Source organism: Rutilus rutilus, assembly GCF_951802725.1.
Source record: "Rutilus rutilus genome assembly, chromosome: 8".
NCBI lineage: Eukaryota > Metazoa > Chordata > Actinopteri > Cypriniformes > Leuciscidae > Rutilus > Rutilus rutilus.
In genome coordinates, this window is record NC_140222.1 from 26965739 (window position 1) to 27026686 (window position 60948).

The window sequence follows — 60948 nt, forward strand, 5'->3', positions numbered from 1 at the left end:
GGGCTTATTCAGGTTGCTTCTGTTACAGTGGCACCCTGAGGCGGTTACTTTCATGAAGACAGATAAGCTCACCGTGAAAATCCCTCTCTCTCCCCTCCACCACGCCGCACGAGTACCACCCTAGCCTTCTCTTCCTCTTTCTGGAGAGTTCTTTAACCTTGATGAGTGAGATGAAGGGGTCAGAGAGGATAGACAAGTGACTGTGCTGTTACAGTGTATGTATAGAAAAAGCCCACCCCTCCTCCTTGTCAGGATCAATATGGCTAACAGAGAGCTGGGCTAGTCAGGCATTGAAGGTGGTGGTGGGTGTAGGAAAGCTCTACTGAGGGCCATAAAGAGTCTTAAGTGCACCTGGTATCTCGCGCCTCTGTTTCGGCTGTCTTTACACATAGCTGTCATAGGCTCGCCTGTTAATACCAGATTTGTGAGATTTAACATGCTCTGCGGTCAGAGCTTTGTGTCCATGTCTGTTTCATTTGGCTCTGCCCTACTTAAGAAGATCTGTTTTTGTGATCTGCTTCTTTTTTTGAGGAGGGCCTCGAGTGTGTTTTCCACCCCCAACACAAAAATGTGTTTAGACCTAATAGACGCCATAGTCTAACGTATGAGAATGTATAGAAACTCATATACATTTTTTCACGAAGTTTGTGATATCGACATGGCCTTATTTTGTTTATTGGCACTCGGATCCGGAAACTTTATTAGACCTTTTTGCTGCAGATATGGAAAAGTATTTCATGCTTTTAAGAGTCATCCAAAGAACTTTTAAATGGTAGTCAGTGAGGAAAGTTGCTTTATGCTGGCATGATGGTGTTGTTATGGTATTTACCACTAGGGCAAACCAAAGTTAACTTGACTCGGGCTGCATCCGAAATCGCATACTTCCTTACTATATGTGAAAATTAGACAAAAAGTACCTGGATGATCTACTTCTTCTGGCGAGATACTGAAGTGTTGATTCGATGGACACTTTCCTATCCCATGAGGCCACGGGAGAGGATTTATGAATGGCAGCGAAGCGACACAACTGACGCTGGTAGGTCGCATGATAATGCGGCATGACGAATGTAGTACGTCCAGGTCACATATATACCACACACATTCATACTATATAGAACATACTTTTTTAGTGGTCGTAAAGTAATTATTTATTCAAAATACATACTACTCGGATGCAGCACTGGACTTGTTTCAGTAAGAGTATTACATTTATATTTTGTCAAAAAAAAGAAACATCTCTAATCATGACTGGAAGTAAACACAATTATATATTTTAAATACTATTATTTATTACTATTAGTGTTATTACTCATATTTATTATTTTATTTAATATATTGGGATAATGTAGTCAGCCGATCTTTATCGCAAAATAAACCCTTTCTGAATGATACAAGACTCTTCGCGGTTGTAGGTTTAATTTGTGACAATGACCAGCTGATATTACAATTTAACAAAATATTGTTGGTTTAACTTAAAAAAGTAAGTCACCTGGTCGCCAGGTAAAAATTTGAGGTTACACAATGAAGGAGATTGGTTTAATCAACAGAAAGTTATTATCCCTTGCTTGTTAGCTATAATTAGTCTTTGCTAGCCCTACTGTCATTTTCCTCTCCCAGGTTGTTGAGACGTTCTCCTGCTCGTGAGTTCTCCACTCCCGCTCAGCTTAGGTAATTGAGTTGAGTGAGAAGTTAACCACCCGCCTCAATGGCAAAGAATCCTGGTGCCCCTCCCTCTCAGGAGGGTCACATTGTCCAACCCCTCTCCCACCGGTGTAATCCCTTCCACTGGGACAAAGGACCTACCCACGGGCCACAGAGGTACATTAACCCACCAGCCAGTGAGCCCTCTGACCTGAGCGGCAGAGCCCCGTTCATCCAGCCCAGCTAACAGCTACCGGCACTCGGCACATCAAAGCCGAGAGCTGAGCTCGTGTGTGCGGTTACTTATTCATGCGGGCCTGGGAGACAGTCCATGGAGATGAAACGGCAGTGGCGAGGAGGAGACCCACTGATGTGCAGAGTGGAACAGCTCCCCTGTGGTCTCAGTAAGGAGTTAGAAAAGCCAGATCCGACGCTGGTTGGTGCTGTGATCTATGTCGCAGCGCTGAGGGGATATCTGGCCCCTACATCAAACATCTTGTCCCAATAATGCGGCCTGTTATCAGAGCGAGTGATGCCCACAGCTTGGCTTTAGCCGACTGTGTACTGTACTGTGATCTGCTGTAGTTGAGCTGCAGCATTTGTGATGTGGAGATTATGTCAGACATATCGGCGACATGTGAATCCAATACACTGTGAAGGCCGTGGAAGAAGGGAAATTCAGTATTGTTGATCTTTAAGCACATTGTGTTAAAGTGAAGTGAGACCAAGCAGAATGGTTGGCCGCGTCCGAAATCGCGTACTCTCTTGAGTAGGCACTTATTTTGAATAAGTGATTACTTCACGACTGTGTGAATGTGTATGAATATAATTCGGACATACATTCGCCATGTTGTCATTATCATGTGACCTACCAGCACCAGTGCGTCGCTTCACTGGGATAGTAAAGTGTCCATTGTATGCACACTTCAGAACTTTGCTGGAAGTAGTAGGTCATCCGATTTACTTTTTGCCTACTGTTTTATGAGTACTGTGAATTCAGACATACTTCTTTTGTCACATACTTTTTTTCGCCTACTATATAGTAGGGAAGTATACGATTTCGGATGCAGCCGTTGTTTTCGAACTGGTGTCAAGAACCACTCCTCTCATCTGCTATTGGTTGGTTAAACAGGTAGCCACACCCCCAAACCCACAGCATCGGTTGAGCCAGTGTTGCTGTGCAGGCTGGTCGAAATGTTCAAACAAAACAATGTTTTGACAAAGTGGCGAAGTGTTTACCTTTTAATGGTAATCAACCAACAATTTACTTCTAGTTGAAGGGATAGTTAAAGAATAATGTTATCATTTATTCACCCTCATGTCATTCCAATCCTTCAAGTAGGCCTATTTCTTCTGTGAAACACATAATATTTTGAAGAATTATTCCATACAATAAAATGCTTTGGACCCCTTTGACCTTTATTCTATGGACAAAAAAGACTTATGTATTCTATTAATAACGTGAATACCACTACACTACGTGGTCAATAGTATGCGGACACCCAAATATCACACTTACATATTATTTCAAAACCAGTTCTCCTCATTGTATTTAAAGGTCTTAACCAAGGGGAAAACATACATTTGGCCATATAGCGTATTTGATCACATTGTGTTTCTCCTTCATGGGCTGCAGAGAGATGCAGGGGGCGTGTCCTCGGACGGACCGCGCCCCCGCTGCCCCAGCATCAGTCAGAGACGGAAGAGGAGGTGAGGTTGCCATGGGAACAGATGCTCTGTATTAACCAGGAGGGAAACAAACAGTAGCGTTTCATAAAGTAGTGTTCTTGAAAAGCAGGCTTGGTGTTGTGCAGAAGAAACTGGAGCTTTTTTGAGTATTTGTGTAAGGACAAAACCGGTGCCATTTAGTTGTGTGTGTGTGTGTGTGTGTACTAATGTTTGTTTCAAGTTGTGTTGAAGTAAGCATGAAGAGTCAAATAGATTTTGCAGGGATCTTTTTAAACCTTTGCAACAAGGGGAGATTGATTGGCCTTGCTATTGTAAAAAAGAGAGGCAATGCTTTGGTATCTTTTTCTTTAGTAAAAATCGTTATGGCAAATACAGTCCTTGGATTCAAGTATTCCACATCTGTAAAAAAAATGAAAGCTCATGTTCAGCACAGTGTACCGTATTGCAGAGGAATAGTTCACCCAAAAATTATTTACTCAATTGTGAAGAATATTGATGATGTTTTTACTAAAAAATGTAAATTGAAAAATCAAAAAATTGACTTAAAAGCATCGTAAAAGTAGTCCACGTGATATTTGCTATACATCATATTATAGCTTTGTGTGATTAACATTCAAATCATTATTCATTGATAATCTTCCCCTCCACTGTAGTTTTCTCTTTCATGCTTGAGCATATTTGAACTTGCTGCATGATAACATTACAGCATGTTTGACTTTCGATGACACCAAAAACAATTGGTATCTATTAAACGTTCACAAGAGAACGAGAGATACAGTGGAGGACAAGAGTTTCCGCAAATAATAATTCTAATTTTAGGGTGAACTGTTCCTTTAAAAAATGGTAATTTGAGATGTATCATGATGCATATCTTCCTTATATGAGATGTATTGACTTTTGTTGGTGAGTATTACAATGCATACAAATGCAAAGCATTTCTGCAAGAATGTAGCCACATATTTAGGATTAGGTGGGAACAAATGTAATTAAAAAAAGCATGTATCAGTCAACCACTAATCTAAATATGGAGTAAGACCTCCTCAATACCTAAATATCATGTTTGTCATTATTTAATCTAATATCTGCAATGCTTTACCTGCTGAACTAGTACTGCAAAGTTCGCACCCTCAAATCGCCTCTCCTCCTTTCTGTCTTGCTCCCCATGTGGACACACAGGAAAGACGGGAGAAGCTAGCGAGAGATACTTCTCGCGGTAGTTGGATGTCAGTGGCGTACCTGATTTCGACCATGAAGCGACTGCAGCAGCGCCCTCCCTCTTTCGCTCTCTCTTTCGCTCTCACGCTCTCCCTTGTAAGCTCCCTGAATAATTTTTTTTTTTATCCATCGCCACACAGTTTCATTGTTCCCCTGTGCTTTGTAACTATGGCAGGCATGAAATTCACCTAAACGCAGAAAGCGGCTTCCCAGCCCCAACCTTCATACCCATCCCCTCCGCCTTCTTTCCCCGCCCCCCCTTCAATAATATTTATAGTGCAATCTTTTTCTCACCCCCATCTTCTTTTTAGGGAATTTTTTTCCTTTTCTTTTTCACAAGTCCAATGCCATGCCTCAGCCTCCCACCCTCCCATCCCCTTTTTTTGCCCCAGCCCTCTCCCTTCGAGCTGACAGATACACTGTTCTCTCTTTCTTCGCCTTTCACCTCCCTCTGCCCGTCCTGCCGGCCCGGCACAATGCCGACGCTTTCTCCCGCGGCCGGCCGAATGCTGCCGTGAACTAACAATATCAGCGAGGCTGTCTCAATGCCAGGGAGCCCCATTGTGTGCTGCCAGAGGGGTGTTAACACCCATGTCTGGACCCAATGAATAGTATTATTGTGTCTGAGACATGCAGCTCGCCCCCTCGGTTGCACCCTGCCCCCAAACTCAGAAGCGGTCCCCCATTTTTCAGCACTTAACCTACTTAAAGACAACGTCATTTTGAGGTGAAACTTTGAGCACTGGAACATGTATAAGTGTTGTTTAAAAATAATCATTGTAGTTAAGTCGCCGGGTAAAATATGAGCGTTGTGGGATGTTCCCACGGTCAAGAAAAGTCCATAAATAACATGGAAAATGTGATTCCCTGGCCCGGAAAAGTCTTTAGTCAAGTTGCTAGCTTTACAAGTTCTGTTTAAACCGCCTGTTTAAAGTCCCGGTTTTGTCCGCTGTACGGGGGAAGCATCAGCATAGGGGCTCTAAGTGCACTTGGCAGACAGTTTCTTTCAGCCTGACATCCTTAACTCAAAAAATCTCCTGCCTCAGCTTTTTTATTCCAAGGTTAGAAAGTTCACATTACTAACTGAGAGCAGATGCCAAAACATTCACCTTGCACATCTCCCTGATCAAAGCTGCGGATTGACATTTGCAATGGGCAAAATGCTGAAAGTTAAGCTAAACTTGTTTTCTCTCTCTCTCCCTCGCTGTTGTTTTGGCAGGAGTCGGAAGACGAGCGGAGAGTGGGAGTAGTGATAGTGGTGGAGGAGTGAACCCGGAGCAGGTGAACACAGCTGCGGACCGCCATGGGCTCTCTTCCATCGGTCCCGACTCTCCGTCTTCGGGTCTCTGAGAGACGGCAGGGGCCAGCCAGGGAGCGTCGGAGTGGGCAGGCGAGGCAGCTCGCTTTCCCCGCCGGCTACTGGCTCCTCAGCAGCGAGGAGGGAGAGAAATCAATACTGAGGAGAGATGCTGCCAGGGGTCGCCCAACGCTGCCTCCAGCCATGGAGCCATGGGAGCCTGTGTTCCGCTTTCTCTCTCTCTCAGCCCAATCTCAGTCAACTTGCATCAGCTAAAGAGAGGGCCAACAGCCTTGACGCTCTTCATGCAACACTGAGTGTGTGCGTGTGCGTGTGTGGTTCTGCCAGAGGGCCTTTCCAGGCTCGGCATCACTTGATAAAACTTTGCCTGCTGGAGAACGAGTAGAAAAAGAATGTCAAAGGTCTTTTTTTCCCCCGTCTTTGATTCCTTTTTCGCTATGAGTGCACATTCCCCCTGACTGTTGTAATGAGTGCTTGACGGAGATCTCTTTTACGCTAAATCAAGAGGCCTTCTTTTTTTAGTGGTCCTCCTCCTAAGCATGCACAAAGTGCTCTACATCTGATGGGCCGGGATAAGAGAGCATTTTGAATTCTTTTTCACCTTTTCCACCATGGTTGGATTTTTTTGATGGTTGCCACTATTCGAGTGGCTTGGAAAAGGACTTGGCTTTGATTTGTAGGTGAAGGGCTTGGCACTTCGTAATGGCTTTCACCCTTGACCAAAGCACTTGATGGGTATTAATAAAATCATGGACCAATGGAGAACAGTGCGAGATGGAGCAAGTTCCAGAAAAGTTGCTCCTGCAAGGCCGCAGATCCGCTTGGGATGTGAACGACTGAAATGTGGCCTGCCCACGATGCTAACAATTCGAAAAGTGGAGTGCTGGTTGCATTGGATAGTTCCTGTGTCCCTGGATGCTCAACAGGAACGAGTTGGATTCGGTAAGGAAAGATTTCAGTAATCTGTCACGCGTGGGTACAGTAACATCAGCTTTACGTTGTGTTCCAGTTGATTGGGTGTCTTGTTTTAAGGTCCTGATTTGCGTTATGCTAATCGAACAGAGTGGCAGATGATTGTATAGATTTCCGTCATCCTGTCTCGTCTTCACTGGGCAGCGCCTTCGACAAAATGGCCGCCGATGCCTGCCAGCTGTCTCCCTGCCAAGATGGCGGCACTTTAAACGCTGCCCATCTGCCTAATCAAGGGCCAGTATGCAGATTCAAGATAATTGCATTTGCATATGCTTATTTCCCTCACCCGTTATTGGTGGGGCCAGTTAACCACGCCGCCTTTGAACACGCAGGACATATGCACATGTTTCCTTTATCGCTTAAATCTTTTTACAGTCTGTCTGCTTTATGTTAAGCTGCAGTAGCGTTCTATCATTGGAAATGGGTGAAAAATATGGCGTTAACACACACAAAGCATCTGATGCCTGTGCCATCTGTGACATCTGTGACTGGGTAGTCTAGCTACATAAATCCCTCACTCGCAGGGCCCGGTTCCAGACAGCCTCCCATAATGACCTCATTAGCATGCACAGCACTCCTCACTGTAGGCCCTGGTGCACTGCTGTGCCGTGGGACCCGACAATCCGCGCCCTTCACACAAACGCTCGCCGGGCAACATTGTGTTCCTCCTTACAATACAAAACTTCACACTTGTTTTATTACAATCATGTCAGTGGAGCTGAAGATCTGAAAGGGGCTTAGGCAGTTAGCCTGCGTGCTCAGGGAGATGTCTGTGTACATGTCTGTTGGATTTTTCAGCCAGGCTAATGAAGAAGTTGTTGGGTTGATTCAGATTTTATTTATTTTATTTTCCTTTCAATTGATTTTAAGCTGTATGTGCTGTTTCACGAAAATACAGAGTTTAAAAAGTCCTCAATAGATGTAAACTATTTAGCTTGAAACTGCAGCATCGTAGTAGTCGAAACTGACTAGATCCAAACTTGCGCAAAGACATAATAATTAGTAGTAGATGGCAAAAGTTGGGTTTTACAAAAATGCATGACCCAAACCGTAAAGCTTGTATGAAAGGGTACTACGTTTATACATTTTTCTCCTCTTACAAATTTTTGCCATCTTGTACGAACCATTACGAGTCATCATGAAGTGTGATGTCTAGCCTAGGTCATGTCTCTTATTATTATGTTTCATAGTGAGAAAAGGGGTGAAATTCTGAAACTAGGGTGGGATGACTAGTACCGTACGGCAGTAAAAGATTTATTTTTTCGTAAAGACTGCTCTACGATATTTGTAAGAGCGATAAAGAAAAAAAAGACGCTACAAATTTATTTGGTAGCATTGTTAGGGACAGCATGACGTTGTCTCAGCAACTGTAAACAATTTGACACAATAATATCGAAACTATTTTACATACTTAACTCATTCAATCAGTATTTCTCAAAAAAGGTAAAAAAAGAGAGATTCTTTTTAGCCTATTATAGCTTTGTTTCAAGTGTCTTTTTTCAAATTTGATTAGCTTTTTTTAAAAGTAGCATATTGGATGCTAGTGATGCTAACTAGAACAACTGTCTGGAATAACCGTTTCTCTTATTGGTTTTATCGTTTGTGGTTCATAGGTGTGATATGCCATGTGGGCGGGGTGATTTGGTTTAAATTGGGCGGAGAGGGCAGTTAAATTTTGGGGTGGGTGTGGGGTTATGCATCTGTCTGGACAAGTTGATGTCTAAAAAGCATATTAGCAGCAGAGTGGTACGTCTGGGTCAGGCAGTCTGCGTTTGTTCCATATTTGCATATTTACAACAGCTGGGGAGCCCATATGTTTTAGCCTGAGCCAGACAAAATTATATATAGCCTGACACGCTAGCAAGGCTACCGCACCCTATGCCCCCCCCCACAAACAAATACACACACTCACACATGCTGCAAATCTAGTGCCATTCAAGTTCTCTTCAAAACACAAAAATATCCCCCTCCCACCTGAAAAAAAAAGGACAACCAAAAAGCTTTTATGCTAATCGCAGAGTTAGCCATGCGTGTGAGTACACTAGTGCAATTATGCATAATTCAACGCAAAGCTAGGCTGGGAGGCTGAGTACAGTAAATCCTGTTAGCAGCCCGCAAAGGCGGGAAACGAAAGGAGGGGACGGTGGGGCGAGTGTTACGCCCATTAGGTGCCAGAATAAAGGCCACGTTTTCACTAGCACCCAGCGATATGTTAACCTCCCACCTCTGTTGTACAGGTGTACACGTGTGGTGGACGGCACAAGATTTATGTGTCATATGTTTTTTGTTTTTTTTGAGACTTTCATTTAATTTATTAGAGCTGCCTTTTTATTATCTGCTGTAACAGCTACATGTACCAGGCTTCAGTTGTTGCTCACAATATGAAACCACACTCCTATGGCTGTCTTACTTGTAAACCTTTTACACTTCTACCTTGAAGGCCTGAAAGTCTTGAAGCTTAATAACTGGGCTGAACTATCTCAAATGAGTGGTATACTGGCTCCAACGCTCTATCAATATAAGAACGACAACATAAAAATTCCCTTCACTGCCTGTCTGCTACAAGCTTTTCTCCAATTCCTGATTAGGCTTAAAAAAATAAATAAATCTGGACCGGTTTTACATTCCATGAGTGCTGTAACATCATGTGAGAGCGTTATGGCTCCCCTCTGTGCAGAGACCGGCTTATATGTTTAATGTTTTAATGTTAGCCGTGCCTTAGTGCCGTCTCACCGTTATGAGGGGGTTTCTATGCTCTGAGTACCCGCTGCTTTTATTTGCTTGGTTATTGATTGAATGTGGTCCACCCACAGAAGTAATAGTTGCTAAAAGCATTTATTGGCACTGCTCAGTTCTGCCAGGGTGATATGCAGTTTTTTTTTTTTTATTATTGTGTTCCACCTGTGATCTGACAAGTGGCTAGCCAGGCTAAAGACTCTGGGGAAAAAGGGAAACCGGCTACTCAATGCCTGTGTATTTATTAGTAGCTCATTTAATAATATTTTAAACCTATTTACCACAATGCATTCATGGAAGTCTCTCTTTTTGTCAAATTGATCAACATTTAGCATGTTAAGCTGCAAATGCAGCGTTTAAGAAAAGAAGACCTTAACTGATTTTGGTTGTTGCTTTTCTATTTTTTTAAAGCAACTTTCATGCATATTACATACATAAGCAGTGCATTTTGTAAGATTTTAAGATGTGTATATATATATACATGCAGTATATGTGATTAGCATGTCATGTTTGACTTTTGTTTAAGCACTTTTTAAGATCAAGTACAATATATGCAATATCAAAAGCATCAAATTGTACTTCATCTACACAACTTGATCCAAAAAGAGCTACTGGCCCTTTAAAACACACTAGCGTCAACCATGGCTGATTACAGTCTGAGAGAAAACAGGCGTTTATCCAAGTCACTGATTATGTCATTTTTAAGCCAAAACACAGCGCTGCGTGCGTGCGGAGTGTGTGGGGCGCAGAATTATGAAGCGAGGAGTGGAGTGTTTGAAGGAGAGAACTGGAAATGGGAATGGAGTGCTGTTTGTATGATTAAACTGTCGGCTCGGTGGCACAGGCCACGTTGAAGAGCCGGGCCTGAGATTTGACCGTAATGAAAATGCCCCCGAACTGCACCCCCCACCCTTTCAAAACGTTGCTTCAGACCAGCTCGGGCCTGTCTGTACGCTGAGAAGAGAAAGGAGACGTGGAACAAGATAGACAGACAGGGAGAAAGAGAGGGAATGAGAAAGTACCGTTCCGTGGCAAATGGTTTCGTGGCTGCACGGGATGTAGACGGATGTAGACAGGAAGTGAAAGGTTGGGATGAGGGCTTGACGAGTAAACTTCAAATTGTGCTGTACCTCATATTCGGCCATTAAAGGGGTAGTTCACCCAAAAATTTAAATTTTGTCATTATTTACCCTCATGTCGTTCCAAACCTGTATCACTCTCTTTTTTTCTGTGGAACAAAGAAGATATTTTCGATGGAGGTTTTTTGTCAATGGGGTCCAAAATGTTGTTTGGCTCCCAATGTTCTTTATAACATATTCTCTTGTGTTCTGCAGAAGAAAGTCCTACAGGCTTACAATGACATGAGGGTGAGTAGATTATGACAGAATTAAAACATTTAGGTGAACTGAGCGTTTACACTGAAACGCATTTTAATCTGACTTCACTCCACATTTGGATTGCATTAATAAACATCAGACTTTGTGTGTTTTGTTGTTTAGACTACACAAAATTTAACAGATTTGAGTCAGATATACCCCCTCCCCCCTTTTTTTTGCTGCTTTCTGTCTGAACAAACTTAAGATGTCACATATGAGTCAAAATCTGCTAAGGGGTCATTTCACTATTATTTACAACAGGATCTGCATTTTCATGAATTTAAATAATAGATTTTTGTTATAAGAGACAATAAAATTAACTTTGTTCATCAAAACCACTGATTTTGAAAAATCGTTGACAAGCCAAACATATCAGTCACTGAGTAACATGTAATCTATTTTAAGTCATGAAATTAACTTCATTCCGTAAAATAAGTATAATGAACTACGCAAAAAGCATTTCGTCTCTAGTGCATTTTATAATTACCCAAAAATCAAACAGTTCACACCTTAAGGTCCCTGCACACTGAGTCTGAAATTTTGTATTCGTCATTCGGTGAATCACCATTCAAAATGCTTGCTATGGATGCGAAAAACGCAAAAAATCAAACCCGATCTGAATTTTTTTATGACGGATGAAAGTTTTGGAGGCAGTGTGTAAACGTGATTGACACAACGTTTTATTTTTTTTTACGTGCGAAAATTTCGGATGCGAATTTCGTGCAAGGACCTTTACTCTCGCTATGGCGTCCGTCAAAAACTTGGATGGAATATTAGAAGTAAAAACATCGACATAACACATTCATGGGCATCAATCACTTCCCTGAATACTTGCCAGCTAATAAATTAATAATTATTACCTTACGATCCATCTGTTTTCAGATCTACATCATTTGAATATCACGACATCAATGTCTGTCAAAAAATAACGTGCACAATACACACTAGAATTTACGAGAAGCAGAGGTCCAGGGAGTAGGCCTACACGCATTTCCTGGAAAACCCACACTACCGGATGTTTTGACTATGTCATCGCTTTCTGAGAAGAGGGAGAAAATGGCGGCCTGAGCGGCTTCAACATGCTGTCTGTCAGAGAAGATAGTGCATAATATATAACGCACGTGAGTATAAATTTGTTGTTCACTCGCTGAAATTGAATCGGAATGATCAGAGATCTGAGTGAAATACTTCACACTGCATGCTAAAGAGAATAAATGCCAATCCAATTGAAACATTTCGCCGGGTTAGTGAACATCGTTCAAAGTGTTGGTTTTGACAGACATTTTTTATACCATGCATTCTTATTCTGACTTATTCTTATTTAAACATTTTAAGAATATATATATTCTTGACTGATCTTTAAAAAAAAAAAGAAATTGCCAATAGATGACCTGTTAAAAGAGTGATCTCGAGATGAATCCCTGTAGCCGTCCAATGGTGATTTTTATAAAATGTAGCTTGATAACTATCTTAGTTGTTTAAAAGATTAAGGAAATTATCAAAGTTTGGTAAAATGTTGTTTAATTTTCCAATAAAAGATGATACATTTTGATTTGTTTCCCCTTAGCAGATTTTGACTCTTATATGACTAAAGGCCTACTCATACCAAGGATGATACCTGTAACAATAACCATAACCATAATGTTTTAATAATTGTTTTAATTCATTAAGAATAGGAAAGTCCTCATCACTATAACAACACAGAGGAATGATTCATTATAGTCACTTTGATTGACAGCCAATTAGAATCTACCCAACTTTAAAGAGCTTAAGCATTTAGAGTGACCAGCAATAAAACTGCAAGCACACTTACTATATAATAAACAGAAAGGTTTCGTTCCTTGGTGTGGACGCTAATAATCTTTATCATTGGTGTAAACGGGCTTTAACTAGGAGAAATATCGCAGATAATGGAAGAACGAGCACAGCAAACACTACTCCCTTCCACAAATACTAAAGATTGTCTTGGTTGAGCGTGGGAACGAGTAAAAGCGTCAAATATTCAGTCATTCGCTGGCTAGACGGCCCAGCTGCTCTATTCAGCTGCAGGTGAAGAAGGACCCTAGAGGTCAAGGTCAGGGTTTTTTTTTGTACGGTCAGACGTCTCACTACACCCCAAAACGTATTTGACTAGCAAATAAGGGCTATTACCGCGGCTTTTCTGCGCAAACCTAGCAACCGTTTTTTAAATATGTGTTCATTTACATGATCCTAAGCGTGTTTTAATGAAGTCCACGGACATTTATTTATAGCATCGTTTGCAAGGAATCAACATCGCCGCTATGCCACAGTTGTTCCTGCTGTCCATCTCCTGCAGTGTAAACAATGATACCCCTTTAAGAGGAGGGCTTTTCTTCCTCTCAACATGTTTCTCCAAAGAAACCAAGTTTTTGAATAGGTTACGAAGACACCAGCCCACCCTCTGGAAGATTCCATTATTCATCTCCACCTATGCTTCATTAGCTCAGCTGAAAAAGCACCCCCCCCCCCACCCCATACCAGCGTCTCAATGGACCGGTCCCCATCTTTCCCAGAGAGCCCCCTCTTCCTTGTCCTTCACCGTTCCCCCTAATCGTCTCAGCTCGCGCTGAAATCAACCTTAGAAACGTCGCTGCTGTGAGCCTCTCTCCTTCCTTCCCCCCTTTCCGGCTCATTCTCTCACCTAGCTCACACACGCATGCACACACACCCACCCACTGCTTAAATCCCTATCAGCATGTCAACAAAATGTCCGCCCAGCTGGGGTTGACACTCGCTCGCCTCTGGAGCTTCACCTCCTCCTCCACCTTCACCCCGATCTCTCACGGTCATTTGTTCTGTCTCTAGAGCTGCTCTCGGACTCAAGTATATGATGTTAGTTTGTGTTTTAATGATGAAATGGTTCTTGCAGAATCCAGTATCTGTGCACTCTGGCGGTCATCAACATGTCGTTTTTAACTCAAATATGGCTGATATAATGCTGATAAATAATTGCAGTATTTATAAAAAAGTAACTCAAATTAGAAAATTATTGTTATTAGAATGAGCGTTAAGTAAAAACAAAAAAAATATATATACAATTATTATTATTATTAAAAAAATTTAGATTTATCGGCCAATATATCGGTTATCGGCTTTCAAATATCGTCTATATTTTTTTTATATATTTTCTAATGATTTTTGTTACTTAAGTCTTTCATGTGAATTATTAAGATAGCGACTATTATTATTATTTATTAACAAAAACAACACCAGTACTTAATGTCAGGCGTTGGCTGCAGTGAAGAGCACGACGATGGAGAATTCAATAACTCATAAAAGTCTTTTATCACGAATATAACTGGGAAAACTCAGGAGAAATTCATGAGAACTATATATCTTTTTCAAATTAGCGCCATCTTTGATTTTCAACGGGAATGAAAGCGAGGCTGTGAGGTATAGACATGCATCTCTTCAGTGGGTGTTTTGGGTTGTTCTGCTGATGAAACAATGAAAAAATGTCATTTTAGTAGACAAAAAACTCCAGACAACATGAGCTGTGGAAAATTTTAATTGATCTGGGAGCTTTATGCAGCTTTTTACTGCAGATGCCATTGAAAACACGGGTAAGTCTGTCTCTCACAGCCTTTCATACATGTCATGCTGCTCTGAATAAGGTCTATAACATATAGACACGTAAAACATCAACGCAAACAAGACCGAACACGAACTGAGGAAACTCAGGGCTTAAGTACATGGGGAGAGTAATCAAGGTAAAACAGAACATATTTTTAAATGTTTGTTTAAACATTTCACAAGTATAACCAGAATACTGAATTATCTATGTCCAGTTGTGTATGTTTATGTGCATTTTAGAAATTAGGCATATGGACATATTTATACCTAATCTGTCCCTTAAAATGGTTTCCATTGGTGTTACCCTGGTGTAGTCAGGTTGATTCAGTCATACTAAGAAATAATTTTGACTCTTATAATTATTGTTCTTACATTTTTCGTTTACCTGACCAAAACATTTTTACAGTGTATGTACATGTTGATTTGTGTATTTGCATTAGTTTGACTTTGCTGTTTTATAATATTCTAATGCATTTGGCATTGGCACATCCTGTCCTGCTTAGCAGCTCTTTTCCCATCTGGATTGTTCGGTTATGATAACGTAATTATGGGATTGCAGTAAGATCGTGACACTGTGGTAAATATGTGGCAGATTTAGTCGAGAAGCTGTCTGATATGCCTGTATATTACGTTTTTTTTGGACACTGTCTTGCTCAGTGAAGTCTCAGCGGTGCTTAGTGTCTGCCAGCCTAGCACAATTTGCATGTAAATGTATTCAGATGAAGGCAAGTCGGGTAGACCACCAGCTTTGCTGGATCTTGTGTACCAGAATACAGGTGTCTGTAAAAATGAGTCACATCCCAGCAGTAGATTATGAGAAGAAGAAAATGCCTGTATTGCCAGAACAGGTCACATAAACCCCCAATAAATCGCATCTGAAAGTAATTACATTCACCTAAAGCTCTGTGATCCACACTGAATAATGAGTTTTTACGTTCAGCTCCCGACACGTCAACCCCGTTGTTTTGCATTTCAGACAGGCACGTTGCAGGCAGCCACAAGGAAGTATCCTGGGGTCCTCATGCTGACAGTGGAGAGAGAGACGGGCGAGGGAGGGAGCGTGATGGTCTACAGTACAGTACTGGCTGTGTCCGAAATCTAAAGTGAATGACTAAACAGGCGGCATTTTGTGTATGGAACGTGTTTCAGATAGGCCATAAAATCATGTCTAATGATCTAAAACCATTTCAAATGAGCAAATATTAAGTGACGACAATGCTTTTTGTTAATCCATAGACAATTAAAAATATGAGCGTTCACACTGACACATTTGAATCTGGTTTCACGCCACATTTAAATTGGATTTGTAAACACCAAATTTCATGTGTTTTTTTTGTTTCGTTTTTTGTTTCGATTACTCAAACACAAACATTTGTGTCAGATATGCCTGAAAAAACTGATTTTTTTATGCTGCTGCTTGTCTGAATAAGGCTTACAATGACCTATATGGTCACCGTCATTTTGCCAAGTAAAACATGTTCCTGGATCAACATATTTTGTTGATCCTGGATCAACATTCCTGTCTGAATATTTAGCCCTAACCCTATCGCTACTCATAAACCTAACCCTACCCATAAGTTATCCCTAAAATCAGAGGGAAATGATAAGGGTGAATAACACTGATGTAGAAGCACCTAACCCTGGTTGTCGCTCAAATCTGATTGGTTGATTGGAATGTTGTTCCAAGATCAGCAAAGGTGTTGATCCAGGATCATGTTGTACTTGGTGAAATAATGTTTACCCTATCCCCCCCATGATAGAGCATGGGAACGAGTAAAAGTGTCAAATATTCAGCCATTCGCTGGCTAGACGGCCCAGCTGCTCTATTCAGCTGCAGGTGAAGAAGGACCCTAGAGGTCAAGGTCAGGGGGGTTTGTCTTTCGCTACACCCCGAAACAAATTTGACTGGCAAATAGGGGCACAATTATTACTGCGACATAGGATGTAAATGTTCGTTTCACTGCAGACCTGGCAACCCTACGGAAGTCTATATATCCTTTCTTTCTCTTACGGTGCTTAAAGTTTGCTTTGCTGAGTACATAAAGAAGAGCTGTTTTAAAGCAGTGTTAAACAGGGGAACAAAGCTTGGTATGAGCCCCCCTTCATTGGAGACTGGATGCTTTTCTCCACTGGCCTTGCCTGGTGTCTGTCTCTCATTCAGCCTCTGTAAAGCCCTCTGTAAATACATGATTGAAGAAACAGTGATCCAGTGGCATGTATTTTAATGCCTTTTTACAACTTTTCGAAAAACATAGTTTGCACTTACTATGATAATATCATCAGAAGGCAGAATTATTACTGTAGTATCAAATTGAAAATTAAATTTAGTATAAATATAATATTATTAAATGTCCATTTTTATTACTTATTTTTAAACATTAAATATAAAGACTGAAATATTATTAAACAGATTTTCTGAAAATATTTAAAAAGCACAATAATAATTATTAAATTAAAATATGTAATAGCATATATAATATTTAACATGTTAATATTTTAATAAAATAGTAATACATTAAATATAAGACATTTTATTATTTTAATTTTGTATTTATATTACATTTTAATAAAGTATACTTTTAGTTTTAGTTTAATGTGCCACGTCAAGACAGTTCTTTCATTACAGTTTTTAATTATTTGTAATAAATTAATAACATAAATATTACAATTGAAAATAAAAAATATTTTAAAATAAAAACCATATTTAGTCATATTCTAATTTAATAAATGTCTATTTTATTTTGATAAGGTAATCATTCTCTATATTTTAAAAAGCTTTATATTGTTACAATTTATTATAAAATAATTTATAAATAATAAAATGGTGAGAAAATAACTAAAACTAAAATGATACCAAAAATGTATTGTGCTTTTAAAATATTGTGTTTAATAATGTTTTAGTAATATTTAAACTAATTGTAAATGTTCCTTAATTATTTCAATAATAAATAAGAACATAAACGTTCTATGTAAATGGTCTAGTGGTTAGTGCATGAGCTCTGACAAATTAATCTGTGGCGCTCCTGTGGATGATGCAAGTTCAAGTCTGGCTCACAGCATTCCCTGCCATTGCTGCTCCCCATCACTTCCTTTCCTCTCTCCTGACAGTGTGTATCATTAGGCCAAAAGGCCTAAACTAAATGAAAACGAATGCGGGTCATTTCAGCTGCATGATTCCAGGCTCCTCCTCTTCCCTGCAGAATGATGCAACTAACCAGTTAGCAAGCTGTGTTAACCGAGCGAACCCTTTTTCATACGGTGCACTGGACGTTAGCCAGTACGAGTGTGTTTAGTGAGCATATGCTTCCTTCCTTCCATACAGGGCCTCCCTTCTGCGCCACCTTTATTTCAAACGGCGCTCCTCGTACAAGCCCGATTCATGACTGAGTGATGCAGAATTAGTATGCAGCCAACAGCTTGCCTCAAATAATAGGACCCAGGAGCGGTAGCAGAAGTCCAGGGGGGTTAACCAGCGCTCTGCCCCTCACCCTCCAGTCCTGGACTCAAATCTTAATGGGACATCAGACTAGACTGTCTGAATCGAGGACTAGCAACCCCCCCCACCCCCCCCTCCACAAAATCCCTGCATGCATCCTAGGCGCTTTCCATCTCTATGGAGGGGGGGGTGGTCCCAGATGGGCGATTCCTGCCCCCATCCAAACGCTGGGTACATTAGAACGTCTCCTGACGGCTTTGGTGCGACTCGTCCTCCCACCCTGTTCCCTACGGTTGCTAGCCTAGCATCAAGCTAGCTGTTTGTTTACAGTAGGAGAATTCAAATAAATCACATCCACGCCTCTCGTCCAATAAAACGCGCCCTGTTTCAGACGCTATGAACATTGTATCTCTGTAAGATGGGAGATGAAATAACTTTAAAACTAGACCTTTTCTTTAATTCAATACCATAATATTGTGCAGTTGTTGTTTTTCAGCTGTTTTGGTTTTACATTTGTGTTATTGTACTTTATTATCTTGATGGTTTTGGTCTGGTTTGAAAGATCTCACTCAAATTCATCAGAAATGCACTGCAAAAATATAAACAATCGCTATAAACTTCCATAACTCATGACTTGTACCATGACCAAGCAGACTAGACGTTGCGCACTGATGATTAAGCAGGGTCAGTCGTTGAGCTGTCTGCACCTCAATCCCCAGAGGTGATATTAAGCACCCTAGACTGGAACCAACAAGCACCCCCCACCCCCACAGCCCTGAGGTCAATCCCACTGCCCAGACAGTCCTTCCCCTGACCCCTGTCTGGCTCTAGGCTCGGGGTCAAACATCACGGCTGATAAAGTCTGCTTCCCCGCCCCTTCAACCTGCGTGCTGGTAAACACACTCACGCCGTGGCGTGGCACACACGCAGCGTCATCCCCACACACACGTGACTCTGAGCATCCTGGCATCCGTGTGCTGTCAATCAACTCTCAACCCCCCCTCCCTTCTCATCCGAGTCTGCGCTCAAGCCACACCTGATTCAGACGGTGTGCAGTCAATGGCTTGACCATTTGCAAAATACCTTTATGCGATACAAAAATGTTCATGATAGGAAGTGCATTATTGGTATAACATTATAATTCTTCAAACGTTGAGTGAAACTGATACTAATTCTCTTCTATTTTCTTGTGTCTCCTCAGGTTTTGTGAGACTGCAAGAGAAACGGACTAAATCTTGATCCCAGGACCATCAAGAGGAGATATTTTTCCATTTTTTCCCCTTTATTTTTCTATTATTTAATTACTGTACATAACTGTTTTTAGAAAGACTGTCTGTGTTGCTTTTGTCGGATCTCTTTCTTCATCAAGTAAGTATTTTTGGACAGTAAAGGTAAGTTCAATATTTGAATAAAGATGTTTGAAATCTACAGTACAATGGACAGGTAATGATACTGAGACTTTGACTTACTGATAATTTGAATATTGTACAGACAGATAGATGGATGGATAGATAGATAGATAGATAGATAGATAGATAGATAGATAGATAGATAGACAGACTGATAGATAGATAGACAGACAGATAGATAAATACATAGATAGATAGACAGACAGACAGACAGACATACAGACAGACAGACAGACAGACAGACAGACAGATAGATAGATAGATAGATAGATAGATAGATAGATAGATAGATAGATAGATAGATAGATAGATAGATAGATAGATAGATAGATAGATAGATAGACAGACTGATAGATAGACAGACTGATAGATAGACAGACTGATAGATAGACAGACTGATAGATAGATAGACAGACAGACAGACAGACAGGCAGATAGATAGATAGATAGACAGACTGATAGATAGATAGATAGACAGACAGACTGATAGACAGACAGACAGGCAGACAGGCAGACAGATAGATAGACAGACAGACAGACAGACAGACAGACAGACTGATAGATAGATAGATAGATAGATAGATAGATAGATAGATAGATAGATAGATAGATAGATAGATAGATAGATAGATAGATAGACAGACAGACTGATAGACAGACAGACAGACAGACAGACAGATAGATAGACAGACAGACAGATAGACAGACAGATAGATAGATAGACAGACAGACAGACAGACAGACAGATAGATAGACAGACAGACAGACAGATAGACAGACAGATAGACAGACAGACAGATAGACAGATAGATAGATAGACAGACAGACAGACAGATAGATAGACAGACAGACAGATAGACAATGCTATTGCTGCCAACTATTCCATTTTACTAATTTATGCCTAATTGCCTTGTATAAAAAATAGAAAATTACTTTAATAAATATTGAAAAAAACTTCCTTGTTATCTTTGTGATTTTTATTTATTTTTTCTGTGTCTTGTTTTGTATTTGTTTTGCCACTTTCCATAAGGAACATTTTGGTGCCCTATGAGTGTTTCAAAGCATTAGATGTAAAACTGAGAGCCACACAGCATTTGATCACTGGGTTACAGAAATCATTTAACCATGTATTACTGTCTTTGGAAGGCTTTTGTCTTTCAAACACATTAAAATTTTACAAATTCACATCATTTCATATTTACATGCAATGCAGGGATTCCACAACTGTTTTGTCAGCTGAACCTGTTTGACCAAATATTTACTTGAAGTAGATCCCCCTGAGATTTTAAGTGAATAAGTTAGGTCAATAATAGAATTAAGTCAATAGAAATAATAATAATTTGGTTATTACTGGTGTCGGTTAATGGTCACATGACATGCTGGTAAACAAATAACATATTTTTTTAGTAAGTGCTTTATTTTGATTGTTTTTATTTTAAAATTATTTATTTGACATTTGACATTTTTATGATTTAATTACTTAGTAGCTTTTGATTAAACTCACAAACCCCTGTTCCATCTCACAGTCTGGGAAACCCTGACATAATGTAATATTTAATGCACTTCATGTTGTTAATAACAAAGAATGGGATATATTTTCTTTCTCTTTGTATTTTTATATCAATATGGTACAAGATTATCCTATTCAAATCAATGTGATACACAAGTTAGGTCAAAAGTAATCTAAAAGTAGTCCGATTATATTGTGTAATGTAATGGATTAACTACAACTTGTCATGTAATTTGGAATCAGTTACCAATTACGATTTGTATGTAATCTGCCCATCACTGTGTACAAATCCCATATTGTTTTGTTGTGAGAAAAATATTAGGCTTGTTTAATGAACTATTAATTATCCCACAATGAAAAGTAACTCATTTTAAACACCTTAAAGGCCCGTATGGTGATTTTGGCCTGTCCCACCTCAACAGTCATGATTTTCTTGACTGCATTTAACAATTAAAATCATACAACTTTATAATTTTGTCATGATCTGTTGAATTACTATTAAAAATCTTTCAGAACAGTGTAATATTTAACTATATGCTCAACCCTGTTACTGCATGATTCTGTTGTGAAATTGTTTTAAAATTGTATAATTTGCCCTTTTATATTTTTATCACTAATAGAAAATTATATATATATAAAAGAAATTATGAACTGTTTAGAAATGTATTTGGTAACAGGGATGCAAAACCAAACGTCCTATAAATCTAACAGAAAGTAAACCACCTTATATAATATTTACTTTGACCTGACATCCGAATTTTCGGAAGGTTAAACACCACCTTTATTTAACCTCGGGTTAAATAAAAATGATTTTGTAAAGTGCCTTTTGTCAGCTGTTAGGAGGAACTGAGTCAGAAATGGTGAGTTTCGCTCAGCCAGAAAGTGTTCATTACCAGAGAAGGAATCCAGTTGACTCAAACACACACACACATCAGGCTTCTCCGGTGGCAGTCCTGCTTCCTATTGTTTTCCTTTACTGTCAGCTCAAGCGCTGGTCCAGTGCGCTCCAATGCACCTCCTGAAATCTGCCCCTCTTCTCAAAGCGCCTGCGGTCACCCAGCCACACTGACCCAGGATCAGGGCCAAGCCACCCTGGCCACGACTCAGACACCGGGAGGCCAGACTTTGGCCTGAAAGAAAGCGAGAAGGAGAGATTATCCTATTCTGGGCCGGTCCGGCGGAGGGTACGGCGGTATTGACCAGGAGGGGCCACCCATGGAGCGTCCATTGAGCCATGAGATGGCCTGATATACATGCTTACTGAGCATGGCAGATTCCCTTACTCTCAACGGGATAAACCCACAGCGAACAAGCCTCTTTCGGAGAGATTAGGGTGGCAGCTCTTGTCCCCTTGTTCACCCCCCCCTCGACCATCCTCTGCCCAGAGACAGGGCTCAAAATCTCCGGTGAAACAGTTCTTGGTGGTCTGCCAAGACATTCATTGTCTTTGCCATAAGAGGTGAGGAGTGAGTTTAGCCGTGAAGTCCAGCTACCTCTGGCTGTTGCGTCATATTACATTTAGGGTTCTTCTAACAAGAAAATACACAGTTTAGTCACCTCTACAAAATATGCATGTAAAAACCAAGGCATAACAATAGAAATTAATATAATTTTGATATTTTTGGTGTATTTAATTACATGACAGAATGTCCCTTTACCTGTTAAAAATAGTTGGAAATGTCTTCTGAAAATTCCCATTTGTTCTGTCACTATGAATTCAGAAGTCAATGATTTGTCAGTGATTTATCAAACAAAATGTTTCCAGTAGAATTCAAATTTTGAGTTTGTGTTTATTAAAATTATTTTTTTCAATAAAAATACTGCATTATATAGTTTTGGTTCTTGGTTTAATAATAATAATAATACATATTATTTTTTATGTTGAATTAATTTGTATTTATTTTATGTTAACCATTATAAAATGTTTATTGTTGATTGTTGAAATATTTAATGTTGATGATTCTTATTATAACAAGCCTTTACAAGATGAAAAGACAAACAAAATGTGTCAAACAATATGTTTTGAAAATCTGTTTTACATTTTTTGTTGTGACTTGCTGTTTCTTTCATCTTTGTGGTGGTTTAATAAATAAATAATGGTTATTTCTCTGAACAAACGGATCTGAAAAAATATTTATGTATTAAATAACAATTATTTATATACAAAAGTGTTTCTAATGCAGTCTGTGATGATGATGATGACAAAAAAGAAGAAAAAAAATGAGCCAGTGTTGGCAATCATATTTAAAATAAATAGGTTTGAAGATTAGTGATGAAAGAGTGAATGTCGATTTTGAGGTGAATTATCAATTACATTTAACATTAGTCAAATTCTAACATATTAGTATATGTAACATAAATCAGGACAAGTGATAAAATATAAACAAATGCAGAAAATAACTAAAGAAAAAAAAAACTGTTTCAAACATCAAATAATAAAGCCATTATTTAAATTTAAATAATTGTTAAGATTGAAGATTATCTTGAATATGATCGATTCTGTGCACGTCTTAAATTTGTACATTAACTTACATGAAAAGCCAAACACACACATCACATTAACTAAAAAACTTCCACAATAGCTACATTTCCTAATACATTTTTAAACGGATAAATAGTGTTGCGTTTTCAGTTTGAATTACCATGTGAGAAATGCTTCGGTTGTTCTTAGCCTACATAAATAGGCTAAATAAAAAGAAACTCATGACCTTAAAAACATTTCCTCCCAAGCAGATAGCATTATTGAAATTTCAGAAGTAAGATGCCCTTTGGCTTGCCTGAAATAGACTTGAGAATGAACGAGGGTCAACAGCGGGAGTGTATGTGTGTGAGTGTGTGTGTGTGTGTGTGTGTGTGTCTGCGTGCGGGACGGGGGAGGTTAGGCTCCTCTGTGAACTTGAAGAGCAGTTTGTCATGCTAACCATGCTGGAGCTATTGAATTCACACACAGGGAGCAGAACTTTCACAGGACCTCGTCTTTTTTTATGCAAAACCAGTGAGACCCCGCACCCCCTGGGTTCATATATGTGTCTGTATGGCCGTCCGCTCAATGCACTTGGGGGGGCTCCCATATTTCTCTGAGAAACTTGATCACGTAGTTAATAGACTAATCCATGTGGAGAGGTATTAAGTCGTTTTATTATTTACAAGTGGAATAATCTAGCACCATTGCTGATTAAAGTAGAAATACATTTCATTAAGCAATAAAGCCTACAAGAGGCCGCGTTACATTGTGCGATTAGTAACGGTTACAGCGAGCACGGTATTTAGGCTATTCAGCAGGCCCTGAGTGCCTTAATTGCTTTAAAAGATTAATATAGGCCTACATTTTTTTTTAAAATAGGCCTATTGTAATACAAATATTAGGTAGCCTACACATTTTTTTATATTTTTTTATTTATTAACAAATTAAATGGAATTATGCCGCTACAAAATAGTTCTGCATGATGATGTTGGCAAAGTGTTTCACGTCAAATCTGTATATTGACCAATCAGATCTCAGGACCGGAAAGCCTTTAAATTATAACGATTTCTTAATTAAATACGATTGTTTAATTTATTTCAACCTGCAGTTGAACTTGAAAATATCAGATATTCTGACATTTAAATAGCATTATTAAATGTTCGTTTCAGGGAACATTTTTATTATCAGCAGACAGGCCTCTGTCGATTTTTAAATAAACACCTGCTCTCGTTTTTGCTTTTATTCTGTTGTTCACCTAACAAGTTTATTTGTGAATATCTTCTGTCTGTTTCTTGTTAATACGCCAAATGGCTTGTTTGAATCAAACAGCCGTGCATGTTTCGCAGTCTATAATCTTCAGATTGTAGAGGAAGGGTCACTCACAATTATGTGCAATTTATTTTCAAATCATATGGGGGGAATCTAAGAATGCAGACTTGCACTTGGAACAATAGTACAGCGAGCGCATCTGATTGGCTGAAAGGAAACTCGGGCTGCGCGCTTCTTCTAATGGAAGAACCAATCACGGTTCAGTAATGCTTTGACCCTGGACGCTTTTACTGCACCACCCGCTGATAAGCAGCAACACGCTCTTTCATATAAAACCAACAAGACTGTAGAAACGTGGGAAAGGCAAAAACAGGGGTAGATGCAGGTTAGCGACTAAGTGTTGAAAAATTGAGATTTTTTTTTTTTTTTTTTTGAAAAAGCCATTTGTCTTGTGTGTGTAAATACGTTTTTAAGTTTTTCCTTGGCTTTTTACAAGCCTTTCAGTTTCCATAATGTCGTGTGGGGCATTTTAATGTGGCGGTAATTTATGGAAGGTTCTAGTAAGTGGATGCTTGTGAAGCTGCCAAAAAGGCCATATAATGGGACGTCGCTCGCATATAGCCTAACACACACACACACACACACACACACACACACATTTGTTTTTACCTGAAGGAAGCCGTAGACTGTGTTTTTAGGACCGTTTTCCTTTATGTACTGGCCGAAGATGATTGCGAGTCGACTGATATTCTGTTTTGCCTTCTTCAAGCCTTGTGTAAATTATTCATGCGTCATTTAAATACATGCAAATGAGATTTCACCCATCCCTGCTTCCCTAGTGTGTAGAAACAACCGTGGGTTTGGCAAGAAAAGCTGCCCGGAAGTTCAGGAAAAACAGTTTCACATCTCTAACAATCACTGAGTTTATTAATTAACAGGCAAATAATTCAAGATAAACATTACAGTTCAACACACACAATATCTAAGGAGGTTTGGGGACCAAAGGGTTTTTATTTAGAATTTAAGGTATTATTCTATATTGCATTTACAATTATTAATAAGTATATTTATATGTATTGGTATTGTTTTCTTAATTCATTAGTTAGTTTGTGTTGAAAACCTTATATAAACCTTAGTGATTTTGTCCAGTAGGCCTATAACTTACATTAGCCCTAATAAAAAACTTTAAGCATGTTGAATAATAATAATAATAAAACTCTATTAAATAAACACACCATAGGAATTTATGTTGCAATGTGTTGTTAAAGGACACATATACTGCACTGCCAAGGTCAAGTTCAGGCCAGAATCTCATCAGGGTTTTTGTCAATACATTGAATTGCTATATAATAACGCCACCTAGTGGTAGAGGCCCAAACTGACTATAATCTAACGTGTCCTTTTTAGCCTGGAGAACTATTAGGGTAATTAACTCTATGATGTTGTAAGATCTAAAATTTCGTTCAAAATTAGACGAGAAGTATTTATCAGACGCATCTCAACATAATTAATATATTTGCTAATCATTGTAAGGATACCCTAGCCTTTGCTGCCACCTAGTGGTGTGGAAATGGGTGTTTAAGCACGTCATCATTTGAAGAATTATTTAAAAACCCGAATAAAATCTTTCAAATGAAATGCAATTAGCAATTCTATAAATAATTAAACTGGGAATCGTAGTAATTGGACGTATGTTGCTTGTTTTCAATGGTATTTCATATTAAATATTTTATCTAGCTATAGCCTATTTTCTAAAATTATTAGTAATAATAATTTTTAACAGAATTATTGTATTATTTTATGCATATTCAAATAATATAAAGCGTTATTCTAAAATAAACATATTTATTGTTTAGTAATTGATTTGTTTGACTATTTGTTTGTTTTTTAATCCCTGTAAGGCTCTTATTAATGTCACTTGAAGATGTAACACACGCCTTTAATAACCCCCATCATGTAAAAACAAACTTAATTTAGGAATTTAGGATAAAATTAATACTGCCCTCTAATTCTTGGTTAATGATTTTTGAACTTGCTTCTCTTGTGTTTCTTAAGAAATTACATAGTTTTTATATATGTATAATATAATATAATTATATATATATCCATACACATCCCCAATTATGTTTTAGAATTGATATGGTTGTAAAGTAAACCATAGTAAAGTGCTGGAAATTGCATCACTAGTTAAATCATGAGCTGTCATACCTCAAAACGACCAGTAGATGTCATTGGATATCCAAACAAGCTATAGGTGTATTCCGCGGCCTGTTGCACAAAGCCGGTTTCAGTTTCTACCCAGTTAAGTTCAAGATTAGTTTGAGCAAACTCTGGGTTTTCGGGCTCAAGAAGATGGATTGGTTTGTAACTTACGCTACACGGCTAACCTGTTCCGAAGTAAGTTTTATTCTGGGTTAGAGGTCGCATAACAAAACTGGACCAGTCCGCTGTGAGTAAAGTGACATGTATCTGATGACATGTATCCCTCCCCCTGTATCTCTCGCTCCAAATTAAAGCAGTTTTGAAAGAATTTCAGAGAACTTTAGCTACAGCAGCAGCAGTGTTTATTCCTGCCTTGTAAATGCATTAACGTCATGATATTTTTTTCATAATGATCACTTAAAGGGTTAGTTCACCCAAAAAATGAAAATGATTCCATAATTTACTCACTCTCAAGCCATCCTAGGTGTAAATGGACACCTAGGATGTGTGTCTTTCTTCTTTCAGCCAAACACAATCGAATTTATATAAAAAAAATATCCTGGTTCTTCCAAGCTTTATAATGGGAGTGAATGGTAACTAAGATTTTGAAGCCCAAAAAGCGCATCCATCCATCATAAAAGTAATCCATACGGCTCCAGGGGGTTAATAAAGGCCTTCTGAAGTGAAGCGATGCGTTTTTGTAAGACAAATATATTTATCCATACTGTAGCCTACGCGAGTCTAGTTCTGGCAGAAGAGTGACCTCTGACCCTGTGTATGACGTAGGATGTAGGAGTATAGCGTAAGCTTCGACGCCTCTCTCGGTTCAAACTAACAGGGCTGGCTTTAGACTTCTAATAATTCATGACCGGTGTTTTCCTCTGCGCTTCCGTGTTTGTCATATGCCGTGTGCGGCCGTTACCGGAAGCCAGTGATTATAGTTTATAAAGTTATAAATATGGATATTTTTCTTACAATAACGCATCGCTTCGTTTCAGAAAGCCTTTATTAACCCCCTGGAGTCGTATGGATTACTTTTATGATGGATGCGCTTTTCTGGGTTTCAAAATCTATTCACTCCCATTATAAAACTGGGAAGAGCCAGGATATTTTTTTAATATAACTCAGATTGTGTTTGGCTGAAAGAAGAAAGTCATATAGGATGGCTTGAGGGTGAGTAAATTATGGGATAATTGTAATTTTTGGGTGAACTAACCCTTTAATCTCCAACAGAGAAGTGAATCGAACTGACGCTCTCCATGTTTCGTGTGATTGGCTGTTGACTGGAGTTGACAAAGAACGTTTATACCAAGCGTTGTGAGCCCGTTAAAGGGATACTCCACTTTTTTCGGAAATATGCTCATTTTACATCTCCCCCAGAGTTAAACAGATGAGTTTTACCGTTTTAGAATCCATTCAGCCGAACTCCGGGTCTGACGGTACCACTTTTAGCATAGCTTAGCACAGATCATTGATTCTGATTAGTCCAGTAGCATTTCTTTCAAAATGACCAAAGAGTTTCAATATTTTTCCTATTTAAAACTTGACTCTTCTGTAGTTAAACCGTGTACTAAGATCGACGGAAAATGAAAAGTTGCGATTTTCTAAGCCTATATGGCTAGGAACTACTCTCATTCCGGCGTAATAATCAAGGAACTGTGCGGCTGTACCATGAGTGCAGCAGGCGTAATGATATGACGCAGCGCCTGAAAATAGTCCCCAGCTCGGTAACTTCTTCCAACGTGACCGGGACTAAGTTTGTCTAACCTATTAGACCTATTTTCAGGCGCTGCGTCATATCATTACGCCTGCTGCACTCATGGTACAGCCACACAGTTCCTTGATTATTACGCTGGAATGAGAGTAGTTCCTAGCCATATAGGCTTAGAAAATCGCAACTTTTCATTTTCCGTCGATCTTAGTACACGGTTTAACTACAGAAGAGTCAAGTTTTAAATAGGAAAAATATTGAAACTCTTTGGTCATTTTGAAAGAAATGCTACTGGACTAATCAGAATCAATGATCTGTGCTAAGCTATGCTAAAAGTGGTACCGTCAGACCCGGAGTTCGGCTGAATGGATTCTAAAACGGTAAAACTCATCTGTTTAACTCTGGGGGAGATGTAAAATGAGCATATTTCCGAAAAAAGTGGAGTATCCCTTTAAACCTGATCTAAACCAGGTCGGATTGGGTTTGTCAACTCTAAACTTACTCTGAAACTCAGAGTTTGTTCAACTTCATGCAACAGGGCTCAGATCTGAATTCTTTTAGCAATATCGGCCCGGTTTCACAGACAGGGCTTAGATTAAGCCAGGATTAGGCCTTAGTTCAATTAGGACATTAAGTAGCTTTTATTAACTTGCCTTAGAAACATTACTGGTGTGCATCTTGAGACAAAACAGTGATAGACATATTTTAATACATGTCAGTGCAAGTTGCTTTCAGTACAGCTCAAACACGCATTTTAGTCTGAGACTAGTTTAAAGGGATAGTTCACTTTGAAATTAATTTTTGATATGTTTTAGCTTACCTCAAGGGCATCCAAGATGTAGGTGTCTTTGTTTCCGCAGTAGTTTCAATTTTGATATTTTTAGGTCAAACCGTTCTTGTCTGTCAGTCATATAATGCAGGTCTATGGTCACTGGCTCAAAACACAAGCACAGAGTCCAAATTAAAACAATTCCCCACGTCCAAATGAAACAATTCTCGTTTCGTGTCTTAGCCCATCAATGTGTACTTATGATGGGGAATTGTTTCATTTGGACGATGGGGAATTGTTTTAATTTGGACTCTGTGCTTGTGTTTTGAGACAGTGACCATCGACCTGCATTATATGACTGACAGACAAGAACGGTTTGACCAAAAAATATCAAAATTGAAACTACTGCGGAAACAAAGACACCTACATCTTGGATGCCCTTGAGGTAAGCTAAAACATATCAAAAATTAATTTCAAAGTGAACTATCCCTTTAAGCCGTGTCTATGAAACCAGGGATAATATAATCTAATATAGCCAACAGTAGGCTATGCGATCATTTTACTTCATGATAAAACTTGTAGACATTGAAAATGTGAAACTAGAAAAATCATTTTGGGAGGACAAAAGATAAATAGTCTACGATTTAAGTCCAAACCACAGCTGACCACGGAGTGAAAGTAAAATGAAAGTTTAGAAAACAACTTGTAAAACCTCTTATAAACCTTTTTAAATGCTTTAAATATGTATACATTGTACGTTTTTATCATCTAAGTAACTATATGTTGTACTACTCAAAATAAAAATAATGTTTGCTTTGGAAAACAATGCGACTTCACTCTATTTCCGTTTGCCGGTGTTCTGCTTCCGGTCCGTCTAATTTTTTTTTAAATAATAATAATTTTTATATACGCATACAGCGAACTTGAGTTTAACATGAGCTCCGGTTCGACCTGTGCTGTATCTGGTTGTTACAACAACTCGAAAAAACTCAAGGGTTTTCAAGAAAATATATGCACTGAACACCAAAAAATCAGGAATGAATGTCCGTGCCCTGCGCCGTATGCATTACACTGTATGCCGACGAAAGAGGAGAGGAAACAGGCTTGGCTCGCGGCTCTAAAATTAAAAACTCCTCCGAAGAGAGTTTATGTGTGTTCGTTTCATTTCGTTGATAAGAAGCCCACAGAGCTGCACCCGGACCCTGAGCTATACCTGGGACACACTCGACTACAAGGCAAACGGAAACTAATTCAGGAAGCTAACGGACTTGGTATGTTTACGGAATTGGAAAATTTGATTTACATGTTTATAAGACATAAAACCGTGATGTATAAGACTGTTACGGTATAACTTTTTTTCTGTTATGGTATTACTATTAGTGTCGTAGACGGCGTTGCAACGTGGTTTCTGTTACTTTTCTCAGCGCTTGTGGTTTGGATGGACAAATTACAGTCGTTTGTGATTACAGGACGAGTTTTTTTTGTTTTGTTTTTATTATTATTTTATTGATATTTGTGTAGAGAATTTTAATTTGCACGCCAGTTACTAATATTTGACATTTAATAGATTAAAAGATTACATATATTTTGTGAGCCGTAGAGCGCCCCCTGTTGGAATACACCTGTTTTTTCATGCAGTTTGGAACGAGATAATAATAGTTGACAAGTTATTAGATGAAGTCTGGTAAAATTGGCCAAATTATGTTGGAGTGTTCTAGAATCGCGTTTAAGATTAAATAGCAAATATCTAAATCAATGTACATTACTTTAAAACTTTTGCCAACACCTGAACTTGACATGAAGCGATTTGATTTAGGCCTACCTGAGGAAAATGGCTGTTCTTCATAAGGACCAAAATATATTCTAATGGTACCACTTTACAATAAGGTTCATTAGTTAACATGAGTTAATGTATTGACTAACATCAACTAACCATGAACAATACATTTGTTACTGTATTTGCTAATCTTTGTTAACGTTGGTTAATAAAATGACAGCTGTTCATTGTTAGTTCATGTTAGTTCACAGTGCATTAACTAATGTTAACAGGATTTTAATAAAGTATTAGTAAATGTTGAAATTAACATTAACAAAGATTAATAAATGCTGTATAAGTGCAGTTCATTATTAGTTCATGGTAACTAATGTAGTTACTAATTAACCTTATTGTAAAGTGGTACCATTCTGATTAATGCAATTTAATGTAATTTTTTTTATTTTGGGGGGGGGGGGGGCGTTTTTTTGCCTTTATTTAATCAGTTAAAGGGATACTCCACTTTTTTTGGAAATAGGCTCATTTTACAACTCCCCCAGAGTTAAACAGTTGAGTTTTACCGTTTTCGAATCCATTCAGCCGATCTCCGGGTCTGGCGGTACCACTTTTAGCATAGCTTAGCATAGATCATTGAATCGGACAAGACCATTAGCATCTCTCTCAAAAAAAATGACCAAAGAGTTTCGATATTTTTCCTATTTAAAACTTGACTCTTCTGTAGTTACATCGTGTACTAAGACCGACGGAAAATGTAAAGTCGCGATTTTCTAGGCTGATATGGCTAGGAACTATACTCTCATTCCTGCGTAATAATCAAGAAACTTTGCTGCGGTACCATGAGTGCAGCAGGCGTAATGATATGACGCAGCGCCTGAAAATAGGTCTAATAGGTTAGATAAACTTAGTCCCGGTCACGTTGGGAGTTACCGAGGTGGGGACTATTTTCAGGCGCTGCGTCATATCATTACGCCTGCTGGACCCATGGTAAGGCAGCAAAGTTTCTTGATTATTACGCAGGAATGAGAGTAGTTCCTAGCCATATCAGCCTAGAAAATCACAACTTTACATTTTCCGTCGGTCTTAGTACACGATGTAACTACAGAAGAGTCAAGTTTTAAATAGGAAAAATATCTAAACTCTTTGGTCATTTTTTTGAGAGAGATGCTAATGGTCTTGTCCGATTCAATGATCTATGCTAAGCTATGCTAAATGTGGTACCGCCAGACCCAGAGTTCGGCTGGGGGAGTTGTAAAATGAAAATTTCCAAAAAAAGTGAAGTATCCCTTTAAGTTACTTCAAATCAAAATTCTTATTTACAATCATGTCATAGCAAGAGGAAATTATAGTGCAATTGATATTTAGGAGGTATTTTATAAATGTAATGGTTTTAATTTAAATATTTCAACATTTATTTATGTTGTCAGTCCTTCGTAATATGTTGGTGAGTTCTTTTATTGAAACAGCATTATCTAGATTATTATATTTTAACAGTTCTCATTTAGCTTTGCATTTTTATAGTTGTGAACTATTTTTGTAGCATAATAAGAAAAAAAATAAACATTTGGTTTGTTGTCACCATTTCATTGATACATATCCAAAAATGTGACTGACATAAAAAAAAAAATAAATAAAAAAAAACAGTATAAGGAGTTAACAGAATACACCAGTAGCTATTTAATCTGAAACTATGGTTACCTGAGTAAACACTTGTAATGGTGACTATGGTGTTTGGATGCCCTTCCTCATATAAATCCCCACTTCATATGGGCCAGTGGGCCAGTGCGCAACTGCGCATGCGCGCTGCGGTGTCTCGGGTCCATGTGTAGGCAGCAGCAGCGAGGATCTTTATTTGGCGACCGGAGCGGCAGCGGGCAGGGCAGATAGACAGTGAGGGGATCCCCGGGATAGTTTTACACCAAAATACTAGGGTAAATAACAACAACCAGACGCGTGGAGGTCCCCCAGAAGACCAATAAGCGTTTCATCTTCTCAGTAAGTTCTTCTAAAGAGAGATTGAGTGATACTTGAGGGTTTCAGGGTGTTTTGACTTCACATTAGCTTTGCTAGCAACTGGACTGTTGAGTTAAACAGGGGATTTACAAACTTAACCATCCATTTCATCAAATAAATTTGACAGATTCCATCTAACTATATCGATACCGATACAGTGCGATATAATGATCAACTTTAGAGAAGAAACTGCTCAATTGTTTTCTGTTTGGGGGATATAAACTATTCATTTAGCTCGCCTGCTAATTGGACTTGATGAGTAAGTCAGCATTAGCTGATGTTAGCCGGGTTAGCTAACTAGTTTTGCTTCCTCAGCACTAAACTCACCGAGGTCTTATTTATTCAAGAATTGGTTTGTTGCCACTGAGCAAACTCCTTTTTAAACACAAGTTAAGAAATGTTGGATTTAGTCATTAGATTACCTGAGAGAAATTGATGTTTATGACCATTGTATTGGATTTGATTAATATAGGGAACTGGGTAGTTAAATGAATTAACCCATTAAATCCCATATTCTTCCAGATAAAGTGGACATGTGCGTTTTAGTCTTTGAACACCCCAATGAAACACTTTTTATAAATTTCAAAGTTATGAAAGTGTGTGTATAATTCCTGCTCACAATTGAAACCAGTGGGAAACTACAGGGTTAAAATGGCTCTGTTGGTCAATAAGACCCAAGAAAGTTGAAAGCAGTACTGTAAAGCAATTTTACTTTCACTTTGTTTTGGTAAATTTAACAGTACAGTACAGGTAATCAAAATGAGTCTCTGGGTTTCCCACTGGTCACAAATGACTGTTTTCATTGTGTATTATGATTATGATTTAAATGAGACAGAGCTCTCGTAATACTCTTTTAATAACTGACCCTTTAAATATATATACCGAATGTGGTGGTATCTGTATTATGCCATGTTTTACATGCTTCTGGACCTTTGACACAGACATAATTCTTCAGAGAGGGCAAACTGGCCATTTGATATTTACACCAGCCATGTAAAAGTGTTCATGTGAAACCAAGACGCTCTGAACTTTCCTTTACAGTGTCCACTGCTATTAGATGTTTCAATGGGTCTGAATGGGTTAAAGATTAAGAGTCGGTCTGCTTATTGTATTCCCATCATAGTACCGCTTAAAAAATGTTGTCTGCCTGGTTTACGCTGTTAGATTTGTGACTAATAACATGTAAGTCGTTAGTTCAGAGGTTGAGACCGAGGTCAAGGTTCAGAGTTTCGCTAGTTGTCCCACCATTGATGTTTCAAGTAGCGCATCTAAATATGATGTTTTAGACAATATTTACTCGCTACCATTCAAAAGGTTTAGGTCAGTAAAGAAATTGATACTTTTATTCTGCAAGGATACATTAAATCGATCAAAAGTGACAGTAAAGGCACTGGTAGTGGTAATGTCACAAAAGATTTCCATTTCAAATAAATGCTGTTGTTTTGAACTTTCTGATCCACAAAGAATCATGAAAAAAGGCATCACCGTTTCCTCGGAAATATTAATCAATACGTTTTCAACATTGGTAATAATAAGAAATGTTTCTTGATCAGCAAATTAGCATATTAGAGTGATTTCTGAAGGATCATGTGACACTGAAGACTGGAGTAATGATGCTGGAAAAAATTCAAAAATATATATAAAATATTTTTGGAGCAAATAAATGCAGCCATAGTGCGCAAAAGAGACCAACTCCAAACTTTTGAATGGTAGTGTTGCTGTTTAAAGCAGTTTTAGATTAAATTTTGTTTTGTTTACGTGCACACTTGTAATTATGTTCTAATATTTAAATCCAGTAAACATACACCGACTGTCCCAAGATGAATTTAAGCATCTGTGTTGGTTACAAAATGCCAGTTGTTTCAATTCTGAGACTTTGGACTTGTGTAAAAGTGTAACTGACCGTCAGCTCTGATGATGTATGATATCATGATCATGCCGAAATACTTGTGCCGTTTCTCATGGTGGAGCAGAGGTGTTGTTCAAGGTTGGTCTGCATGGGTGTGGTGGTTGTGGTGGCTTAAGATGTTTTGTCTGAAGGATGACTTGAGGTGGCTTTTTGTAAATAAATAGGGTGGGACCAATTTAGTGTCGCAAGAAACCAACAAGTATAATCAGAGTACATCAAAAAAAAAAAAAACATTAGCAAATGCTTTGATTTCAGCCCTACCACACAGCATTTCCCAATGTTCTCCTGTCGTTATGTGCGGGGTGTTGTCGAATCCTTGTGTACCATGTTGAGTGTCTATTAGGCAACCAGTTAAGCCACTTTGCACCTCTCATGTGAGTTGTAGTAGGCATGTCTCATGCCAAGGACAAGCCTGAATATACCAATGGGCTTCTCCTCCATGACAGACTTGTTGAAAAATAATAGTTTTGTTTCCATGTATATTTAGCAGAAATGAGGGCTGGGATCCATTCATCAGTACCTGAGAAACACACCAGAGCTGCTGTATCTGAGATGGTGGCTGCTGGTAAACAGGAAGGGCTGGAGACTGATACATGGCCACTGCAATCTAGTGAGATCTTTTTACTGTTTTACCTCAACTTCCTGATAACGTCAGATGAGGAAAGTCAGGGGCAGAGAGCTGGAGACTTATAGATGTGTAATATGAAGGACACACTAGAGCGGAAAAGCGGAATTGATTCGTCAAAATGCACACACTGCATGAATATGAATATAACATTAATATAACAGTTTCCCGCTGTTTACGCATATTGTGGATCCTTATAAGGAGACGACAAACACATGAGCCAGTTTGTCGTGCTGCTTATATTTATCAAGCAGTAAAAATTGATCCGAAGGACTGGTGGGACGTTGTCCTGCTCCACTTCACAGACGCTGAATGGAGGGACATTTTAGAATGACACTTCATACAGCAACAGCTCATTACGTGTGACATATGTCACTACGCCATTTCCACAACATTGCACATGCGCAGTACTTTCCAGGTTTGGTTTTTAATCTGATCAAGTGTTTACATGTCCTCTCAATCAGATTAGAAAAGGTTTAAACCACCCCATACAATCAAAATGAAATTTCAATCGGATATGGCCAATTTATTCCGACTGATTTTTTTGATTCTACTATTTTTTGAAAGACTCTTCTGTCTTGGCTATAGACCAAAAAGTACATGCCATTGTGTTAGCTACAGTTTGAGCGTTTCACTTTCAGCTGACTGTCATTATCATTAAGGTGTTGTTTTGTGTAGGGGTTGCTCGCTGGTTTTATTGGAAATCGCCACCATTTTGCAGGGTTCATAATAATAGAATTATGAAATTAACTTGTCTATTACTTGCTATTAACGGTTTATTACTTGTCAATTAATAGTAAATAGAATATATCTTTTTCATTTCACTGACATTACAGTTTTGAATTGGCACAGTTTGCAAATAGTGTTTCTCTCTTGTGCATATTTTATCATTTGGTTATTGTTATTGGGTAAAAGAAATAACGGTTGTTATTAATATTATTATTATTGGGCATAGTTCATAATTATAATTTCCTGAAGATCAAAATCAAACAGTTACTTACTTTTGAATTTTAACAAAACACATTTTGAGTTTGACTATTTGTATTTTGTAAGTTAAATCATATACAGTATACCGTTAATGTATATCAACAGTATACGTCAACAGGTGTGTAATTATATACTTTTACGTTTAAATACTTTCTCATATCCCAATTTAATATGCAGAAACAAGAGTTCTTGTGGCTTATTTGGTTTACGAATGTGTGTTCACGTTTTTGCCAAAACCTGATAATTCAAAGTTTCATGTATAGAGTTGTTGGAATGACCAGTGATAATGGTTTGGTCGTGCAGAAAGTAGGTTAACTTTAACATAGCATGCTGTTGCCCGAGCAAAAGCATGAAAAATTGGTGTAAAAAGCTATTTAAAAAAAAAAAGTGTAACACCCTTAGTTTCATAGATTTGTTCATATTTATGTTTTCATGTTACTGTCATTTAAAAAAGCAGCAGAACAAGTTTTTTTTTTTTTAAACTCCTCCTTGTAAGAGTTTAACTGTAAATGCTTCTAATCCTGATCATTTCGGTTTACACAGGCAGTTTAAGCTTAAGGACTTGTTTAGTAAGAATTTGCCAGAAAAAAGGTTTTATCATATCTAAATGTAAAACACATTACACACATTTTTTTTTTTAGTTATTGTATTTCTGCAACTCTTGTAGGCTATAACTTGTAACTCAGCTCTTGCCATGAAAATAGCCTCAGCTGCTGACATGGCAGTAACATTTCTACTTCTACTACTAGGCTACTACTACTACCCAAAGAAGGTTTAGTAGAGCCCATATAGTAATGGTAAAAAGTCTGTGACTGTAAATCAAGGCTAGTGAATTCAAGTTCTTGAAGTTCAAAATCAAGTGGTGATCATTTTTGGAAGAGAAGAGGAAAATTAAGTTGTCTTGAGTAATAAACTACACATTTATACATCAGACATGTTTTTTTTTTTTTTTTTAGTGCATTGAGTTGTGTAGGAAGGGGGCTTGTTTTGAACCAAGAAGCTAATTCTGTGTTTTTCTAGAGTTTCTCCAGTAGTATTTTCCACTGTGTGTCAAAGCTGGACTTTGCTGACGCGGCAACTCTGGAACTCTCTGTGTGCCGTAGTGACATGAATACACCATTAAGGTATTCATCCAGGAGTGAAGACTTATAGGTCCTCGCACACCTCGGACACATTGGGGCTTGTTTGTTTTCCCCTTGTATGTGCATTTCGCCCAAGCGTAGAAGAGATGTCAGCGATGATTTTCTTGTCCTAGATATGGCTTGGGTCCCTCCGTCAATGTAATTTGGGGTTTTTGTTGCCCATCTACAAGTTTTAGCACACCTCTCCTCAACAAGCTGCATGATTTGTGGTATGATACTATGTACACCACAAATTAAGATGCAGTTGCAAAGTTCAGAAGCATGTCTGGGGTAATACGCTTCAATATTTGATCAAAATGTAGAAGTGCAGAAGTTTTCGAGATCAGACCAAGCATATCCACTTGTTTCCTCTGTCAGTTCTTGTAGATCTGGCTCTCGGCCCGACAGACCAGAGAGATTAACTGCAGAATCCGGCTGCCATTCAAAATAAGTGCTTCAATCTAAGTTTAAGTCTTCAGCCGATTAGTTAAGTTTGACACTGGGATTATGAAGGTGAACTGTCCCTATGGATTTGTTCATACATCCTGGATTTGTAACGATCTAATGGCTGTCATAGACCTACAATTGTTGATTAGCTTTAACTAGTCTTAATAATAATATATAATTGAGCTGGTTTACGTTAAAAGTTAAAAAACATCAGAAAAACATTAGTCTGAATGTGTTATGCGACAGCGCTTAAAGGAACACTCCACCCATTTGCATTAAGCTTTGCAATGTTAGAAACCCAGTCATACTATTGAATGGTCGTGCAACATTTTCTCATTTTCCCCAGAGACGAGAGAAATCTGTATTTACCTCTTTACACTTCCTCCTACGATGACGCAAAAATCGTCATTTTGCGTCATTGTAGGAGGAAGTGTAAGAGGGGGGGATTTCTGTTAAGACTACAAGCACTAGTTCCCACCCTTTCAAACCCGCCCATAGGGGGTTGGACCTAATGCGCTAACAGACCTATCACAGATCAGTGCCAGTGCGTTTGATTTCACCGGCAGAAACCTGCACAAAACATGGACAAAGAAAGCTGAGTAGTAGGGGTTACCATACACTTTTTCCCGGACATGTCCGGCCGTCGAGATCGTCCAAAATGTCCGGGATTCGGCGTTTGCTTTCTGCAGTCGCCATTCATTGTTTACATGCTCACCTTTTGTTTCAATCTAACTGAATTCATTCCGATTGGTGAATCTGAATGTAGTGTTTACATGAACGCTAAACAAGTGATCGGTTGTTGTGCGTTTTAACATTGCTAAGAAAATTCCCGCACCTCCGTGAGATGCAAGACCGGTGCGTCTCACAGGTCTCGCTCATCAGTAATCACGTCACCAGCCGCACGCCGTTCTCCCGCGCCCCTCAGCCTCGTCCTGCTCGCCACAGTAAACATGATGAATGGCGACTGTAGAACGCAAAAGCCGAATCCCGGACATTTTGGGCGATCTCGAAATCCCGGGCAAACTCGTCACGGAGACTCACTCGTAGCCTAGCCTTGTTGTTTTCAACTGTGCTCTCTTACCGGTAGGCGTGGCTTGGGAGTGGCCTCGTAGGGCAGCGAAGCAAGTGCATTCTGGGAGTTGTTGTCTTTCATCCACATAAGCCAAAAATACATTTTCTGGCTTTTCTCAGTCTAGAAAGCTCCAAATTCAAAAATAATTTCACATTTCTTCTACATAAATGACCTATTTTAAATACACATTCATCTTTCCAGAGGTGGAGTGTTCCTTTAAAGGGAATTGAACTTAGACACAATTTCTCCAGAGGGTTTAATGTCTTTTTGCATACTAATTAGGGATGCACTGATATGAACATTTTGGCTAATACGATAACCGATAATTCTTTATATTGGAAAGCCGATAACCGATATATTGGCTGATAAATCTAAATCCAAATTTGTATAGAATTTTTGAGAGCCTGATTACAAAAACTTGCAATTAAAAGCCATGTCCCAAGCACACAATTACAATGTTCTCATAAAAAAATGTATCTAGCCTCATTGAAATGTGACCCAATTCTGACCGTGTAAACAGGAAAAAAAACGCATGCATTCGGATATTTCGAGATCGGTGTGGAAATAAATCAGATATAAATCAGATATGTGCTAATGTGACTGTCATGTAAACAGGCAGATCGGATTTTCTGAGGCATTAGGCTACGTCTCCGCGGTTTAATGAGGAGAGCAACCCCGATGCGCATCTGCAAAAGGGACGGATGGCTCGACGAAACGTTGTGTCGTCGTAGGATAGGAATGTGGACAAACGTTGACACAACATATCAAATCTCATCCTAAAATTTTGGACCCACTGCTCCTCGTTAAAGCCCGCCACAATATGCTCCCACCAGTCCTGAGATCTCTCTCGCTCACAATACCTGAAACATATGCGCAGGCTGCAATGATGGCACTTTACGTCCTCTTCCGCCTCAAAATCATGGTGATGTTTGGCGAACTTCGCATATATTGCAGAGTTAGCATCAATCATATTTCGCGTTTGTCCATCTGTGCAAGAGAATTTAACCCTTTAAGCATGCACGATGTTTCAGATAGTATGGTGAGTGTAAACGCATGAATCGAATATGGGACACAATTGAAAGAATGTGTAAACGGATGGTCAAATAAATCGGATATACGCAACAAATCAGAATTGGGCATCAAGACATCTTTTTGAAGTGGTCACTTTCCCCTTTTGAAGTGATTCCAATCAAAGTTCAATGCAAAGGGAGATATTTTCTTTTACAGAAATAGCTTTTTGGACTACAACAAACATCACAAACCCTAAAATTAACATAAACTCTGCCCCCGGGGAATACACAACAAAGGGGTTGAGGCCATGTTGGGCTGCTTTAGAGAATGAAGAGTTGTTGTCGCTGTTTTTTACTCCCCGGATAAAGTTTGTCCTAAGGCTGACGAACGTCGAGAGGTTAATATTTATTTTTAACACTGTTCCTGAACATTATCACCTCAATGTTTGTCTTTGCGCTGCACATTTTACGGAGAACAGCTTCCAGAAGAGAGTACAGTGAAGGCTATACGCACAAAAGCTTCTCCTTAAAGACGTAGCCGTTCCCATTTTGTCTGGACAATCTGTTGTTTATAGATCACAACTTGTAAGTATGTCTTATTATTTGTAGTTGTGTTTTCTATTAACAGGTCTAATTATAAGCTTTATGTAGTTGCTATGATAGCTATGATGTAAAAGAAGGGCAAAGCTTTGCCTCCACTAGCCTGCTAATTAACATTACAGTATTGATGTTGTTTACTTTAGTTTTTGTAAGCCCCTTAAGAAAATGATCATTTTCCATCATTTTCCGACAAATATGATTAAATAGTGGATAACATCGTATCTTTAAGAAAATTACACAAAAAAAATGCAAAGTCTGTGCATGAAATCTGTTCAGCACAATCCTCTTGCTCGTAAACATTGTCAGGGTCTGAATCGGGCTCGAAATGGTTTGAAATTGACACCATAATTAATATTTACATCTGAGTAGAGCTCGCAGTTATGAAGGGGTGTGACATTTCTCGAACGCGCTAAACGCTGCCAATCACAACACACTAGGCCAGCTAACCAATCACAGCTCATTTCGGAAGGAGGAGCTTCATCTAACAACGCGTTCGAGACAGATAGGGGCGAGAGGAGCTATAACAATGTAAAATATGTGAAAAATAATGTGTTTTTTAACAATCAAGCATTAAAACATATTCTAGTACACCCCAAAAACAAAATCAAGACTTAGTAAAAGGGTATAATAGGACCCCTTTAAAAGTTGGCACCCCATTTGAAAAAAACCCACAGCATTCATGCTGGGAGGTTCAGCAACAAAACCGGTTTTAATTTGTTTGGGTGTAGCGATGGTGCTCAAGAGGGATGTATTTCCAAGAGAGTTTTTGTGTCTTCTGACACGCATAATAAACCACACTTAATTAGGTTGGTGTGTTTGTCCAATCCCACTCAGATGCATTTCTTACGGGGCGTCTACATAATATGCTCTTTTTGTGTTCAAAAACAGCTAGCGAGCATAAAAAAAAGTAAAAAAAAAGTTGGTTGTGCTGGCTAAAATGACATTTGATTGAATGTTTTTGGCTATAGCAACATCAAGGGCGCAACTTTTCCAAAAGTATTCTTTTGTATTGGATGTTTCTCAGGGGGCGTTTAAAAAATAAGTATTTTGTGCCTTTTTAAAAAGATACTTTTTTACTTGACTCACCATAAGATTACTGTTTATTGACGCACCATCTTAAAAATGCAACACTCATGACAGGATGTTCAAAAAAACATCTGTTTGAATGTGTTTGGCTATGGCTATAGCAGTCGTGCTTTGAAAGGGATTTAACCCAGTCAAATATGACTTTTCTGAAATGGTTTGACTATCTTTTAGCATGCTAATTTAAAATATTGAAGTTAAAAAAAACATAAAAAAAAAACAAGTTGACCTCACTAATCAACAAGTCATTGGTTGTGACCGTCCCCAGTAATTACTGGAAATTTTAACGCACTTTGGTGCCCCAGTGGTGGTTATTCTTATCTACCAATTTGACTATAGCTAACTGATCTGAAGACCAGTATTGTAAATGTGTGTGCGTCAGTGTACATTTGCACTCTAGTCTGTTTGAGATCACAGTGGGGGATGGGTAAATGCGCGTGCGTGTGTGTGTGTGTGTGTGTGTCGAGAGAGAGGGGGTGGCTGCTCACGACTGTTCTTACAGCACAAGTTATTCTTGTGCCCACATGAAAAGCAATCGGGTTTACTTTCTTTCTGTGTCGTCCTGTTGTTAGGGGGCACACCAGGTGGATCTTCCAGCAGATACAGGGTTAACAACGTCCATTTTGTTAGGTAACACCCTCGTGGCCTGATCTGTCTGTGGTGTTAAAATGGCAGGGCTTAACCCTTGATATGCAGGACTGGAGACGACAGAGGCACCTTTGGCTCAACCCTCTTGGCAGCCACTTCGCCATTGTTGGATGACAAGATGAGCTAGTTGTTAGAGATCCAGAGGAACATCTGTAGTACGTTAGACTTACCTGCAACTTTGTTTTTCAGTGCTTATCTAATTGGTTTTTTTGGAAATGTGTTGGTGACTCAATCAGGAAGTCCTGAACTGGACAAGCTCTGTTAAAGCAACTCTACTGTCCAGGAAGCTCTTAGACTTAGGCACGATAATCCTGTGCAGTTTGGCCTGTGTCTTGGTTCTCATCTCTGTTTAAGGTGACCTGTTGCGGTGTTTTTTTCTAACTTGAACATCGATTATATCGCTCATACTATCGTACTATAGTTAAAGGCCTGTGGTGAAAAATGAAAATCAAGTTTTTAACGTGGTTTATGTGTCTGTTGTTTTTAATATGCTTTAAGACAAACCATGTGCACATTCATTAGTCAACACCATTGCTGAGTATTTTCTCCTTAAAACTGCAGTGAACCAAAGACTGTCTCAAAAACGCCCTGGTTCTCTACCAATCCAATCCCGTCAACGTATGGGCCGAGCTTTAGCATTTCATTTACTGTACCGCTCTGAAGCAGGGCAGTGCCAAGAGAAGCCAGGTTATCCCGGTATATTTTTCTGCTGATATGAAAAATAGGTTATGTATATGATGTATATTACAATGTTATAATGAAGAACTATATGCCTTTTGTTGTTCAAAGCGTTTCTAAGGATACTGATTTTTAGAAGGCAGCTGTCTTACTCTGAAATGGCGAACGAGAACACGGTTTGTGTAATATTAGCAACACGTTATTAGCTGTTTGATAACGTAGTCAAGCAAAAGGCTAATCATATTAATTACCGTTATGTGTCCGACTTTGTAGAGAGCGATACATAAAACGCATGACCAATTCTGATATGTTGACTTGTAGACGAGCCTGTATAATTCACTTCTTCCACTTCTTCTTCTGAATCAGTTTGTTCCAAACATACATGGCTGAATTAAACCAGTATTTCCACTTGCCATTGTGCAGCATTTACCACAGTAAAGTGGGCCGAGTGGGGCTAATTTGCATATTCGTGGATCATTAAACTTGATTTGAATCCATTAAATTCGTAGTAATTTGATAAGGATTTAATAACAGTAGCTCAGATTTCAACTTGCTTTGCAACACACACATACGTCACCTACACACTAAAATGCATGTTTGAGTTGCTTTAACTGAAAGCAACTTGCACTGACATATTTTAAAATATGTGAGTTTATGTCTCAAGATGCACACCAATGATGTTTTCCAAGGCACGTTTATAAAAGCTACTTAAATGGCCTAATTGAACTAAAGCCTAATCCTGGCTTAATCTAAACCCTGTCTGTGAAACCAGGCCGAAAGGTTTTATATTAAATATTTATTTATACATTTTTCACATATACTTTACAAAGAATATATTTTTATTTAAATGCATTTATTTATTATTTTAAAATAAAATTTTAATTATTTATATATTTTAGCCTATTCTTATTGATGCTATGACAGGTCATTCTTGCGACGTCAACCAGCTTGATAATTTTACCTAAGTTTAATAAAAGTCCACAAGCAGAATTTGTTGCAGTAGGTCAAGTGACAATTTCGTCTCTTCTGGGCCAGCGGGTCGTCCTTATAGTTGACCAGCTGGATGTACCGATCCAGTTTGGGTTGTGTTGCCGCCATGCTGTGTTGTTGTATAGCACTAGCGATGCCTCCTATTGTCTTGCTCGGCCTGCGCCCTAAGGGCAGTCATTACATCAGACGACCCCATGAGGATAGTCACCGCGCTCCCAGCTCGTCGTGGCGTTGCATGAACAGACATGTTTTTCACACAGCTCAAGACAATCCAATACACCGCTGTTCATGCTTTATCGAATGCAGACGTCACCGAGATTTGAGTATTTCCACAGTGTAATTGTTAGTAAACAAATGCTAAAACCTTTATGTGGCAAGTGGTTTTACATGACGTCTCAATCCGATTAGTAAAGCCCAAACACTGATATATAAATAATCCTCTGCAAACTGTTTGTTGATATTAAAATATTAAGCTTCCTGTCTAGCGTCACGCTGTGGTTCGTTTTAAGCTTCGGTTGTGTGAAAGTGAGGAAAATGTGTAGGTTGACAACCTTTGATTTTTTTTTTTTTTTTTTAAAGGGTTTGGATTCTTCATTTCAAAACTTGTTGTTGTTGAGGCACGAGTGTTGCATATATATGATGCCATCCGCTTCCCATGAGGCTGTGCAAGCCACGTGTCTGCAGCTTTAGCGACAAGCATCCATTTCCTAACCAGAACAAGTGGCTTGTGTATGACTCAACTGGTCGCTCAGTATGAAAACATGGCAGTCCGGTTCTCAGTATGACATTAAGTGGTGAAACGCTTCTCTCTTTTTTTTTAAAGCTTCACTTTGTCTTAGTTGGAGATCATTTGGGATTTAGTATGTACTTTTTAAAAGTGTCTTTACTGTCATGTGTTTATTATGGACAGCAAAGACTCCTTTAAGCTAATGATTTTCTTGCTGATGGACATGTGATTGTGCAATGGGCTCGGCTGACTGCATTTCTAACTGACAGTATACATTGACAGGTTTGGTGACCTACTTTTAAGAGCCCTGTCCAGTGTTCATTTACATGGACGATTATATCTGTGACCCCAAAAAAAAAAAAAAAAAAAATTGACCAGAAGCTACTTTAAACGTTAGTGTGGATCTTTCAGAAGACAGGGAATTGATTCAAATCGAGAGTTGATTTAAAAGCTAATTCAGTATTTTTAAAGTGTATTAATAGGAACTTTCGTCAGTATAACTTTCACCAAAAATAACTTGATGGGGAACAGTACAGTTACTTAATTCGGTTGTAATATAATTTCTCTTCTGTTCACCAAGGCTGCATTTATTTGATCAAAAATACAGTACAAACAGTAATAATGTATAATGTATTTCAGTATATTTTAAAGTGTAATTTATTCCTGTGATCAACGATGAATTTTCAGCATAATTTCTCCAGTCTTCAGTGTCACAGGATCCTTTAGAAATCATTCGAATATGTTGATTTGATGCTCAAGAAACATTTTTTATCATTAATGTTAAAACAGTTGTGCTGCTGAATATTTTTGTGGAATCCGTGATACATTTTATTTTAAGATTCTTTGATAAATCGAGAGTTCAAAAGAACAGCGTTTATTTAAAGTAACAATATAAATATCTTTACGGTCAGTTATCTCATTAGTTTTGAGCAAGTTTGACTCAAGGCCACCCCATAGTGTTGTAAGAAAAGGATCATTTACTTTTATTAGCATTTTAAAGATCGGATTATTCAATTACTGGCCAATTCAATGCTGTCCAGTAAAGCAATTCAGGAAGGAAAAGTTGTTAAAAAGTTAATACATCAATAAAAATGACTTTTTTTTTGTTACATACTTCTTCAGAATCTTGGCAATATTAGAAATTGTGGTTTCCAGGCCTAATAAAGCTTTGGAAAAAGTACCTGTTATGACTATATATACGTTTCTACTCTAAAATATTTCATCACCTATAACTTGTGAGTGCTATCTCTAAAAACCCTTGTTTGATAACCACAAACAAATGTGAAAGTCATGGATCACGAGACACCGAAACTCTTTCGATTTGAAGGATTAAGATTATTAGATCCTGCAGTTTGCGTAAGCCTGTTTGGATCAACATGATCAAATGTGCTCTCAAAGTCGTTTGGTTTATTGACTACCTTTATTGTCGAGACCACTGTGGCGGTTGTTATTTTGCGAGCAACAAAGGGGCGGACACTTCCTCCTCATCTCTGAAAGACTTGTGTTTTGGAATGCGTGCGGCCCTTCCCCCCACTGGCAAAACTCCTGCGTCTGTGTGGCCGCATTCGCTGCCAGTCAGTCTCTGAAGGGGTTAAAAACCTGCTTCAGTCTCTCGGCTGCGTCCACCAACCGGTTCAAACTGGTTTTCAGGGGAAATGCTTTATGTGTCCCATGGAATCTTGGGAAGGGTCATGTGGAGCCCTAGTGATGTCATGGCAGATGAGAGCAGGCCTGGGTGTTGAGTCAGCTGTCTTGCTATCAGATGGCTGATATCATATGTAAGACAGGTAGGTCGGCACGTTTCGTATGTGCCTTGATGTTCCCAAATGATGGATTTGCTTCCTGTAAAGTGGCTGTTGGGGTTTGAATGCATGTTTTAAAGCTCACGGCCTGCCACAATTCAGGCTTCTGCTTGGTGCGATTGTCTTTCCTGTTTGTGCACGGGCTTTGCTTCTGTGGCCTCTCTTTAAGAAATGGCACTTTAAAAACTGTTGTTTGAGTTGTCTTGCTCAGGTACTACAAACATCATCATATACCTGTAATTCTCGACCGGTCGTGACCCAAAATAGGGGTGCAGATCTGTTCTGAAAGGATTAACAAGGAAAAACCATGTCAAATGCAAGTAATTGTTTAAAGTTAGGGATGCTCATGATTAACTGGTCAGCCGTTAACCAACATTAAGAATTTTTACCAATTAATACTATGTTAAATGGTAGGGATGCACGATATATCGGCCACCATATCGGTATTGGCCGATATATGTTCGGTTTTTTTTTTATGTTATCGATATCGGCCCGGTAAGAACATTTGGCTGATATATTAAAGCTGATAAATAATGGATTATTTCCTTCAGCTGAGACACTTCAGATGCGCACTGTTTCACCATGATGGTTTTGAATAGCTTGAAATGTGATTAAAATCACTTTAAAAAGGAAAATAACTCATATAAGTCATATAGGCTACATAAAATTATAATGAGATCATAACTGTGTTTGGGTCATGGCTTTTAATGGTGTGACTTTTTTTAAATCAGGCTCTCAAAAATAAAATAAAAATTAGGATTTTGATTTATAGGAGAATATATCGGTTGTCGACTTTCAAATATAAAGAATTGTTGGTTATCGTTATCGGTAAATTTTAATAATGGTGCATCACTATTTAATGATTTAAAAAGTAATCCAAGTAATTTTTAAAGTATTCTTTCAAGGCTGCATGGTTAAAAAATACGATACACATAAAATTTCGTTTTTTTAGAGGAAAAAACAGCCACATGTCACATTTTATTATTACATTCAGAAATAATGTAAAATACCGTTAAAGCGAAATGTTTACAAACTTTATAAACATTATGATAGGCTATTTAAGCTCCCCTCACTCCACAAAAACTCCTTTAAATGTAGCGGTATTCAGAACAGAACAAGAATGAAAAATGTAAGTGGCTATATAAACTTAAAGGTATAGTGGAGGATCTTTCCGAATTTTAGATAAGACCCGCCCTCTCCCCTTTTGAATAAGTTTGATTGATTCACCAGAATGATTGACAATTAGGAGGACCAATAGTATAGGTGATCCACCCGGAAGTAAAAAATCCTCCATTATACCTTTAAGCCAAAACTAATTTATTTAAAGTAAAATTGGTGAAACCGCCGTTGGGCTCACGTAGCCTCTCTCATTCGGCACAAATCCAAATGCTTACATTCGCGATGTGTTTGGATGCTAAACGTATTTATTATGGAAACTAGGCTTTGTACCTCACTCGCGTATTAGCATCGACATCCTTCACATGCACAGATTGTACTGAGGACTAATTTAGTGTTAATTTATAATATAAAGTATTAATGTACTAATTTAAATTGAGCACAGTTTTATTTTGATAATGAACAGCCTGCGATGTCAAGTTAGCACTGCTAGAGCTGATATGTTGTGCGCGTGAGGCATCCGTCATTTATGGTCATATGGATAAACTAAGACACCATTCGAAACGGTTTACTTTTATTTGTGTATTAATCTCACAATAAAAACAAAACCATATGCTTTTGTAAAATAAACAAAACAAACAGGATGTGCTTTCCGCTGTCTCGTTTTTCTTTTTTGCGGAGCGCGTCGCAAACATGAACCGAAACTCAGCATACACTACTTTTCTTCTCTTGTTTTGTTAATTAGGTGAAATAAATTTCGTGCATAGGCCTATTTATTTTCTTTTATATCATTTTATTCTGTTTTTCAATATGGGATCAGTTCCATGTGTTGAATTCTTGGCTGTCAGTACCAAAATTATTTATTGTCTTAGAGTGAAATCTGGGTCCTTGATATGGCATAATGTTGTATTAGTGATAGATTTCAAAGTTCAAAAGAACAGCATTTATTGGAAATAGAAGACATTATAAATGTCTTTAAAGTCACTTGACCAATTTAATTGTTTTAAATGATTTTTATTTAGATTAGATTTGATGTTCCTAAGAATCCTGGTGGAAATATTGGAAATTGTAGTTTCCAGGCTTGGAAATGCATGGTTTGAATAAAAGGATTTTTCTAAAGTGAAAATATACATTTCTACTCTAAAATATTTTTTCACCCAAAAGTTGTGAGTTCAATCTCAACAAATGGGAAAATCATGAATCATATACATGTATATTGATATTGTTTTTAGTCATTGTATTGTACAGTTTTAGATTATTGGCATCAGATGATCCAGTTCACATCCTGTGTGAACGCCACTTAACACCTGTGTGAATGCTCTCTACATATTATCATTTAGGCCTACTAAGTTTATCAATATTGTTGAAAAAAAGCATAATTGTGAATTGACCAAATATTGTGTAAAATATGCATTCATTTGGTTTAGCACTTGTGTGTACATATTATTTGTCATTAAGACAAATGACACTATATAATATAATAGTCTGAATATGCTTGACTCTGTGATGTTGTCTTACAGGTGAGAAGATGTCGGAAGAGGCGGTGCGTCAGACTCGTAGTCAGAAGCGGGCTCTGGAGCGAGATGCCCCTGCTTCGGAGGCCGACTTGAAGAAGGTCAAGCTGGAGAGAGGAGAACTGGGAGCTGTAGATGGACTGAAGACCAAAAGTGAACAGGCCAACAAGATGGCTAACATGCTGCGGACTGGGGAGGTGAAGGCCACCATCAAGGTGGAGGTCCAGACCAGCGACGAGCCTGTGGACATGAGCACATCTAAGAGGTAGACCACAGGTCGAACATAAGAGTGCATTTTTATTCCCACAACTCCTTTAATGAAATAACAAAGCTGCTAACACCAAAGCGGGTCTTAGGTAGTCGTGACCTGTGAACTGGAGAATTAGCGTGATCTTGGTCCTGCCGTTTCTCTTTTGTGTTTTCGTGCCGAGGGCTCTTAACCTCAGGCTGCTCCGCTGAGACTTCCTGCTAGTAGTTCTGAATATAAAGCATCTGCTAAATGCAAAGTAAACAAGGTATCAAGTTGATGCAAAAGAGAACGGGCCTGAGTTCAGTCTGGTGCCGCTTTTGCTTTGCTAATTTTAAGGCCTTGTTTCTATACCATGCGTACGATTCGAGTTTAACTTGAATTCCACGAATTTGGTCCAACATTGAAAAATAACAACTTAAGTCAGAAACCATGCAAAAAAGCATGTGCCATAACTTTTTTACTTGATTTTTCTTTTTTTGAAGTTAAGTGATGCAGATAAAAGACAGTGCATACTTGGGAGAACGTTTGCATATTAATATGGTACCATTTTACAGAAAGGTTCAATTAAATAGCATTAGTTAATTTTTATGAATGAACAAGTTTTGCAGAATTTATTATTTTAGTTTGATAATAAACACTACCATTCAGAAGTTTAGGGTCAGGTTGATTTCGAATGTTTTTTAAAATAATTCACTTGTGGCTTAAGGTTGCAATCATTTGATCAAGAATACAGTAAAACAGTCATATTTTGAATATTATTGCTTATTAATTTTTTTTAAATATATTTAAAAATGTAATTTATTCAAGTGATCAAAGCTGAATTTTCAGCATCATTATCATGACACTCCAGCCTTCAGTGTCACATGATCCTTCAGAAATCATTCCAATATGATGATTTTCTTCTCAAGAGATTAATTAAAGTAGATTTCTTGTGTTTTTCTAAATAAAACTTGCCACGGCCGTTGCAAAGTAATTGCAAAGCTATTCTTAATGGTTTTTATCATTGGTTGCTAAGTGACCATGAATCCATTAATAATAAAAAAAGATCCTGAAATGGTAAAAAATATTCCAAATGATGCACCTTGATAGTTAGTCTCGAAAAGTTTGTTTTGATTGTTAAACTCATTGCATGATAAACTGAAGGGAATTCCTATTTGTTTGTGACTGCATGATTAATGTAAAAAGCAACAGAAGTTGCGATGAAGCAGAGTCGAGCTCATGATAAAGGACAAAGGAGGTGGCCTGATGCCATGCGGGATGGGGGAGGGGCAGAAAGTTGAGTTGAAAGATGTCACACTCCACAAACACGATCGTCATATGCTCAACTCTTCCCAAAGGCCGCACTCGAGTATGCGCTTGCTCAGCACGTCAGTCTTCCCTCAGGTGGCACGCTGCCCCACTTCAAAAAAAAGAAAGAAGCAGCCGTCCGAAGCACTTTCCCCGTCGTACCTGAACCCTGACTGACTTTGCAAAACGAGGCCTATGTCACAAACTGGTTTGAACCGGCCGTTGCCATGGTTTCCACACTGCCAGGAACAGTTAAAGAAAAGGGAGGGTGTGAGTCATGTGACCAGAGGGAAATTCTTGCATCACGTGATCTTGTTGGTGCTGGTTAATACACAGGAAGTGATATGAAGTCACTTCTAGTGAAATTCTGGTTGCGCACGTCATAAGATAAACTCCCATGAAGAACCTCAGTGGTTCCAGTAAACCTGGGCATGTTGTGTTTTGACGGATAGATTTAATTGGTCGATTTGCTTTTAAGGAAACTGAAGTGCTGCCCATGGATGTGTTGTGTTTCTTCCTGTCCTTTTACTTGAATGGGCCGTACTTTAGGAACGTTTACTTGACCCTTCTTCCTCATCTCGTCTGCTGCCTGATGAAAAGGGTACAGTGCTTGTTGCCACACTTGTTGAGAAATGAAAGATACGTCAAAATGTGCAGCTTTCTGTGTGCCGTTACTTTGAGGGAATCTGAATTTTAGCTTAGTGGGCAATAAAACACACACACACACAAACAGTATGAAGAAACTATGGACCAGTATGACTTGGAGACTTGGGAATAAAGGCATCCGAAATTGCATACTTCCCTACTATATAGTAGGAAACTTCAGGCAAGATTCTGAAGTGTGCATACTTTACTTTCCCAACTTTTTGAGGCAATTAGAATTGCACATTTGAGCTTAGAGGGTGATAAAATGCACAAAAAAGTAAGTACTAAGGAACTTCAACCATATCTAGGGACCAGAATGACTTTTTAGTCTTAGACCAGTATGCATCCACTCAGAAAACCCTAGCAACGCCCTAACAACAGCCTAGAACACTATATCATGAAACAACACATTACCATCACATTAGCATGCAAACATGTGAGTGTTTGTTTTTGCATACTCTTACTTCAGGAGGCAATTTTAGCTTAGCGAGCGATATAAATGCACAAACAAAATTCGGTATAAGGGAACTTCAAGCATATCTAGGGACCAGAATGACTTGGGGAATAAGCTCTTTAGACCAGTATGCGTCCATTCAGAAAACCCTAACAAAGGCCTAAAAACAACCTAGAACACCCTAGCATTGTCAGTGGGCAAACATTAACTTGTTGTCTACAGAAAAAGCCGTTGCTACAGTTGCCTCCCAAGAAGCCAATTTCACTATTGACGAGTGTGTTGTTGCGATATGTTTAGTACTTGACCCTTATCCTATAAGCAGCAGATTTCCTATCGGCGGCCGGAGCAGAAGCATGAAAGAGGGTGTCTTTGTTGATATGCGAGCACCCTGTCTGCAGTGAAAGTTGAGGACGGAGTACACACAATAGCCTGGACGTTAGCCATCCCATCCCCCTCCTCCTCCTCCTCCTCCGTCGTCCCTCAGGAGGGGCCGTAGACCTACTCCGGGTACAGCACTACTGTCCTTACAAGTCGTCAACGTGACACCGCTCTCGTATTGCTCCTTATGGCTGATTTGAACTCGGAGCAGCTTGTGTTTAATCTAACCGTGAAAATGTTTCATTTTCGTGTCAAGAGACTTTCTAAAACTTCTTGCTCCGCTTCCTTGAAGAGCATTTCTTTTCTTTTTTTTTTACTAATGTGCAAACGGAGGTCATAGGACGACCTCTAGTGGGCAGTGCAGGAAATGCAGCTTTAGGTGAGGAGCAGTGTATATAGTATATACTGCATACTTAGTTTTATAATATGTAAATATATACTATTGTAAATAATCAGACAAATAAAATTTGTAAATGTCAAACAATGCTAAACGTTTCAAACAGTAGTACACTACATTGTCATGATGTAAATCAGCATGTTGGCTTCCTGTAGTTATCTCTGAAAATAAAGGAATTAAAAATACAATCAGAAATAATGAATAAAGAAAATAATAACAAACATAAATTGTTTATAATTATAATAATACTAAATTGATTATAAATGCAAAATTTTTCCTTTATTTTGTTTAATAATAATCATCGTTGTTGGTTTTTTATGATATTAAAATAAAGAAAATATTTGGAGGAAAGAAATCATAATAATAAACAATAATAACAAACTTAAAATTATTATGATAAATGGATTATAAATGCTAAATATTTCCTTTATATAATAATAATACAAATAATAATTGTTGTTATTATTACCATTATTATATAAAATGTTTAGTATAAAATAATAAAGACAATATTTAGCATATTTAATCCAGCTTTTAATAAAACTCTTTGGTAGTATGAGCAAGTATGAGTCTAGAAAGTTTATTGCATTGTGGGATGAAGTACTCTGCTCTATGTACTTCACAATCTGAATATTCAGGAATTAAACTCATGTTTTCCCGTCTGTCTCTCTCAGCGACATAAAGAAAGAGCGACCTTCGACGCCAGATGATGATGTCATTGTTTTGTCAGACAATGAGCCTTCTAGTCCTTGCATGAATGGGGTCAGCTACAGTTTTAAGAAGACAGATACCGAGATGCTAATGGTAACAATGTCATGTCTTTTTGACGCGACTTATCAAGTCTTGCACACAGACTTCATGCTTTAAACGCCCCGTTCACTCGCTAACGTGACTTTCCTCCTTCATGGCACGTGCAGAAAAGCAGCCCGGCAGAACGGGAGCACATCATAAAGCAGCTGCAAGAAGAACTGCGTCTGCAGGAGGCCAAACTCGTCCTGCTGAAGAAACTCCGGCAGAGTCAGACACAAAAAGACGTTGTGCAAAAGGTAACGGGTTTAAAAGAAACGTAAGATGAACAGAACACAACAACAAAGAATGCCTTTGTAGTCGAATCCAGTTGTTTGAGGTATAAAACTGACCTTTTCTGTTTTGCAGTCAACCAATTCTGTGGCTGCTCCTCCACCTCTCGTCAGGGGCAGCATCTCGTCCACTAAAGGACCCCTTCAGGTCAGTGCCATTCAGTCACACAGGACGTGTTTTTACGAGTTGAACTCTATTGAGACTTAAATACGTGGGTTGATTTCAGGTCTCCAACCGAAACTCAGGGACAGTCATTCCTCCTCCTCTGGTTCGAGGTGGAGCGCAGGTCTCCAAGCACGGCTCCGTAGTCATGCCACCCTTAGTCAGAGGCTCACAGGTATGCATAGTTTTTGCTATCTTTAAAAAAAAAAAACAGCTTTAGCTTTGAAACAAACCCCCTTTCTTTGCCGTTTGTGTGTTGTAGCCCATTGCAGTGACCCCGCAGCAGATCGCGACCCTACGGCAGCAGCAGCACCAGCACTCGGGGTCTGGTCCTCCTCCTCTCCTTCTGGGCGCGCGCACCTCTGTACCCAGTGTGCAGGTGCAGGGCCAAAGGATCATTCAGCAGGGCCTGATCCGGGTCGCCAGCGTAGGCGGCACAAACGTCCTGGTCTCACAGGTCACTGTCATTCACTTGCTGTTGATTTACAGTTGTTATATATTTATTACAGTAGTATTAGTAGATGCAGTAAAAATATTTATTACGCTAAATGTTTATAAATAATATTTTAATATTTATGTGTGTTTTATATTATATTGGGTGTATATATTGATAATTGGTATTATATTGATAAATATTTTATTGTATTTTTACAATTACAGCTACTAATGAGCATATTAATTTAATATTTAGTAATATTTAAGTATAATATTAAAACATTTAGTTTTATACATTTATTTTAATGATTTTTATACATTTTTGCTATTATAGTATTAGAACATTTACATTTTATAATTGTATACATTGTTATATGTTTTATAAAAAAATTATTACAATATTAAAAACTAGTAAATATTTGTATTTACTAAATATAAATATTTACTAGTAAGTATATATAAACATATATATATATATATATATATATATGTATGTGTGTGTGTGTATTATATTAGTATATAAATATTTTATTGTACGTACACAAAGCTACTATAACTTGGTGTGTGTGTGTGATATATGCATATATACATTTTATATTTAATACGGCATATAAAAGTTTATAATTTAATTTTTTTGCTATTATATGCTTAGATATAGTAGCTATATTATACAAACTATATATATATATTTTATATATAAATGCCATAATAAAAATGTATATACTTCACGGGCTATGAACAGAAGGTTTTATGAAAGAACAAAAAAGCTTGCAATATGAAAGATATTTTGTATATTTCTGTGTACAACATAAAATTTTGTCTTGATGAACTGATATTCTAGAAATCATCTCACCGTCATGTTTTCTCATGTCCAGGCCTCTTCAGCCGGTTTGAAGACCTCTCAGTCTGGTCTGGGCAGCAGCACCTCAACTGTCAACTCCAATGATTCTCCCGCCAGCCGGCAGGCTGCCGCCAAACTTGCGTTACGGAAACAGTTGGAGAAAACCCTCCTTGAGATCCCACCACCTAAACCTCCAGCACCAGAGCTCAATTTCCTGCCCTCGGCGGCCAATAATGAGTTCATCTACCTGGTGGGGCTGGAGATGGTGGTGCAGAACCTGCTAGACACACTGGCTAAAAGTGGGTACAGCCTAGAAAAGCACATGCATGAGCTGTGAAACTATACCATGCTGATGTCACTTGTTTTCTTTCCAGGTAAGCAGCCGCAGACTGAATCTGCATCAACCCCGGCACTCAAGGAGCCTTTTAAGTGTTCCCAGTGCCAGACAGACTTCACCTCTCGATGGAGGCAGGAGAAAGGCAACGGCTCCATCCTGTGTGAGCATTGCATGAGCTCCAACCAGAAGAAGGTGCTGAAGGCCGAGCACACCAGCCGCCTGAAGGCCGCATTCGTCAAAGCCCTTCAGCAGGAGCAGGAGATCGAGCAGCGCATCCTGCAGCAGGCCTCCTCCTCGCCCGTCTCCAAGACCACCACCACCTCATCTTCGTCCTCCTCATCTTCGCCGGTGATTAAATCCGAACACGTGCTGGTGTCTCAGCAGTACAAGCAGGTGCGCACGTCGCTGGCCCAGCAGACCAACAGAGGGACGACGGTCGGTCGCTACCACACCATCACCACTAAGCAGGTAATGGATACTCCAAGCTCGGCTGGTGTGTGTCCATAACATAGCTTTTTTCTGATTTTTAACATGTTTCCCCCCCCCCCTCAGACTCCAGGCCAGCTGTCCCGCAGCATACAGCAGGCGGTGAGCGCGGGCGCACGCGGGGTGAGCCACAGCTTCTCCACGTCCTCTCAGCTCCAGAACGCCGTCACGGCCGCAGCGCTGGTCAGCAGGCCAGGTAAGCATGCCGTGAGGGCGGGGGAAAAGGGCTCCAGCAGCAGCAACCCCAACACCAATACCTGGAGGAAACAGAACAGCGGCACCACAGGTAGATGATGCCTACTTAAAAAAGTGTCTGCCCCTTCCTGTCTCCTCTTTTCCTGTATCCTTTTCCTGTATCTGCGCACCTTTTTTGGTGCACAGTAGCTGATTGATACTGCAAAGGGCAAACATACAAAAATGGGCCAAAAGTGCCTGTCAATATACATGTGACACATTTTTCTTAACACAAAAATCCAGTATATTTTATTTTATATATACAGTAGTCAACATTTAAAGTGGATCAAAACCTTTCATCAAAGTTATACATGAATTTTGAACAATACCCTTTCTTGTCTTAGGACAACTTTAAATGTTGACTTCTATTCGTTTTTTTAGTTTTTTTGTATTTTGATGAATGGAATAGTACAGAATTTTAACAATAATCATACTTTTAATAAGTAAATGTCCTCTTTTTTTATCACTTTCTTTTTTATTGTATTTTTTTAAACATTTTTTTGGTATGTAAAAAATTGACAATTTTAAGTTGTCAACTCTGTTACCATCATAACTATTGATTCTGTATTATTTGATTATTCAAAAACAATCATGTCATGACATCCTTTCAACTCTGCATGGACAAGTGAACGTCTTTTTATCACTAACTGCAACCCTGTTACCATCGTAACTATCAGTTCTTAAAAATCAGTGATTTTCAATGAATCAAAAACCATCTTTTAACATCATCCTTTCATTTGTTATTTTTTGATTATTAAAAAACTGTTTGTCATCTTTTTTAACTATGGACTAAGTAAATGTCTCTTCTCTTTTTTTTAACTACTTTATCTTACATTATTAAATGTGTAAGAAGTGGACGATCTTAAAATGTCAACCCTGTTACATCACAACTGTCGATGTATTAAAATTCAGTATTATTCAATTCATTAAAAACTCAAATGGCATCATCCTTTCCACTCTTTGTGGATGCGTACATTTTTCCTTACTGTTCCTTTTCTTGCGTTATTAGGTACGTAAAACTGAAAATCTTAAATTCCTCAACCCTGTTATCATGAATTCTGCATAGTAAACAATTGATTATTGGAAAAAATGGGTATTGGTAAAAAATATCAGCAGTTGTTTTTCTAATAAACAACTTGGAGTGTCATGACCTTTAGCACAGGGCTAGTAATTGCTAGGTAAATATCAAACTGTCAACACTGTTACCTCACAACCCTGTTTTGAAAGGCAAAGCTAGCTTGCAGTGCAGTCATTAACAGTCTTCAAACGGTCTTTGTTCAAAAAAAATCTTGTAGATATGTATTTGGTCAACCTTTCGAAATAAATAATCATTACCCACTTCACATTCTCCACCCGACAGGCGTCACCATGGCTTATGTCAACCCCAGTCTGTCCGTGCACAGGACGACGTCTCCGGTGGACCGTCAGCGAGAGTACCTCTTGGACATGATCCCTTCCCGCTCCATTTCCCAAACGGCAAACACATGGAAGTAGTGCCCTGATCAAATCTCCCTAAATTTTCCCACAATTATAGTCCTGTCTTGTTGGACATCTGGTCGGTTATCAGTATCAGACAACCAGCCCTTAAGCAATAATAAAATGAAAAAAATATTATATTTTCTCTCTATTTCTCCTGCGTTCCGAGACCCTTAGTTGTACAGTCTAAGGTAAGACCCCATAGGCCAAGTGTCCTAGAGAAGAACTGTACCGGGATCAGAGATCAAGGAGACACAAGGACCTTTTCTACAGGCCTTTGTATCCATCTACTGAATTTCTCCATTACCCAATGGGCTTTAGTGATCTAATACACATCCCATGGTGGTGATATCACCCACAACTCTCAATCTACGGCCCTCCAGGTGGAGAAATTCCTCCATTATGTGAAACTAAAGCCTCCGTTCAGCGTTTTCACAGACTCATGGACATACTTACCCACAGGAAGTGGAGTACACAGGACCGGAGAGATCCTGCGTCACGCCACGGATTGACCTTTTTGTGGACCATGCTATCCAATCACTTCAGCTACGATTTCTGCCCCACAGCGTCTCATGAACAGATATGAAAGTGTATGTTTGTGTATTTGATGTCAATACATTGCTTTTTTTGTTTCGTTTTTAGCTTCACTGTGGACTCATTCCACCCTTTTCAAAATGGCCTTTTTTAAAGGCTACAAGTTTAAGGAATTGTTATACTGTTGAGGTGGTTATACATCTGCTGGTGTAGTGTGTGTGTGTGTGTGTGTGTGTGTTTTTAAATACTTTGGGTTGTTTCTTTTTTTCTTCGTAAGCTTCTAAAAGACATTTAACCAAGAGTTGTGCATCAGGGATGGTTACAGAGATGGACGTAACTAACAAAAAGCAGCAGCCACAACAGGACTACTACTACTAGACCTTCATGTTTGTGCGATTTGTTAATCAGATGAGTCTGACGGTAGCTCATTTTTATTTTTCTTACAGGAACAATTGATATATTACGTTACACTTTGTTACCGTTGTGATGTGCTCCCCTTTAGGCTTTCTTATAACGGCATCTAGGTAATATTTGGATGTTGTGTTATTTATAAATGTCACTTTAGATGAAGGAAATCTTGTTAGCTCCTTCCCAAATAGCTTCAAAGGGTTGTGAATTTAAGATTGGACTGTATTTAGGGTGTATAAATGCAATTCTTTTTATTTTATTTTTGTCTAAAGCACAATTCATTTGTGTCCCGTCTATACCATTTTAGATCCTGTTGGAAGTCGTACCGCTTAAGTCACGGCTTTATCTTTCCTTAAAGGAAATTTTTGGGTTGAAAGCATTTCTGCTTATTGAATGTAGCACACAATCTTAGCTAAATGAAACTGAGTCCTACCTGTCAGGTGGTGGTCATGTTGTTTTTACCATCTCTTATTTTCCTTTAATCCGATTTGGTTTGCTAGCAGTACGCTCTGTATTTTAGCAGTTATATTATATACTACAGCTCGGGTCCTTAGTCATCGCAGTACAACAAACACACCTAGTAAGGTCCGCTTCAGTCGATTCATCTTTTTCTTTTCTCGGAATGATCCGGTCAGTGATCTCGAATGCCTGTGTAGTGTTTCGGACACAAAAAGCTGACTGTTGTTCTGACTACTGCTGACAACTAACACCATTCCATTTCCCCCGGGATGCTGCCATTGTGTAGCATCTCTTTTATGAATTGTTTAAAAAAAAAACATACAAAAAAACTTTTTTTTTCCATCTGTTTCTGCTCTGTCAGCTAATAATTATAATAAAAACTAATTTTAACCAGTTTCATCTGTTGTGTGGGTGTATTATTATTATTATTTTTCAAAATAGAATCTAATTTGAATTAATTGAATGTGTTTGAGGGGCAATGTGAAAGCTTTTCATCAGTGTAGGTAATTTGATATGAATGAAAGGGCTATGAGGGATAAAGATGTAAGTTTCAAAGGAATAAAATAAAAAGTGCAATTATTTACTCATGTTGCCAAACTGATGGAAGTAGAATGGAAAAGTAGAATTTTTTTTAATAAATTTGAATAGCTCTAACCATACAAAATCATAGCGACCAATTGATATTTTTTTTTAGCATTTAAATTGTTGTATGATAATAAAATTGCACGTATGAATAAATAGTGTAAAATAAGTTTCGGCAATTTTGTGTAATGTCATTAAATTGTATTATATTGTCATTTGGCCACCTTGCTCTCTAGATATCACCATCTTCATGGGCCATTAAAAGACACACTTTGGTCACCCACTTACCTTTCCTAACCATTCTTATTAGAGCAATTTACGAGTTTCTCCATTGCTTGAGGATATTCAGCCTCAGACTGTTCTCCCAAACCATTAAAACGGATAATTTTCCTCAGTCATGATTGATGTCCATGAAATTCAGAGATTATGACACTCTTATCTAAATACTCTGTGGCTGTTTTTCTGCAATTTGCTTATTGGTGGGGACATTATTTAAACAGCTGTCTGATGGGCATATTTTGTATTGTGTAATATCCACCTATTAGAAGTTGGTGAGATGCAAATAAGGTCCTATTCAAATATCAGAAATATCGTATGTGACCATATCTAAAAACATCTTAACAGACATATACTTACAACTACAATTAAAAAAAAGACATACCAGTAGAGCCGAGTATTTTTGATTTAATTAAAAGTAGTGAGAAGACTCAAAAAAATATTGCGGTATTCTATCTGTATGCTTAAATGGCCTATTAATTATTGATCTGATATTGTCTGATGTAACCATGTACCATTTAGGATAAATAATTGTATTCAAATCACAAAACAGGGTTACGCCAAATCTTCATTTCAGATATTTTATTTGTAACAAACGCAATATAACAACAACTTAAAATGATTGCTGCTGCATGAACAACTGTTGCAGAGCACTTCTTGCATCTGAGCATCTTTATCACGATCACCACACCACTCTGGCACAAATCTATCCATGTACAATTCACACAAGTTGTGCAGTGTACAGCATCTGTTTCTGTTGTGGAAATCTGATTGGTATTTAATATAGCGATGTGAGAACCAAT

At 38.5% G+C, this 60948-nt stretch overlaps 2 protein-coding genes across 17 annotated transcripts in view; both read left to right on the forward strand.

Annotated features, from left to right (window-relative positions):
- The window catches only part of LOC311294597 (uncharacterized protein), a 43080-nt gene extending 22721 nt beyond the window's left edge, over nucleotides 1-20359 (forward strand). For 3 of the 5 annotated variants that reach the window (XR_014628084.1, XR_014628085.1, XR_014628086.1), the window contains 2 exons: nucleotides 5765-6805; nucleotides 19179-20358. Coding sequence is in view for 2 of the 5 variants with exons in the window: in XM_084415554.1 (XP_084271680.1) it covers nucleotides 5765-5895 (131 nt within the window). In the remaining 3 variants the exon portion in view is untranslated. Of the gene's footprint in view, nucleotides 1-5764; nucleotides 6806-19178 lie in introns of all 5 variants that reach the window. The other 2 variants (XM_084415554.1, XM_084415553.1) reach the window with 1 other exon arrangement.
- A 9905-nt stretch (nucleotides 20360-30264) lies between these two features.
- gatad2ab (GATA zinc finger domain containing 2Ab) lies at nucleotides 30265-59684 on the forward strand. Of its 12 annotated transcripts, none has more exons than XM_084416910.1 (12): nucleotides 30277-30582; nucleotides 35492-35614; nucleotides 49431-49689; nucleotides 53510-53639; nucleotides 53753-53881; nucleotides 53991-54062; nucleotides 54142-54252; nucleotides 54340-54534; nucleotides 55388-55652; nucleotides 55728-56158; nucleotides 56243-56462; nucleotides 57771-59684. In XM_084416910.1, the coding sequence occupies exons 1-12, from the start codon at nucleotides 30387-30389 to the stop codon at nucleotides 57902-57904; spliced, it is 2265 nt and encodes a 754-aa protein (XP_084273036.1). In that variant the 5' UTR covers nucleotides 30277-30386; the 3' UTR covers nucleotides 57905-59684. The 12 variants fall into 12 exon arrangements, with proteins under 12 accessions (XP_084273041.1, XP_084273036.1, XP_084273040.1 ...); XM_084416916.1 differs by lacking the exon at nucleotides 30277-30582 and adding an exon at nucleotides 32875-33077; XM_084416918.1 differs by lacking the exon at nucleotides 30277-30582 and adding an exon at nucleotides 32937-33077 and having other exon boundaries at nucleotides 56243-56372.
- The last annotated feature ends 1264 nt before the right edge of the window (nucleotides 59685-60948 follow it).

Bases quoted from the DNA above. Each gene is read 5' to 3' on its own strand.
- gatad2ab (XM_084416910.1), top strand. From the start codon at position 30,387: ATGCCGACGAAAGAGGAGAGGAAACAGGCTTGGCTCGCGGCTCTAAAA. The intron at 30,583-35,491 runs GTATGTTTACGG...ATGTATATTTAG, and splicing joins TCAGGAAGCTAACGGACTTG to CAGAAATGAGGGCTGGGATC. The intron at 53,640-53,752 runs GTAACAATGTCA...TGGCACGTGCAG, and splicing joins CAGATACCGAGATGCTAATG to AAAAGCAGCCCGGCAGAACG.